The following is a 72,089-nucleotide window of genomic DNA, read 5'->3' as shown; positions in this document are numbered from 1 at the left end:
GCAAACAACAAAAGACTGAAGTTGAAAGAACAATCTGTTCTTCCGTTATGTGTTTGCTAGCTCTATCTTGTCACTATAACAATCTATTGAATTTATTTAGTGCTTTGTGGTTTGTTAAGTACTTTCACAATGTGTAATTGTACATTTGATCCTCAAATAACTCTGAGCTATCTGCTGTGGGTAATTTTTCCTGAAACAGAGATGTACTAGCTTACACATATTTTTTCCATCTCTCTTCAAGACCAATGATAAATACAGCTAAGATTATTCACTAGGTCCCAAAATTGACCCAGAGAGGTATTAAACCCATAAATTCAATTTAATCTCATTAAAGCCACTGTTGACTATTAATTTGTTCAATGTTGTTCTTCCAAAATGTTATAAAAACACCATTGAGCTGAATGCCTAATTTAACAACCAACATCTCACAGAATTCAGTTACTCTGATTAAAATGCTTTAAAGTAAATCAAAGAGTTTTGCCATATTTATACTATAATCCTCAACAGAAAAATAAAGAAATACCCAAAAACGTGATATTTGTCTACTGGTAATTTTGGTGCTGCCTAGGACCATTTTTGCACAGAGTCGGACACGACTGAAGCAACTTAGCATCAGTAGCAGCAGCAGGACCATTTTGGAACCCTTAATGTTGTATAGTTATATTGTATTTTGTAGGATTTGTCAGGTTTAACACACTACCTGTTTCCTTTCTTTAAAATACATCATCAGTTATTCTAGCTTTTTCCTGTCATGTGCAACGTAAGAGACTCAGCCAAAATAAAGTATTTAACAAAAGCATAGACAAATATATTTTGCATGCTTCTATTTGTATTGGGCTTCCCTGATAGCTCAGTTGGTAAAGAATCCGCTTGCAATGCAGGAGACCCTTGTTCGATTCCTGGGTCAGGAAGATCCGCTGGAGAAGGGATAGGCTACTGACTCCAGTATTCTTGGGCTTCCTTTGTGGCTCAGCTGGTAAAGAATCTGCCCACATTGCAGGAGACCTGGTTTTGATCCCTGAGTTGGGAAAATTGCCTGGAGAAGGGAAAGGCTACCCATTCCAATATTCTGGCCTTGAGAATTCCATGGACTGTATAGTCCATGGGGTTGCAAAGAGTGACTTTCACTTCATAGATAAATAGATTTTGCATGCTTCTATTTTTATAGTGTTCATATCTATATGTATATATTAAGCCAATATGTTGAATTATTATTTTTGTAGATCAAAGTGAATAGCAATAGTTTCACATGGTATACACTAATATATATCTAAATATATGTAGACAAATACACAATTTTGAAATTTATACATTGAGAAGTTGATAATGGTTATCACCTTTGGAAAGATTAGATGACAGTGATTTTTGGTTTTCTTTTATATGTCTGTTTATTTTATTATTGAGGAATGAGAAGGCTTGATTTGTAATATGGACAAAAATATCAGACAACACTATACAACAACAAAATGGGTGATTATATTTAAAAGAGTGACCTGAGGTATATGTTTTTAAACTTCCCACCTGAATTGATGGCACCAACAATTTATGACCTTTTACTTGATTGACAGTTGCTATCTCAAATAACGTATCCAACGCTAAACTCATTTTCCCCAACTTTGGCCCCTATCCCTACAAAATGGTTTTCCCTTTCTCAGTTAAGTTCAGTTGCTCAGTTGTGTCCGACTCTTTGCTATCCCATGGGCTACAGCACACCAGGCCTCCCTGTCCATCCAAATTCCCAGAGCATGCTTAAACTCATGTCCATCAAGTCAGTAATGCCATCCAACCATCTCATCCTTTGTTGTCCCCTTCTCCTCCTGCCTTCAATCTTTCCCAGTATCAGGGCCTTTTCCAATGAGTCAGCTCTTCGTATCAGGTGGCCAAAGTATTGGAGTTTCAGCTTCAATATCAGTCCTTCCAATGAACACCCAGGACTGATCTCCTTTAGGACGGACTGGTTGGATCTCCTTGCAATCCAAGGGACTCTCAAGAGTCTTCTCCAACACCACAGTTCAAAGGCATCAGTTCTCTGGTGCTCAGCTTTCTTTATAGTCCAACTCTCACATCCATACATGACTACTGGAAAAACCATAGCTTTGACTAGATGGATCTTTGTTGGCAAAGTAATAGCTCTGCTTTTTAATATGCTGTCTAGGTTGCTCACAGCTTTTCTTCCAAGGAGCAAGTGTCTTTTAATTTCATGGCTGCAGTCACCATGTGCAGTGCTTTTGGAGCCCCCCATAAATAAAAGTCTGTCACTGTTTCCATTGTTTCCCCATCTGTTTGCCATGAAGTGATGAGACCAGATGCCAAGATCTTAGTTTTCTGAATGTTGAGTTTTAAGCCAGCTTTTTCACTCTCCTCTTTCACTTTCATCAAGAAGCTCTTTAGTTGTTCTTCACTTTCTGCCATAAGGCTGGTGTCTTCTGCATATCTGAGTTTATTGATATTTCTCCTGGCAATGTTGATTCCAGCTTGTGCTTCATCCAGTCCATCATTTCTCATGATGTGCTCTGCATATAAGTTAAATAAGCAGGGTGACAATATACAGCCTTGACGTACTCCTTTCCTGACTTGGAACCAGTCTGTTGTTCCATGTCCAGTTCTAACTGTTGTTTCTTGATTTGCATACAGATTTCTCAGGAGGCAGGTAAGGGGGTCTGGTAGTCCCATCTCTTGAAGAATTTTCCACAGTTTGTTGTGATCTGCAGTCAAAGGCTTTGGCATAGTCAATAAAGCAGAAATAGATTTTTTTTTTCTGGAACTGTCTTGCTTTTTTGATGATCAAATGGATGTTGGCAATTTGATCTCTGGTTCCTCTGCCTTTTCTAAAACCAGCTTGAACGTCTGGAAGTTCACGGTTAACATACGGTTGAAGCCTCTCTTGGAGAATTTTGAGCATTACTTTGCTAGTGTGTGAGATGAGTGTAATTGTGCAGTAGTTTGAATATTTTTTGGCATTGCCTTTCTTTGAGATTGGAATGAAAACTGATCTTTTCCAGTTCTGTGGCCACTGCTGAGTTTTCCAAAGTTGCTGCCATATTGAGTGCAGCACTTTCACAGCATCATCTTTTAGGATTTGAAATAGCTCAACTGAAATTCCATCACCTCCACTAGCTTTGTTCTTAGTGATGTTTCCTACAGCCCACTTGACTTCACATTCCGGGATGTCTGGCTCTAGGTGAGTGATCACACCATCGTGGTTATCTGGGTCATGAAGATCTTTTTTGTATAGTTCTGTGTATTCTTGCCACCTGTTCTTAATATCTTTTGCTTCTGTTAGGTTCATACTGTTTATGTCCTTTATTGTGCCCATCTTTGCATGAAAAGGTCCCTTTGTATCTAATTTTCTTGAAGAGATCTCGAATCTTTCCCATTCTATTGTTTTCCTCTATTTCCTTGCACTGATCACTGAGGAAGGCTTTCTTATTTCTCCTTGCTATTCTTTGGAACTCTGCATTCAAACGGGTATATCTTTCCTTTTCTCCTTTGCCTTTTGCTTCTCTTCTTTTCTCAGCTATCTGTAAGGCCTCTGCAGACAACCATTTTGCCTTTTTGCATTTATTTTTCTTGGGGATGGTCTTGATCACTGCTTGCTGTGCAATGTCACAAACCTCTGTCCATAGTTCTTCAGGCACTCTGTCTACCAAATCTAATCCCTTGAATCTATTTGTCACTTCTACTGTATAATGATAAAGGATTTGATTTAGGTCATACCAGAATGGTCTAGTGGTTTTCCCTACTTTCTTCAATTTAAGCATGAATTTTGCAATAAGAAGTTAATTATCTGAGCCACAGTCAGCTCCCAGTCTTGTTTTTGCTGACTGTATAGAGCTTCTCCATCTTTGGCTGCAAAGAATATAATCAATCTGATTTCAGTATTGACCATCTGGTGACGTCCATGTGTAGAGTCTTCTCTTGTATTGTTGGAAGAGGGTGTTTGCTATTTCCCTGTCTCAGTGAAAGGCAATTCAATTTTTAGTTTCTTCGGGCCTAAAATTTTTGAGTTGCTGTTAGACTCCTTCCTTTCTCTCATTCTCCACATTCAGCGTGAAAAGAAATACTACTACTCCCACCCCAATCACTCATGACATACTCACGACAACATCAAATCTCATCAGGTTTATTGCAGATTGTCTCCTAAAGGGTTTTCTTGCTTCAGTTGCTGGTAATCAGGGTGGTCTTTCTAAAATATTGCCACAGTGTCAGTCACCTCTCTTCTTAAAACCTCTTAAGGACTTCTCATTTCATTTGAAGTACAATGTAAATGGTCCCTGGCAACCCATTCCCTGGCTACCTCTGAGTTTATCCTCTTCCATCCAGCCCCTTTCTCATCACCACCACCCTGCCCAGTTATACCAGTCTCCTTTTTTTAACCCCAGGTTACTTGGTTTGCTCTAATAGAACACTTCATCCTCATATAGCAACATCAATCACTTCATTCATGTCTTTGTTTAAATGTCAGTACATCAGAGGACCTCCTTACCATCATAATTAAAACAGCTAGATAGACAAATAAGTAGATACACATACAGAAAGATGTAGCTATGGCTATAGATACAGATATAATGGTAGGTCTTCAACCACACATAACCATTATTATATTATGAATTCTATAAGTGAAGTCTCCAGGTTTCGTATTTGTTGACTATTGTTACCTTTTTGTTTAAAATAGCTCTTGACATATAACAGCATAAAAAAGTTGACTGAATGAATTAGTACAAGCATTATATAGGTACATAGAGTTGGAGGGAGTGTTGGTTGAAAAGAACAGAACCATCACAAACCACCACTGGTTGGTTTTCCCATTAAATTCACTTAGGATTACAGGACCAATTATTAAATACCTGAACTTTACCTTAGAAGCTAGAATGATAATTAGCTGCTGTGAATCCTTTCTGTGTCTCTGAATTTGAGTCATCAAGTTGAGAAATGATCAGCAGCCAAGTTGTAACAGTGGCAAAAAATTAAAATGAGGAGAATAGGTCGAGGTGATTGAGAAATGATTTGTAGAACCTGGAAATTGATCAGTTGTGGATGTAAAAGGAAAAAGGACTGGAAAATGGGGCAATAAGGATAAAATCCCACCTTTATCTTCATCCAGGAACTCCTACTTCTTCACCAAAAGACTTCTTAGGCATCAAAACCTACAATTCTCCTGACAAATAGCATTACCTGGAAGAAATAACACCACCAATGTAAAACCACAATGGCAAGTGTGGTGACTGAAATTACCATAACACAAGATAGTGAAAAGGAAAAAAAGCAACTTTAAACCAAATTCTGTAAGATAAGGCAGTATCCCAAGAATGAATATGATGACATTAAAAATCCTAACTTCCTCCTTGATGGTGAAGCACTGGTCCCCCAGATACTGACATCCCAGGACTTCCCTCCTGCCCCCCATGGTTAGGGAGTTGGAACAGCCTCAGTAGACCTATCATGTGACCTAGTCAAACCACCCGAGGCACAGATCTGAGTTCGGAACAGAGAGGTGCTTCCTGCAGGCACTGCTGTCAGCCTCCCCAGGCCTGGAGGTGGCCTGCCCTGGTGCCTGTGGGCCACTGGGGCAAAGCTGCAGAGCCTGGTGGCGGGTGAACTTCTTCCCCCAGAAGGTGGGGCTCAAGGCCAAGTAGAAGCATCCATGTGTTCCACCATCCATGGTCAGGAGGCTTCCACCGTAGCCGCCCTCCAGGCACTGAGGTGAGACTGTGCAGGCAGGCAGCCGGCCTTTGGGAAGCACTGAATTTCCCCAGCGTGGTGACACGAAAGGAAAAGGTGCAGTACAAGTGTACAGAGAAAGCACCGGTGCCTGTATGGGCTCCATGGGTGGACAGTACACAGCCAGAGTCGGGACAGCTCTCTGGACAGTACAGTTGTCCCTGCTTCTGTGGTGTGGCTTTCAGTTGTTCACCAGATATGGCCCTGGGTGTCACGGGTACTGTGATGGGGAGCATCTGGGAGAGCCCGGGGCCATGTGGGCTCTGAGCCTGACTTGGGTGTGAACCCTGGGTTCTTCCTCCTATGGCTCCACCACTCTGAAAAGGGGCCATTAGATAAATATGAAGGGCTTCCCAGGTGGCACTAGTGGTGAAGAACCCACCTGCCAATGCCAGAGACATGAGATGTGGGTTTGATCCCTGGGTCGGGAAGATCCCCTGAAGAAGGAAATGGGCAGCCCACTCCAGTATCCTTGCCTAAAGAATCCCATGGACAGAGGAGCCTGGCGGGCTACGGTCCAAGGGGTTGCAAAGAGTCGGACACAACTGAAGCCAACTTAGCAGCAGCAGAGCATTTTTTCAGCTTGGAGACTTTGTTCAAACAAGCATTGCCACTTTTCAGCTGGCATTTCCTGCTTTTCAGATCTACTAAGATAATTAGTCGTTTTTGTGCCAATAGACCTACATGCTGTGAACTGCAATAAAACATTGATGGAGCCCTGTGGACTTGAACTAGTCTGCTTAACAAATTCAAAGGCAATGATTTAAGATTTAAATTACTAATTTATAATTTAACCCAAGTCTTCTTGTATCACTAAATAATATATTCATATACAACATAGTGAGGGAGTTGCATAGACCAATGGTTCCCAAACTTTATCATTCATCAGAATTGCCTGGGGGTTTGTTAAAACACAGATTACAGGGACCCTGATCCAAGGGATTCTGACTCAGTAGATCTGGAATGGGGCTTGATAATTTGCATTTCTAACAAGTTCCTCAAGGGCAGTGATGCTGCTGATCTGAGGACCACTATTTGAGAACCACTGTCATAGAGTAATAGTTCTCTTTTCCCAGAGAAACTGTTCTTTAAAATATTAAATTTTAAATCCAGCTGTACAGTAATAGCTATGAGAGTGGGATATTCCTTCATCCTTGTCATTGCCAGGAGGGCAATTTCACACTCTCCTGAATCTCTAAGAGATGTAATCCTTGGATGAAGTGTTAATTAACCAAATCACCAATGAGACAGAGAAAACAGAGAAAGGAGAAACAAAGAAATGCAGTTTCCGGGTCTCTGTCCTAGAAATGTAGTGCTGACTTTTATGAAAGGAATATTTTTAGACACCCAGAAAATCTCGTATTCTCCACATCTCTTGTCAGTAGCTAAAATGATCTGGTCAGGCTCGATGGTTTAGCCTTAGGGAGTCAGGCTAAGGGGATAGAAAAACTATCTGCAGGCAATTTCTCCAAATGTTTATGTAAATCATAGGCTTCTTTCCCTCATACTTAAATATAATTTCAAATTTAACATGTTTTCTAATACTGGCAATTAAAATACATATGTGTGTGTGTGTGTGTGTGTGTATATATATATATATATATATATATATATATATATATATATTTAAAAGAAGCAAATCTCGAAATCTGTGACATCTTCCTGTAATTCACCAGTCCATTTTATACATGAAATTTTTGTGCCAGAAATAAGTTTGTCCCACCCTAAGTGCTTTAGAATGCACTAATATTTTTTATGCCAACCTATTAAAGATTTTCCACTAAAACAGTTCTTGTTATATATTTGTGAACACCATATCTGCAAACGAAACATAAAAGCCTAAAAAAGTTCTCTTCACCAAAGAAATTTCCGATGATAAAACATTTGTGAGTCTGCATCAATACCAATAATAGTGCCTGGCACATAGTAGGCATTTTATAACTCTGCTCAGTGATAGATGACATGGTTCAAGTGAACTGATAATATATTAACTACTACTGATCTTATTCTTACATATTTTGGCTTCCCAGAAGGACTGAGTGAATTAAAACAAAGTTTGTATTTGGAAAATGGCTGCATGGAATATTCAGTGATGACTAGTGGTGCATAACAAGAGTATGAATTTCAGAGGTACAGGTGATATATGTGGAAATATAATATGAGATTAGTCATCATAAAAACACACTGATCAACATCCTTGATAATATTTTTCTGAGATATAGTTCTGTACTTCTAATTTACCAGATTAGAATCTGTTAGAATGTAACTTTATAATGATCAGGGAACAGTTTTCTCTACTATCCTTGAACTTCTCCTGTCCCTTTCAGAATTTTTCCCTTAGTAACTGCAGAGGAAGAAAAAGTTTTTCTTGACTGTCTTAGGGTCCCTGATTGGCCCTGAAAATTAAACTGACAAAGACAGATTAGCAGGAGAAAAGCATACAAGTTTTATTGAATGAAGACTGAAAGAAATGACCCAGAGCAGGAAGCTTTTACATCTTTTAGATAAACAGCAAATTTGTGAAGAACTGAAAAGACAAAGGGATTTGGGCTAGAGATAGTAAATGGTAGAAGTAACTAGGAACACAAGAGATTATCTAACAACATTTCTTTATACAGATTTCTGGGCTCTCTAATTCCCTGTCTCTGATGATAAGAATGTCTTCCTTCCCTCTGGTACTGGTACAGACCGTACCTTTCACAAGGGAGTTTTATGACCTGTTTCAGGGAAGAAGGGCAAGAGATGTGAGGTCACAGTGATGCTCCTACTTCTGCCATTTTCTTAAACCCCTTCAGCTTAACATATTCAATATGCCAAGGTACCATATTTTGGATAGCACGTCCTAAACACCAGCACAATATTTCATCATCATTTCACCTTTGTGGGTGGACCAGGGGGTACTGTACACTGAAGCCAAACTTCATATACCTTCTTAGAATTATGACTAGGGAAAGGAGAAGAGAAAAAGATGGAGAGTACTCTAAGCAGTTCTGTGCTTCTACTAAGGGACCATTAGAGCTGTTGTAAAGGTACTATTATTATTTTTAATTATTGTTATTGGAGTATAGTTGATTTACAATGTTGTGTTAGTTTCTGCTGTACACCAAAGTGAATCACTTATACATATACATATGTCCCCTCTTTCTTAGATTCTTTTCCCATGTAGGTTATTACAGAGTATTGAGTAGAATTCCCTGTGCTATACAGTAGGTCCTTATTATGTCATTACAGAGTGTTGAGTGGGATTCCCTGTACTATACATAGGTCCTTATTAATTTGCTATCATATATAGTAGTGTGTATATATCAATCCCAATCTCCCAATTTATCCCTCCCTTTCATACTCGGATGTAAATGGTCTCGTGGCTTACTGGTCATACATGACACACCAAAGAGTCAAATATCTTTCTGTGTAAATCTGAGCAGAGGCTTTGAGTCAATAACCTTGAAAAGAAAACTGGGAAAAGGGATGCAAAAATCTAAAAGAGGGAGCAGTTGTAAAACCACAGACATAGTGTGAATTTTGGCAGACATAAGACATAAGGCATAAGGCATTCTGGGATATAATTAACTCAGAGGAAATGCTGAAAATGATGAATTGAACTAGTCTTTCCTTAAAGGAGGACAGAAAGTTCTAGGGAATATCATGATTAACACTCATGTGTCCTCCTTCCTCTTCCCTAAGTCTATCATATATCTCCCCCATAAAAAGGTATTTAAAACAAGGCTTAGGAGTATTTCAGTCCTTCTCTCACTCTGCTGTACAAAAGGTGCTTTTTTATGTTTCTGCTTCGCAAACCAAATTGTAAGAACGCAAGTTTATCTCCTTTTTGTTTGTATCTTAATGCCTAGCAATGCATTTTATGCATAGCTTGCACTCCATAAAAGCTGGTTAGATTATTAGAATAATTATGTTTAGGTTCAGATTGCCCAAGATATCCTTGCTCAATAAGCATTTATTTAGCATTCATGATATGCCAGGTACAGAGGCAGTAAATTCACAATTCAGAAGTAGAGAAGTTCACATTAAAAAGAAGCAATAAATAAACCAATATGATAAGACAGGCACAAGTAAAAGTGTTCAGTATTGGGAAAAGGAATTAGAAAATGAAAGATTATCCTTAAATATCAGTGGTTAAATAGACTAAAAAGGTAGAGGCACTTTTTTTTTCTTCAGTTACCAAGGACTCTACAAATCCCATTTTAACATGATTTCAGGAGGCAGGACACTTACTGGACAGTGTCCCCTTAGGTGAGACCATTGATTCAATTCAGAAACAAATAACTATGGAGGTTTCTATATACATGCCATTTTGCTTCATTGGTACCACCTTGGTATGCAATGAATTTTGCTTGCAAGGTTCTTTGGTTCTTTCTGTACTCCAGGAAACACAGTTTAACAAGAAATAATTTCCAGTTTGATCAGTTTATAAGGTTTTTCCCCCATTTTTATTAATAAAACTATCTTTGGACAAAGTCCACAGAGTAAACTATGTGCCCAGCTGTATTCATGTTTCGTGGAACTCTTTAAAAATATAAGGTCAGGTCAGGTCAGTTCAGTTGCTCAGTCATATCTTCCTCTTTGTGAACCCACGGACTGCAACATGCCAGGCTTCCCTGTCCATTACCAATTCTCGGAGCTTGCTCAAACTCATGTCCATCGAGTCGGTGATGCCATCCAACCATCTCATCCTCTGTCATCCCTTTCTCCTCCTGCCTTCAATCTTTTCCAGTAACACAGTCTTTTCCAATGAGTTAGCTCTTCAGGTAGCCAATGCATTGGAGTTTCAGCTTTAGCATCATCAGTCCTTCCAATGAATATTCAGGACTGATTTCCTTTAGGATGGACTGGTTGGCTCTCCTTGCAGTTCAAGGGACTCTCAAGAGTCTTCTCCAACACCACAGTGCAAAAGCATCAATTCTTTGGTGCTCAGCTTTCTTTATGGTCCAAAACTCACATCCAAACATGACTACTAGAAAAACAATAGCTTTGACTAGATGGACCTCTGTTGGCAAAGTAGTGTCTTTGCTTTTTAATATGCTGTCTAGGTTGGTCATAACATTTCTTCCAAGGAGTGAGCATCTTTTAATTTCATGGCTGCAGTTATCATCTGCAGTTATTGTGGAGCCCCCCCAAAAATAAATTCTGTCACTCTTTCTGTTGTTTTCCCATCTATTTGCCATGAAGTGATGGGACTGGATGCTATGATCTTCGTTTTTTTGAATGTTGAGTTTTAAGCCAGCTTTTTCACTCTCCTCTTTCACTTTCATCAAGAGGCTCTTTAGTTGTTCTTCACTTTCTGCCATAAGGGTATCATCTGCGTATCTAAAGTTACTGATATTTCTCCCAGCAATCTTGATCCCAGCTTGTGCTTCATCCAGCCCGGCCCTTTGCATGAGGTACTCTGCATATAAGCTAAATAAGCAGTGTGACAATATACACATCTTTGACATACTCCTTTCCTAGTTTTGAACCAGTATGCTGTTCCATGTCCAGTTCTAACTGTTGCTTCTTGACCTGCATACAGATTTCTCAGGAGGCAGGTAAGGTGGTCTGTTATTCCTATCTCTTTAAGAATTCCCCACAGTTTATTGTGATCTATACAGTCAAAGGCTTTGGTGTAATAAATAAAGCAGAAGTAGATGTTTTCCTGGAACTCTTGCTTTTTTGATGATCCAATGGATGTTGGCAATTTGATCTCTGGTTCCTCTGCCTTTTCTAAATCCAGCTTGAACATCTGGAAGTTCTTGATTGACATACTGTTGAAGCCTTGCTTGGATAATTTTGAGCATTACTTACTAGTGTGTGAGATGAGTGCAATTGTGCAATAGTTTGAACATTCTTTGGAATTGCTTTTCTTAGGGACTGGAATGAAACCTGACCTTTTCCAATTTTGTGGCCACTGCTGAGTTTTCCAAAGTTGCTGCCATATTGAGTGCAGCACTTTCACAGCATCATCTTTTAGGATTTGAAATAGCTCAACTGGAATTCCATCATCTCCACTAGCTTTGTTCTTAGTGATGTTTCCTATGGCCCACTTGACTTCACACTCCAGGATGTCTGGCTCTAGGTAAGTGATCACACCATCGTGGTTATCTGGGTCATGAAGATCTTTTCTGTATAGTTCTTCTATGTATTCTTGCCACCTCTTCTTAATATCTTTTGCTTCTGTTAGGTCCATACTGTTTCTGTCCTTTATTGTGCCCATTTTTGCATGAAAAGCTTCCCTGGTGACTCAGAGGTTAAAGCGTCTGCCTGCAACGTGGGAGACCTGGGTTCGATCCCTGGGTCAGGAAGATAACCTGGAGAAGGAAATGGCAACCCACTTCAGTATTCTTGCCTGGAGAATCCCATGGAGGGAGGATCCTGGTAGGCTACAGTCCACAGGGTTGCAAAGAGTTGGACAGGACTGAGGGACTTCACTTTCACTTTCTTTTGTTTGAAAAGTTCCCTTGGTATCTCTAATTTTCTTAAAGAGATCTCTAATCTTTCTCATTCTATTGTTTTCCTCTATTTCTTTGCACTGATCACTGAGGAAGGCTTTCTTATCTCTCCTTGCTATTCTTTGGAGCTTTGCATTCAAATGGGTATATCTTTCCTTTTCTCCTTTGCCTTTCACTTCTCTTCTTTTCTCAGCCATTTTTAAGGCCTCCTCAGACAACCATTTTGCCTTTTTGTATTTCTTTTTCTTGGGGATGGTCTTGATCACTACCTCCTGTACAATGTCACAAACATCCATCCATACTTCTTTAGGGACTCCATCAGATCTAATCCCTTGAATCTATTTGTCACTTCCATTGTATAATCGTTAGGGATTTTATTTAGGTCATACCTGAATGGTATAGTGGTTTTCCCTACTTTTTTCGATTTAAGCCTGAATTTTGCAATAAGGAGTTCATGATCTGAGCCATAGTCAGCTCCCGGTCTTGTTTTTGCTGACTCTGTAGAGCTTCTCCATCTTTGGCTGCAAAGAATATAATCAATCTGGTTTCAATATTGGCCACCTGGCGATGTTCATGTGTAGAGTCATCTCTTATGTTGTTGGAAGAAGGTGTTTGCTATGACCAGTGTGTTCTCTTGGCAAAACTCTGTTAGCCTTTGCCCTGCTTCATTTTGTACTCCAGGCCAACCTTGCCTGTTACTCCAGGTATCTCTTGACTTCCTACTTTTGCATTTCAATCCACTATGTTGAAAAGGACATCTTTAGTGAATATGAATGACTGTCCACATTCATGTTTTTCCAATCAGGAAGGGGTGAACAACTTGAAGTCTGAAAAGTAGACTTTATGATAATTCCTTAGTAAATGGAAACAAAGTCAAACACGTTGAAAATTAAAGAACCTTTTTGAGAAATGTAATTACATTATATAACTTTACATACACAATTTAGGTGAACTCTAATATTGAAACTAATACCATACTCATATATAGGTTAAACATAATGTGAAAATTTCACTGTGACTAAAGGAGTCATTGCTTTCCCAAACAACCTGAATTATTCCATGTCTTGGTCAATCATATGCTTTTAAATCCTATTATCTATACCACAAATGTTACATTTTCCATTTTGAGAGTTTCAGATTAATTTTATTGATGTTATCTTACTTCAGTTTCTTATAAGCTTCCATGATCTTTTTAAATATTCACACCCTTTTAAAAGATTTACTTATTAAATATTTAATATTTACATACTTTTATCACAAAAAAAGTCAAATTTTGCACTTTGAATATATTTTTAAAGTTGGGTTTTCCCCTTTGGTCTACAAAATAAGCTTTTTTTAATGTCACAGAATTATACTAGGAGCCTGCCTCTGGAGTCTTAAAATAGTAATTTTTTTCCTTGGTCATAAGAATCAGTATTATCAAAATTACTATACCACCCAATGCAATCTACAGATTCAATGCAATACCTATCAAATTACCAATGGCATTTTTCACAGAATTAGGACAAAAAATTTTACAATTTGTGTGGGAACACAAAAGACCCTGAATAGAGAAAGCAGTCTTGAGAAAGAAAACCAGAGCTAGAGGTATCAGGGTCCCTGACTTCAGACTCTACTACAAAGCTACAGTCATCAAAACAGCTTAGTACCGGAACAAAAACGGAAATACAGATCAATGGAACAGCATAGAACGTCTAGGGATAAACCCACACATCTACGGTCACCTAATCTATGACAATGGAGAAGGCAATGGCACCCCACTCCCGTACTCTTGCCTGGAAAATCCCATGGACAGAGGAGCCTGGAAGACTGCAGTCCATGGGGTCACTGAGAGTCAGACACGACTTCACTTTCACTTTCACTTTTCACTTTCATGCATTGGAGAAGGAAATGGCAACCCACTCCAGTGTTCTTGCCTGGAGAATCCCAGGGACGGGAGAGCCTGGTGGGCTGCCGTTTATGGCGTCGCACAGAGTCAGACACGTCTGAAGCCCTCTGCTGGAGAAGGGTAAGAGGCTTATGGAAGCATCCTGATGGGAGAGACTGACTGAGGGGGAAACTGGGTCTTGATCTGATGGGTGGGGTCATGCTCAGTAAATCTTTAATCCAATTTTCTGTGGAGTGGAGCTGTGTTCCCTCCCTGTTATTTACCTGGAGCCAAACTATGGTGACTTCCTTGGTGGCTCAGATGGTAAGGCATCTGCCTACAATGCAGGAGACCTAGGTTCAATCCTTGGGTCGGGAAGATCTCCTGGAGAAAGAAATAGCAACCCACTCCAGTATTCTTGCCTGGAAAATCCCTTGGACGGAGGACCCTGGTAGGCTACAGTCCATGGGGTTGCAAAGAGTCGGACATGACTGAGCGACTTCAATTTCACTTAAACTATGGTGGAGGTAATGAAGATAATGGTGACCTCCTTCAAAAGATCCCATGCATGTACTGCTACACTCAGTGTCACCAACCCTGCAGCAGGCCACCACCAACCCACGCCTCCACTGGAGACTCCTGGACACTCACAGACAAGTCTGGGTCAGTCTCTTGTGGGAGGGTACTCAGGAAAACGAAGATTACACAGGTGAACATCCTCCCTGGGGATTAGTAGTTCGAGCCACATATTGGGTGCCCTAGTCCTGGGGTCCAACCAAGGGAAAGCAAGCCACCTTGGTGGGTTGGAGGGCAGTGGGGCTAACCAGAGGGCTGCGGGAAGCCTAGACTTTGTGAGTATCATACAAATGCTAGCTTCCTCCAAAAGCAAGGTAGAATGGGCAGAATGAGAATGCACAGGTTGCTTAATGGTTTCCTGTAACTGTCCTGGTGCATACCCCAGCCTGGGCCAAGTGAATGTTCTGCTGCTGCTGCTGCTAAGTCGCTTCAGTTGTGTCTAACTAATCCCACTTAACTCACATTGCAGCTCAGACTGTAGTGAAAGGTGCCACGACCCAGGAAAGACCTCAGCTGTGAGACACTGAGGTAGTTCAACTCCAAAGTGGTACATAAGCAGGATGGAGACAGCCACTACTTGGCAAAATATGGCAGCACATTGGAGGTAGTGCAGATCTCTGATGACAGCCAGACTGCCATAGCCCATGCCCCACCCTCACTGAGTGCCCATGCCATCCCTTCTTATTCCAGGGCTGCTCTCCTCTGGGGTGAGGATACCAGTGCTGGGAGGGAGATCTCACAGCTGAAGGGAACTGAATCAGCTCAGACCCAACCCTAAGGACTTTTGTTTCAATAGCTTGAGACTTGCCCCCACCCCTTATAGGGCAAGGATGGCCAATGATCACAGGAGAAGCCCCAGCTCACACCTGGCTTCAGCACTATCACCTCCCTGAAGCCCCAGTTCCTATCAAGGTGATAGCTACCAACACACCCTAAGACTTTTGTTCATGTCACCACACACTTTTGTTCATGTCAAATCCAGTTCTGTCCCCAAGCCACTGGGTACACATAGACTGTATAGGGAGCTCCCATGTAAGGATAGCCCTTTGTAACCACCACAGACAACTGCTTCACCTCATATCATAGAGACTGAGAAGGCAGAGAAATGTCTCAATTGAAAGAGAAAATTCCTCAAATAACTAAACTGCTGCATGCATGGTAAGTCACTTCTCTTGGTTCCAACTCTTTGTGACCCTATGGACTGTAGCCTGCCAGTAGCTCCCCTGTCCATGGGATTCTTTAGGAAAGAACATTTGAGTGGGTTGCCATGCTCTCCTCCAGGGGATCTTCCCAACCCAGGGATCTAACCTGCATCTTTAAAGTCTCCTGCACTGGGCAGGCAGGTTCTTTACCACCTGGGAAGCCCAAAATAACAACTAATGAAATGGCAATAAATTTACTAGATAAATAATTCAAAGTATTAATAATAAGAATGCTAACTAAATGAGGAAAAGTAATAGATGACCGGAGTTATAGCAAGAAACTAGAAAATATAGAAACTTCTGGAATAACCTCAAGTGTACCAACATTTGCATTACAGGGGTTACAGAAGAAAAAAGTGACTATGGGGTCAAAAATGTATTTAATGGAATAATGGCTGAAAACCTCCCCAAACCTGAAGGAAACAGATATTCAGATAGGAAACACAGAGGGTCCCAAACAAGACGAACTCAAACAGACCCATATCAAGACATAGCAAAATTAAAATGGGAAAAATGAAAGATAAAGAGAGGATTCTACAGCCATATGCAAAGGAATCCCCTTAAGGGCTACCAGCTGATTGGTCTGCAGAAACACTGTAGGTCAGAAGGGAGTGACATGATATATTTAAAGTGCTGAAAGGGAAAAACCTGTGAACTAGAATACTTCACCCAGCAAGATTAACACTGAGAATTGAAGGATAGATAAAATAAATTTCTCAAACAAAGATTATGAGTGCATCAAGACTAAATAAGTCCTAAAAGCTATATCTAAAAGTATCTATAGGAAAGGAAAAATTCTACTAGTAAAGGCAAATATACAGTAAAGTCTGAGGATCCACCATTTAAATAAGCTAGTATGAAAATTAAAAGAAAAATAAATGTAAATAAGTACAATTACAATAAATAGTGAAGAGAAAGACATCAAGGTGTAAAACATGACATCAAAAACAAAATGTGGGGGAAGGGAATAAAAAATGTAGATCTTTTAGAATGTGTTTGAACTTAAAGGACTACCTATTTAAGACAAATATATATAGTTATAGGACAACATATATGAAGCCCATTGCAGCCACAAAGCAAAAACCTACAACAGACACACAGAACATAGACAGGAACACAAGGGTACCACTAAAGAAAACCATCAAACTGCAATGGAAAAGAACTAAAAGAAGAGGAATTAACAGGCAAGAACTATAAAAACAACTGGAAAACAAGTAATAAATTGGAAATAAGTACAAACCTATCAATAATTATGTTAAATGTCAGTGGCCTAAATACTCCAACGAAAAGACATAGAGTGGGTGATTGGATAATAAAACAAGACCTATCTATAGGCTACTTACAAGAAACTCACTTCTGAATTAAAGACACATACAGATGGAAAGTGAGGGATGGAAGAAAGATGTTATACACAATTGGAAACAAGAAAGTGGGGGTACCATGATACTCATGTTGGACAAAATAGACTTTAAAACAATCTAGGACTTCTTTGGTGGTCCGTGGTTAAGAATCTAGCTGTCAATTCAGGGGACATGGGATTGATCCCTGGTCATATCTTGATGCTCAAACTAGCATGAAATGTGAAAAAAGTTTAGGAATTTTCTTGCTAAGAGATGGATATTTAGTGACTCAGAAGCTGAATATCTGGGCTTACCTGATAACTTAGCTAGTAAAGAATCCACCTGCAATGTAGAAGACCTGGGTTTGACCCCTGGATTGGGAAGATCCCCTGGAGGAGAGCATGGCAACCCACTCCAGTATTTTTTGCCTGGAGAATCCCCACAGACAGAGGTGCCTGGCGGGCTACAGTCCATGGAGTTGCAAAGAATCAGACATGACTGAATGACTAAGCACAGCACAGCATCCTTATTAAACAAGTTTTTGTAGAGGACAGAACTCTCCCAAATTCATTCTAGGAGACCACAGTTTCTTTGATACCAAAAACCAGACAAGGTGATACAACAAAAAAACGAAAATTATAGGCCAATGACTCTGATGAATACAGGTGCAAAAATTCTCAACAAAGTATTAGCAAACTGAATCCAAAAATACAAAAAGGATCTTACACCATTATCAAGTGGGATTTATTCCAGGGATGAAAGGATGAATCAACATTTTGCAAATTAATCAATGTGATATATCAGATTAACAAAAGAAAGATAAAAAAAATCACACAATCATCTCAATACAGGCAGAGAAAGCAACTGACAAAATTCAACACCCATTCATGATAAAAATTCTCATCAAAGTTGGTGCAGAGGGAATATACCTCAATATAACAAACTGCAATTATGACAACCCACAGCTAATATCATACTCAATGGTGAAAAGCCTAAAGCCTTTCATCTAAAAGGACAAGGATGCCCACTCTTGACACTTCTATTTAGCATAGTGTTGGAAGTCCCTAGGCATAGCAGTCACACAAACAAACAAAAATAATAAAAGACATCTAAACTGGAAGGGAAGAAGTGAAACTGTCACTATTTACAGATGATATGACAATATTTATAAAAAACCCTAAAGTCTCTAATAAAATCTATTAGAACTCATAAATGAATTCAGCAATCGCTGCAAGATATACAATTAATATACAAAATCTGTTGTTCTATAATAAATAATGAACTATCAGAAAGATAAATTAAGGAAGCAATCCCATTAAACTGTATCAAAAAGAATAAAATACCTAGGAATAAACATAACCAAGGAGGTCAGTGACCTATACTCTGAAAATTTTAAAACACTGATGAAGGAATTTCAAAATGATACAAAGAAATGGAAAGCTATCTCATGTTCCTGGATTGGAAGAACTAATATTGTTAAAATAGTCATACTATCCAAAGCACTCTCCATTAGTTAATGCTGCTGCTGCTGCTGCTAAGTTGCTTCAGTTGTGTCCGACTCTGTGCGACCCCATAGACGGCAGCCCACCAGGCTCCCCCGTCCCTGGGATTCTCCAGGCAAGAACACTGGAGTGGGTTGCCATTTCCTTCTCCAATGCATGAAAGTGAAAAGTGAAAGTGAAGTCGCTCGTCATGTCTGACTCTTAGCGACCCCATGGACCACAGCCTACCAGGCTCCTCCGTCCATGGGATTTTTCCAGGCAAGAGTACTGGAGTGGGGTGCCATTGCCTTCTCCGTTTAGTTAATGCAATCCCTATCAAAATACCCAAGACATTCTTCACAATGAGAATGTGAATGAGACAAATGTAATGAGACAAATAATCCTAAAGTTTATATAGAACCAGAGAAGACCCAAACAGCCAATGTAGTCCTGAGGAAAAAGATCAAAGCCGAAGGTATCATGCTTCCTGACTTCAGAGTATACTTCAAACCCATATGCTATGGTCAATTAACGTACAACAAGTGAGGCAAGGATACACTATGGAGAAAACACCATCTCTTTAATAAGTGGTGCTGGGACAACTCAACAACTACCTACAAAACAATGAGATTAGAAAATTTCCTCACATTATATACAAAAATAAACTCAAAATGGATTAAAGACCAAAGTGTAAGACTGGAAACCATAAAAGTCCTGGAAGAGAACATAGAACACTCTTGGACATAAACGGTAGCAAAATGTTTTAGATCTGTCTCCTAAGGCAAAAGAAATAAAAGCAAATATAAACAACTGAGACTTAATTAAACTTAAAAGTCTTTGGCACAGCAAAGGAAATGGTCAACAAAATGAAAAGACAACCTACTAAGTGGAGAAAATATTTGTAAATGATATGACTGATAATGGTTAATATCAAGAATATATAAACAGCTTATGCTATGCTATGCTAAGTCACTTCAGTCATGTCCGACTCTGTGCGACCCCATAGATGGCAGCCCACCAGGCTCCCCCATCCCTGGGATTCTCCAGGCAAGAACACTGGAGTGGGTCGCCATTTCCTTCTCCAATGCATGAAAGTGAAAAGTGAAAGTGAAGTCGCTCAGTCGTGTCCGACTCCTAGCGACCCCACGGACTGCAGCCTACCAGCCTCGTCCATCCATGGGATTTTCCAGGCAAGAGTACTGGAGTGGGGTGCCATTGCCTTCTCCCAAAGAGCTTATAAAAATCAATATAAAAAATAAGCAACTCAAAAACTGGGCAGAAGATCTGAAAAGACATTTTCCCAAAGAAGATATGTATTCAACAGGCACATGAAAAATGTTCAACATTGCTAATCAGAGAAATGCAAATCAAAACAATAATGAGATACCACCTCACACCTGTCAGAATGACTATCATCAAAAAGTCTACAAATAAGAAATTGGCAAAGATATTGATAAGAGGGAATGGAACCCTAGTACATTGTTGTTGGGATGGTAAACTGGTGCAAACACTGTGGAAAACTGTATGGAGCTTCACCAAAAAACTAAAATTAGAACTACCATGTGATCCAGCAATTCCACTACTAGGTATGCTTGGTTGCTTCAGTCATGTCCAACTCTCTGCAACCCCATGGACCATGACCTGCCAGGCTCTTCTGTTCATGGGATTCTCCAGGCAAGAATACTGGAGTGGGTTGCCATTTCCTTCTCAAACTACTAGGTATATATCCAAAGAATTCAAAAATACTAATTTGAAAAGATACATGTACCCCAATGTTCATAGCAACATTATTTACAACAGCCAAGAAATGGAAGCAACCTAAGTGTCCATCAACAGAAAAAATGGATAAAGAAGATGATGTATATATGCACACAATGGAATATTAGTCATAAAAAGAATTAAATTTTGTCATTTGCAGCAATGTGGACTTACTTGGAGGGCATTTGTCTAAATGAAATAAGTGAGACAGAAAAAGACAAATACTGTATGATATCCCTTCTAAGGGGAATCTAAAAAATAAAAACAAAAAATGAATATAATAAAACAGAACCAGACTCACAGGTGTAGAGAACAAATAAGTAGTTACCAGTGGGGAGAAGGACAGAGGGAAGGTGAGATAAGGGTATGGTTTAAGAGAAAAACTACTATGTATAAAATTAATAAGCAACAAAAATATATTATACAGCACAAGGAAATATAGCCATTATTTTATAATCACCTTCAATGAAATAATCCATAAAACATTAAATCACTATGTTGTAAAAACTTGAAACTAATATAAATTTTAATGCAACTGTACTTCACTAATAAAAAATAAATTTTCTTGGCTAATCAATAAACATTATTCATTTTATGAAACCTTGATTCAAAGAAGCAAGTTAGTTATTTTTATGAATGAACCCATGTGGATGATACACATGACTTTCATTCAGTATCAGGAAGCAAAGGAAAACCCAGCAAGCAGTTGTTTAATAACAGGAAACAAAATCTTGCATAAAGAAATAAAACAAAGATTTTTAGCCTTATTTTTTGTTTCATTTAGTTTGTTTTTCTGAAAAATACGTTACCTATCTTACTCATTCTCATAAAAAAATCACCTTTTTATAATTTTGCCAAAGTCATACATATGCATGTTTGAAAATCAAATAGTATACAGAACAATATATAATATAATCAATAATTTTCTGTAATCATCCCACTTTTGTATTACTACCCACCCCACCACCCCAAGGGATAAAAAATTGAATAGTTTCTGCTTTCAACTCTTTTTAAAAATTTTTAATTGAAGAATAATTGCTTTACAAAATTTTGGTGTTCTGTTTCTAAACACTATTGTTATATGACAACTTTTACTTACTAATTTTACAATTTATCTATGCTTTTCTCAGTTGATAATGACCAATTGGTTTATTAACAACATCTTATAATCTCTTTCTGCTTCTGCCAAATCAGTTTTATATCAGTAATCTCAATTCTTCCACACACCTTTTCCTTCCTGTCAAACATTTTAAACCTCCATTTCTTGTTCCATTACTCTAAGTGCATTTTTGGATAACTTATTGTATTAATCAGGGTTCTCCAGAGAAACAGAACTAACAGTATATATGTATGCGTGTGTGTGTGTGTGTGTGTGTGAATGGGTGTACACAATACACAAATTATAACATTATATATATATATATATATATATATATATATATATATATATTTAAGGAGATTTATTATCAGGAATCAGCTTGTGCCATCACAGGTCTGGCAAATTGCAAGGTCTGTAGCATGAGTTGGCAAGCTGGAGACCTGGGAGAGCCAATGAGTATAGGTTCCATTCTGAAGGCCCGTAGGTTTGAGACCCAGGAGGAGTTCATGTTTCAGTTCGTGTCCAAATTTACAGGCTGTCAAGCAGGAAGAATTCTCTCTTACTTGGGGGACGGTCAGCCTTTTTGTTCTTTCAAAACTTCACAGGATTGGAGGAGGTGCACCCACGTTGTGGAGGGCAATCCACTTTACTCAGTCCACTGATTTAAATATTAATCTCATCCTGAATCACGCTCATAGACATACCCAGAATAATGTTTCACAGAATTTCTGGGCACCTTGAGACCTACTTAAGTTGACACTAAAAATTACCATTACAGCAGGCACCACGTAGAGAAGGCTGTCACGCAACCCTGGAGAGAGGCCCATCTGGAGAGGGACTGAGGCTGCCAGCCCTCACTCACACTACCTTGCCAGTCATGTGAGCAAGCTATCTTTGAATTTGATCCTCCCGTTCCAGTCAAGCTATCCAATGACAGCACCCTGGGTAACATTTTGACAGCAACCTTGTAAGAAACAGCAAGACAGGACCTCTCACCTGGCTGCTTCCAAATTCCTGAGCTATAGAAACTGTGAGAGATAACGTTTCTTATTGTTGTAACCACTGATTCGGAGGAATAACTTCTTATGCATCCATAGACACATAATAAACACACAGTATTTGGGTTAATTATTGTTTACCACCAGATCTAGCAATATTCTAGAGTAATATTTCCTTCTCTAACTGCTCTGATGTTATGCCCCTATGACGCTTAGTGAGGGAAGTTTTCAATGTCAAATTCAAATGGGTCTTTTTTTTTAAATCCAAAAACACTGTTTACCCTACTTCCAGTAGAAGAGCTACTCCACGTTCAAGGTCAGGAGGGGCTGCTGTGAGGAGATTCCCCTAATCCAAGGTAAGGAGCAGCTGCTGCGCTTTGCTGGGGCAGCCGTGAAGAGATATCCCATGTCCAAGGTAAGTGAAACCCAAGTCAGACGGTAGGTGTTGTGAGAGGGCATCAGAGGGCAGGCACACTGAAACCATAATAGCAGAAAACTAGCCAATCTGATCACACGGAACACAGCCTTATCTAACTCAATAAAACTAAGCCATGCTGTGTGGGGCCACCCAAGACGAGCGGGTCATGGTGGAGAGGTCTGACAGAATGTGGTCCACTGGAGAAGGGAATGGCAAACCACTTCAGTATTCTTGCCTTGACAACCCCATGAAGAGTATGAAAAGACAAAATGATAGGATACTGAAAGAGGAACTCCCCGAGTCAGTAGGTGCCCAATATGCTACTGGAGGTCAGTGCAGAAATAACTCCAGAAAGAATGAAGGGATGGAGCCAAAGCAAAAACAATACCCAGTTGTGGATGTGACTGGTGATAGAAGCAAGGTCCGATGCTGTCAAGAGCAATATTGCATAGGAACCTGGAATGTCAGGTCCATGAATGAAGGCAAATTGGAAGTGATCAAACAAGAGATGGCAAGAGTGAACATCGACATTCTAGGAATCAGCGAACTAAAACGGACTGGAATGGGTGAATTTAACTCAGATGACCATTATATCTACTACTGTAGGCAGGAATCCCTTAGAAGAAATGGAGTAGCCATCATAGTCAACAAAAGAGTCTGAAATGCAGTACTTGGATGCAATCTCAAAAATGACAGAATGATCTCTGTTCATTTCCAAGGCAAACCATTCAATATCATGGTAATCCAAGCCTATGCCCCAACCAGTAACGCTGAAGAAGCTGAAGTTGAACGGTTCTATGAAGACCTACAAGACATTTTAGAACTAACACCCAAAAAAGATGTCCTTTTCAATATAGGGGACTGGAATGCAAAAGTAGGAAGTCAAGAAACACCTGGAGTAACAGGCAAATTTGTCCTTGGAGTATGGAATGAAGCAGGGCAAAGGCTAATAGAGTTTTGCCAAGAGACAAGAGACAAACTTGTCATAGCAAACACCCTCTTCCAACAACACAAGAGAAGACTCTATGCATGGACATCACCAGATGGTCAACACCGAAATCAGATTGATTATATTCTTTGTAGCCAAAGATGGAGAAGCTCTATACAGTCAGCAAAAACAAGACCGGGAGCTGACTGTGGCTCATCATGAACTCCTTATTGCCAAATTCAGAATGAAATTGAAGAAAGTGAGGAAAACCACTACACTATTCAGGTATGACCTAAATCAAATCCCTTATGATTATACAGTGGAAGTGAGAAATATTTAAGGTCCTAGATCTGATAGACAGAGTGCCTGATGAACTATGGATGGAGGTTTGTGACATTGTACAGGAGACAGGGATCAAGACCATCCCCATGGAAAAGAAATGCAAAAAAGCAAAATGGCTGTCTGGGGAGGCCTTACAAATAGCTGTGAAAAGAAAAGAAGTGAAAAGCAAAGGAGAAAAGGAAAGATATAAGCATTTGAATGCAGAGTTTCAAAAAATAACAAGGAGAGATAAGAAAGCCTTCCTCAGCGATCAGTGCAAAGAAATACAGGAAAACAACAGAATGGGAAAGACTAGAGATCTCTTCAAGAATATCAGAGATACCAAGGGAACATTTAATGCAAAGATGGGCTCGATAAAGGACAGAAATGGTATGGACCTAACAGAAGCAGAAGATGTTAAGAAGAGGTGGCAAGAATAAACAGAAGAACTGTACAAAAAAGATCTTCACGACCAGGATAATCACAATGGTGTGATCACTCACCTAGAACCAGGCATCTTGGAATGTGAAGTCAAGTGGGCCTTAGAAAGCATCACTATGAACAAAGCTAGTGGAGGTGATGGAATTCCAGTTGAGCTATTTCAAATCCTGAAAGATGATGCTGTGAAAGTGTTGCACTCAATATGCCAGCAAATGTGGAAAACTCACAGTGGCCACAGGACTGGAAAAGGTCAGTTTTCTTTCCAATCCAAAAGAAAGGCAATGCCAAAGAATGCTCAAACTACCACACAATTGCACTCATCTCACACACTAGTAAAGTAATCCTCAAAATTCTCCAAGCCAGGCTTCAGTAATGGTTTTAGAAAAGGCAGAGGAACCAGAGATCAAATTGCCAACATCTGCTGGATCATCGAAAAAGCAAGAGAGTCCCAGAAAAACATCTATTTCTGCTTTATTGACTATGCCAAAGCCTTGATTGTGTGGATCACAATAAACTGTGGAAAATTCTGAAAGAGATGGGAATACCAGACCACCTGACCTGCCTCTTGATAAACCTATATGAAGGTCAGGAAGCAGTTAGAAGTGGACATGGAACAACAGACTGGTACCAAATAGGAAAAGGAGTACGTCAAGGCTGTATATTGTCACCCTGCTTATTTAACTTATATGCAGAGTACATCATGAGAAACGCTAGGCTGGAAGAAGCACAAGCTGGAATCAAGATTGCTGGGAGAAATATCAATAACCTCAGATATGCAGATGACACCACCCTATGGCAGAAAGTGAAGAGGAACTAAAAAGCCTCTTGATGAAAGTGAAAGAGGAGAATAAAAAATTTGGCTTAAAGCTCAACATTCAGGAAACGAAGATCATGGCATCTGGTCCCATCACTTCATGGGAAATAGATGGGGAAAAAGTGGAAACAGTGTCAGACTTTATGTTTTTGGGCTCCAAAATCACTGCAGATGGTGACTGCAGCCATGAAATTAAAAGACGCTTATTCCTTGGAAGGAAAGTTATGACCAACCTAGACAGCATATTCAAAAGCCGAGATATTACTTTGCCAACAAAGGTCCATCTAGTCAAGGCTATGGTTTTTCCTGTGGTCATGTATGGATGTGAGAGTTGGACTGTGAAGAAAGGTGAGCGCTGAAGAATTGATGCTTTTGAACTGTGGCGTTGGAGAAGACTCTTGAGAGTCCCTTGGACTGCAAGGAGATCCAACTGCTGCTGCTGCTGCTAAGTTGCTTCAGTCGTGTCCGACTCTGTGCGACCCCAGAGACGGCAGCCCACCAGGCTCCCCTGTCCCTGGGATTCTCCAGGCAAGAACACTGGAGTGGGTTGCCATTTCCTCCTCCAATGCATGAAAATGAAAAGTGAAAGTGAAGTCACTCAGTTGTATTCAACTCCTAGCGACCCCATGGACTGCAGTCCACCAGGCTCCTCCATCCATGGGATTCTCCAGGCAGGAGTACTGGAGTGGGGTACCATTGCCTTCTCCAGGAGATCCAACTAGTCCATCCTAAAGGAGATCAGTTCTGGGTGTTCACTGGAAGGACTGATGCTAAAGCTGAAACTCCAATACTTTGGCCACCTCATGCAAAGAGTTGACTCATTGGAAAAGACTCTGATGCTGGGAGGGATTGGGGGGCAGGAGGAGAAGGGGACAACAGAAGATGAGATGGCTGGATGGCATCACTGACTCAGTGGACGTGAGTCTGAGTGAACTCCAGGAGTTGGTGATGGACAGGGAGGCCTGGTGTGCTGCCATTCATGGGGTCGCAAAGAGTTGGACACGACTGAGTGACTTAACTGAATTGAATGTCTATTCCATCTATTCCACTCTCTGCACCATCCACGGACCTCTTCTGTGCTGTTCTAGGACAAACTGATTCTTCATTTGCATGCTAGTTGACTGTCATACCAAACCTCCCTGCACAGGGCTCCTGGGATATGTTCTCAGTTTCCAGGTAAGTAAGGGTTGGGAAGGTGTTGTCAATATCTGGATGCCATCATTTTTTTTAGTGAGAATCAAAAGGAGGCAGCTGTGGTGAGAAATACTGGCTCCAATTGATCTGTTACCAGCATTATTTCTGATTCTTGCCTACTTCAAATCCTAAAAGGTGATGGTCTGACAGTGCTGCACTCAATATGCCGGCAAGTTTGGAAAACTCAGCAATGGCCACAGGACTGGAAAAGGTCAGCTTTCATTCCAATCCCAAAGAAAGGCAATGCCAAAGAATGCTCAAACTACCACGCAATTGCACTCAGCTCACATGCTAGTAAAGTAATGTTCAAAATTCTCCAAATCAGGTTTCAACAGTATGTAAAGCGTGAACTTCCAGATTTCAAGCTGGATTTAGAAAAGGCAGAGGAACAAGAGATCAAATTGCCAACATTCGTTTATCATCGAAAAAGCAAGAGAGTTCCAGAAAAACATCTACTTCTGCTTTACTGACTATGCCAAAGTCTTTGACTGTTTGGACCACAACAAACTGTGGGAAATTCTTCAAGAGATGGGAATACCAGACTACCTGATCTAGTTCTTGAGAAATCTGTATGCAGGTCAGGAAGCAACAGTTAGAACTGGACATGGAACAACAGACTGGTTCCCAATCGGGAAAGGAGTATGTAAAGGCTGTATATTGTCACCCTGCTTATTTAACTTATATGCAGAGTACATCATGCGGAATGCCGGACTAGATGAAGCACAAGCTGGAATCAACATTGCTGGCAGAAATATCAATAACCTCAGATCTGCAGATGACACCATTCTTATGGCAGAAAGCGAAGAACAACTTAAGAGTCTCTTGATGAAAGTGAAAGAGGAGAGTGAAAAGCTGGCTCTGCTCTAACTCTGAGCAGAGTTTTGATTCCTATTTCTAATTTTCCTTTGATTCCTTTTCCTAATTTTGTGGACAATTAGAATCCTAAAATTCTGGACCTTGCTGAAAAATTTGTTCAGTTCATTTCAGTCACTCAGTTGTATCCAACTCTTTGTGACCCCATGGACTATAGCACACCAGGCCTCCCTGTCCATCACCAACTCCCAGAGCTTACTCAAACTCATATCATCGCGTCGGTGATGCCATCCAGTCATCTCATCCTCTGTCGTCCCCTTCTCCTCCCGCCTTCAATCTTTCCCAGCATCAGGGTCTTTTCCAATGAGTCAGCTCTTCACGTCAGGTGGCCAAAATATTGGAGTTTCAGCTTCAGCATTAGTCCTTCCAATGAATATTCAGGACTTATCTCCTTTAGGATGGACTGGTTGTATCTCCTTGCAGTCCAAGGGACTCTCAAGAATCTTCTCCAATGCCACAGTACAAAAGCATCAATTCTTTCTTTATAGTCCAACTCTCACATCCATACATGACTACTGGAAAAACCATAGCTTTGACTAGGCAGACCTTTGTTGGCAAAGTAATGTCTCTGCTTTTTAATATGTTGTCTCAAAGTCAAAAAGTGAAGTCGCTCAGTCGTGTCCAACTCTTTGCGACCCCATGGACTGCAGCCTCCCAGGCTCCTCCATCTATGGGATTTTTCAGGCAAGAGTAATGGAGTGGGTTGCCGTTTCCTTCTCCAATATGCTGTCTAGGTTGGTCATAACTTTTCTTCCAAGGAACAAGCATCTTTTAATTTCATGGCTGCAGTCACCATTTGCAGTGATTTTGGAGCCCAAGAAAATAAAGTCTCTCACTGTTTCCATTGTTTTCCCATCTATTTGCCATGAAGTGATGGGACCAGATGCCAAGATCTTAAGTTTTCTGAATGCTGAGTTTTAAGCCAACTTTTTCACTCTCCCCTTTCACTTTTATCAAGAGGCTCTTTAGTTGTTCTTCACTTTCTGCCATAAGGGTGGTGTCATCTGCATATCTGAGGTTAACTGCTGATTATTCTGCATTTATCTGCCTGAGTGGCAGTCTCTACAATCAACTTGTTTCTGTTTGTTCCTCTAGTATCTGACAGAATTGTTCTCTGACTACTGGATTGAGCTGTTCACATTAAATAAGATATTTATTATAGAAATTTTGAAACATAAACTAAGAATAATATAATTAACCTCATGTATCCATCAACCAACTTCAACATTTCAATATTATACCGATCTTTCTCATTGCTTCATTTACCCTCCTCTTTATTAATTTTTCTGGATCCTCAAGGGAAATCTCAGACATATCATTTCACCCATAAATACTTTATCATACATTTCTGATTGATACACAAATAAATACATGTGTTTATGTATTATTATTGAGCATTATTACATCTACTACCCTCAGCAGTAAGTCCTTAATACTTATTTCATACTGGACTTTTTAAAAATTTCTGTGACTGTTTCAAAGATGTCTTTTTATAGTTGGTTTGAATCAGGATCCAAACAAAGGCCACATAATACATTTAAGTGTTCTAGTCTCTTTTCTTCTGTAACAATTCCCTACCCCCTACTCTGACTTTATGCTTTTGTGTCTGAGAAAGAAGGACAAATTCCTAACTATGGTTCTGCCAAGCATTTACTTCTCTTTTTGGAACTTTCTGGAATCAGCCTCTTTCTTGCCAAGCCATCTAGTAGCTAAAAAGCTAAAAAACACTTCTTTTCTAGTTGGATTCTACACATTCTCTCTCTGTAGTTAGCCCTGTTCAACTATCAACTATTAGTACTGGGGGACAATCTCTCCTCACTCTAGAAGTACTCATTTTTTCAACCCAAATGATTTCTTATACATACTCTCTTGCTGCTGCTGCTACTAAGTCACTTCAGTTGTGTCCAACTCTGTGTGACCCCATAGATGGCAGCCCACCAGGCTCCTCCATCCCTGGGATTCTCTAGGCAAGAACACTGGAGTGGGTTTCCATTTCCTTCTCCAATGCATGAAAGTGAAAAGTGAAAGTGAAGTCGCTCAGTCATGTCCGACTCTTTGCGACCCCATGGACTGTAGCCTACCAGGCTTCTCCATCCATGGGATTCTCCAGGCAAGAGTACTGGAGTGGGGTGCCATTGCCTTCTCCAAGATACTCTCTTAGACAAGGATAAATGTTACTTGAATATCCTGTTTATGACTCTAACTATTTTAAGAACTTGAATTAGCTACATTGGATATAAAAAATGAAAACATTGTATCACTAAAGAAATACCAATATTAAAAACAAAGACGTTTTTATCAACAGAGGCAGGAAGGAAAAGAATTATAATATAAAAGTATCACAAATATCTATCAGATTTGGAACTGGTCCATGAGATCTAATTTATTCTGTGAATGTTTGTTTCTCCTACCAAAACACTTTCTGGTAGACTCAAACAGGTTACATATCAGTATTCTAAATTATGTCACTGCATATGATGCTGAGTTCTACAGATTCATATCTGTCCAACACAGCCCTCAACTTTTAAGTTTGGATCCTTACGGGTACCAAGCTATTGCTTTTTTCCCCATTTCTGTGAAAGAAAGTATATACCTTCACTTGTTTCTTGTCACCCTTACAAGCTCTGGTGATGATATAAGAGGATATTAGTAAAGTGTTTTAAATGCTTTGAAAGATGAGATATATGCAATTGTAACAAACTCAAAGGCAAAAAATGTTATACCTAATTCCAAGTACAATTAATGTAATGATTAAGCAAAATTGTATAATGTCTACATTCTATGATCTAGTCAGTGATGTTACAGTGAATTTCAAGAGCACCTAGAGGGCAGTGTCATTTCTGTGTGTCTAGAAGAACACTGATATTTCTAGGTGAAATATCAACTACTAAATCAAATCATACCATGAGCAGTGAAAATTGTATATATAAAAGAAAAGAGGACTTCTATTTTTAGATGGAAAGTTTTAAGTTAGTATTCAGAAACTATTGATATCTTTGAAATATAACTCATTTTTATCAGACAAGTTTTCAGTGTCACTTGAATTCATTACCAGGTATAGAATATTAACAAAATAGCAACTTAAATCAGAAAGGCCTATAAATTCAAGGAAGCCTAATTGATTTAATGTAATGGATGGATATGCTATATTTCATAAATACTAACTCAAAAAGAACTACAATGACCAAGAACAGAAAAAGAAGATCAATTTGGAATTCACATTTTTGAATAAATGATAATCTATCCTTTGAGCCCAGTTATCTTGCCAACAATATCTAGATGCAGAAATAGTAATTTTTCCTTGCACATATTATAAAGAAAGAAACAGTATTAAATACTAAGATGATTAAGAAACTCTGAACTTTGTTTCAGATTCAATGGGCTCAGAAGAAGGGTGATTCCATTACTTACTACTGGAATAGAGATACTAACAGTATCCACTTTGAGAAACAGATTTTTTTTCTCCTTTTAACTTCACAGGAAGAAAAGCAACCACATGAGTTATGCCATGCCTGAAGCATTTCCCCATTTACAAGACTCCCCACTGTGGCAAGTGGATATCTTGGAAGCAGCATGCATGTGAGATGCCCTTACACTTCAACACTGGATTAAAAATGGAGACAAATATTCAGTCAAGTTTCTTTTCTTCTATTTATTTTTTCCAGTGGAAAACTCTGTGCCTTCTAAGGTTCCTTCTAAAATCCTTTAATAAGAGTGAGTTCGTCCACTCTTGCCACTATCATTCAACATATTCTTGGAAGCCCTAGGCATGGCAGTCAGTGATTAAAATAAGAAAGAAAGAAAGGATCCAAATTGGAAAAGAAGTAAAACTGTCACTGTTTGCATATGACATGATACTATACATGGAAAATCCTAAAGATGCTACCAGAGTTCATCAATGAATTTGGTAAAGCTGCAGGATACAAAATTAACACCCAGAAATCTCTTGCATTCCTATACACTGACAAAGAAAGATCAGAAAGAGAAATTAAGGAAACAGTTCCATTTACTATTGCATCAAAAAGAATAAAACACCTAGGAATTAACCTATCAAAGGAGGCAAAAGATGTGTACTCAGAAAACTCTAAGATACTGATGACAGAAATCAAAGATGACACAAAAAGATGGAGAGATATACTATGTTCTTGGATTGGAACAATCAATATCAACAAAATTACTATATTACCCAAAGCAATCTACAGATTCAATGCAATACCTATCAAATTACCAATGGCATTTTTCACAGAATTAGAACAAAAAACTTCACAGTTTATATGAAAATATGAGCGACTCCAAACAGCAAAAGCAACCTTGAGAAAGAAAAATGGAGCTGGATGACTCAGGCTCCCTGACTTCGGACTGTACTACAAAGTTACAGTAATCAAAGGAGTATGGTACTGACAAAAAAAATCAGAAATATAGATAAATGAAACAGGATAGAAAGCCCAGAGATAAACCTATGCACCTATCACTTAATCTATGACAAAGGAGGCAAAATGTACAATGGAGAAAAGACAGTTTCTTCAAAAATTGGGAAAAGTGGACAGTAGCATGTAAATGAATGAAATTAGAACACTTCCTAACACTTCCACAAAAATAAACTCAAAATGGATTAGAGACCTAAATGTAAAGCCAGACACTACAAAATGCTTAGAGGAACACTCTGACACAAATCTCATCAAGATATTTTCTGACCCGTTTTCTAGAGTAATGAAAATAAAAATAAATGAGATCTAATTAAACTTGAAAGCTTTTGCACAGCAAAGGAAATCATAACAGATAACCCAGATAATGGGAGAAAATATTTGCAAATGAAGCAATCGACAAGGAATTAATCTCTAAAATACACAAACAGCTCATTCTACTTAATATAAGAAAAAGAAACAACCCAATTAAAAAATGAATGGTAGACCTAAATAGACATTTCTCCAAAGATGACATACAGATGACCAAAAAGTCCAGGAAAAGATGCTCAACATCACTAATTATTAGAGAAATACAAAACAAATCTACAATGAGGTATCATCTCACACCAGTCAGAATAGCCGTATTACTTATATGTGGGATCTAAAAAATAACGGAAAAATGAATTCATTTACAAAACAAAAACAGACTCACAGAAGTAGAAAACAGACTTATGGTTACCAGGGGGCAAGCATGGGAGAGATAAATTGGGAGATTGGGATCGACATATACACACTACTAGAAATAGAATAGATAACTAATAAAGACTTACTGCATAGCACAGGGAACTCTAGTCAATACTCTGTAATGGCTTATATGGGAAAATAATCCCAAAATTGAGTGGTATATGACATGTATAACTGATTCACTTTGTTATATACTTGAAATTAATACAACACTGTAAATCAACTACACTCCAACAAAAATTTTAAAAGTATAAAGAGGAAAAGAAAAAGAAGTCATCTACTGAAACACTCCAGCCATAGTAATCACCCAGTGAATATCTGTCAAGCTGAATCAACTTGAACAGAGAGCAAAGACTATCTCTGGGACTTTGTCAAAGGGTAACAATTTATAGCTGAACCTCAAGGGAGGCACAGGGACAGGAAATGAGTATAGAGTATTCATATCTGAGGGAGTTAATTCTTAGGTAGGTTGATAAGAAGCCCCGGAGGAGGAGGAGAAATGGACAACCATTTTCCCCCCTACATTCCTTAATATTTTTCCTACATTCTTAGACACATAAAAGTTTTTTTTTCTTTAAGCCCAGAGTTAATGATTACACAACAAAACAACTCATCTTGGTCAAGGATATGTTTTTCCTTCAACTCTGTACCAATGATTATTTAACAACAATGTATCTTGCTTGAGGACATCAACGTATCTTGCTTCAGAACAGCAATGTATCTTGCAGAAGGAGAAATCCTTCTGACTAATCTTGTTCTTTTAAAATGTAAGGTGGGAGTGGGTCTGGTAAGATCTTTCTGTTGTTAGTTCTAATGCTGTTATCTTAAAATGTTAATTGTGGAAATGGGTCTAGTAAGACTTTACAACCTTGAAACATTCTTTTGATTTACTGTAATAACCAATTGAAAAAGTATATAGCTCCCTTGCTAAGACTAGTGAGGGGGCTGAAAGGTTGTTGTTGCTGCTGCTGCTGCTAAGTTGCTTCAGTCGTGTCCGACTCTGTGCAACCCTATAGACGGCAGCCCACCAGGCTCCCCCATCCCTGGGATTCTCCAGACAAGAACACTGGAGTGGGTTGCCATTTCCTTCTCCAATGCATGAAAGTGAAAAGTGAAAGTGAAGTTGCTCAGTCGTGTCCAACTCTCAGCGACCTCGTGGACTGCAGCCCACCAGGCTCCTCCGTCCATGAGATTTTCCAGGCAAGAATACTGGAGTGGGTTGCCATTGAAAGGTTGTTGCTGAACCACAAAAGACACCGGGATTCTTGGCCTCTGGAGGAGAAGAATTCAATCCGGGGCCGGAAACAAGGCTTGATTGCTCAGAACTTTTGTGTAATAGAGTTTTATTAAAGTATAAAAGGGATAGACAAAGCTTCCAACACTGACATCAGAAGGGGGCAGAAAGAGTACCCCCTCGCTAGTGTTAGCAAGGGAGTTATATACTTTTTAATTAGTTATTACAATGAATGGAAAGAATGTCTGGAGGTTGTAAAGATCTTACTAGACCCACTCTCATAATTTACATTTTAAGATAACAGGATTAGCCAGAAGGTTTTCAGGAAGGAGAAACTGTCTTCAAGCAGGATACATTGTTGTTATATATCCTTAGTACAGAGTTTAAACTGAGTTGTTCCTTGTGTAATCATCAGTTCCTGGCTTAAAGATAAAAATGTTTTATGTGACTAAGACTAAGGAATGTAGAGGAAAAAAAAAAGTTTGTTCTTTCCTCCTCCTTGAAACAGAGAAGGCAATGGCAACCCACTCCAGTACTCTTGCCTGGAAAATCCCATGGATGGGGGAGCCGGGTAGGCTGCAGTCCATGGGATCACACAGAGTCGGACACAACTGAAGCAGCAGCAGCAGCAGCCTCCTTGAGAATTCCAGACCCCTCTCTCCTTGGGGACCCCCAGACTTCTTATCAACCTGCCTAGGAATTGACTCTCTCAGGGCATGCTCCACCCCCCTTCTGATGTCTATGTCTGATGTCCCTGACCTTTTTCACTGTAATAAAACTTCTGCCACACAAAAGCTCTGAGTAATCAACCCTGGTCCCTGATTTCAAAGCTAAATCTTCTTCAGAGATCGTGAATCTGACATCGTTCACTGTAAGCTATCATATCCATGTCTGGATATTTGCAATAAACTAGACATGAGAAAACAGGCGCCGTTGTGTGAAACTACCCAGAGATAGGCCTCTCCTTCCACAAGTATAAAATTCCATCTTGTTATGTAGCTGATAATTCATTTTAGAAACCCATGAAGGTTAAATGGACATCTAGAATTCTTTACAGAAATTGTTTTTATGTATCTAGGTAGCTTGTAAATATAATTTTTGTATCATTTAAATAAAACAAAATAATGAACAAAAATAATGAGTGAGTTAAATATTCCCACTGTGCATGTAGGAGGGATTCCTTAGTGAAGATCCACCACCATAGTTTTTCAATATCATTTTACTTCTCTCATTTTGTAGCAAGGAAATTAAATCAAGACCATTAATTAAAAAAAAAAACCCTATTTTCCATTAAAGATAAATGTACACTTACATTCTTTTCATGAAATGTGTTACTGAAGTTCATAAACCTTAACTGCTTTTGCAGAATTTCTCTGTATTAATAGGGATGAGAAATATTGCTCCTTCAGAAGACACTTGTTTTAAATATAAAGGGTAAGGCCCAATACAATTGATGTTGAGACATTTATTTTCATATCTTTAAAATCAAACCTAAACTGCAATGCGTTCATGTCCCTGCATGTGTTCAAACTATGGTGAAATTTGCAGGTGAGTGGGATAAATTGAGGTGTGTGTGTGCTAAGTCGCTTCACTTGTGTCTGATTCTATGCAACCCCATGGACTGCAGCCCACTGACTCCTCTGTCCATGGGACTCTCTGAAAGAATACTGGAGTGGGCTGCCATTTCCTTCTCCATGGAATCTTCCCAACCCAGGGATTGAACCTGCATCTCTTATGTCTACTGCATTCACAGGTGAGTTCTTTATCGCTAAGACCACCTGCTGCTGCTGCTAAGTTGCTTCAGTCGTGTCTGACTCTGTGTGACCTCTGGGAAGCCCTAAATAAATTGAAGCTAGACAATCATTCATGCAATTATTTTCTTCTGGGGAACATAGGGAACATAGCCCTTATATTATATTCTCAAATAGTCCCAGGTCTGACATTTTCTAGCCCTAATTCTAATTCCTAACAACACCTTCATTACAGACACAATAGCTGTGAAAATATCTAGACATCATGCACACATAAATGAGTAATAGAACAATTTTTCCTTTGATAGGTCATCCAAATACAATAATACTGCCATATGTAGGTTAAATTCAATAGGTAAATTTTTAAATAACACTAATTCCTAAGTTGGGAGATGGTTTATGTGTATGTGTTGTGGGGGGATGTGTGTAGGTGTGGTGAACACATAAGGAAAGCTGCTTTATTATATAACCAGTGAACTTTAATCGAACTTCTTCAAATGTACTACCTCTTCCCATTTAATTTGTGACTATTTCCAAATTGTTCTGTGGCTTAGGGTTATTAGACATGTCTTAATTGTATGATTCATGTAAATTTCAAGTATTACAGTTTAGAAGGAAGAATAAATTTTAACTACTCCATGGTTCAAACTATTAGCATTATGTCTCTCCATGTAAATTTTGATGCAGTTTTCATTAATACTGTTGTCATCTTTATTATTGGAGAAGGCAATGGCACCCCACTCCAGTACTCTTGCCTGGAAAATCCCATGAACGGAGGAGCATGGTAGGCTGTGGTCCATGGGGTCGCTAAGAGTCGGACACGACTGAATGACTTCACTTTCACTTTTCACTTTTCATGCATTGAAGAAGGAAATGGCAACCTGCTCCAGTATTCTTGCCTGGAGAATCCCAGGGATGGAGCAGCCTGGTGGGCTGCTGTCTATGGGGTCACTCAGAGTCGGACATGACTGAAGCGACTTAGCAGCAGCAGCATCTTTATTATACATATGTTTTTGATTTTAGCAATACTTTCTGAACTGAAGAGGATGTCAAATGCTTCTCTGTGTTATTATATCAGATTCCTAACAACTGTTTCCAGTGGCTGGATCATATTCTATTGAGTTTCATTAACTATATTATTAGATATTTAAGTAGTTTTTCCCACTCTATTAATAACATTATGAAATCTATGTTAATGCATAAAGGTTTTATATATTTTACATTTTACCTTAGGCTAGAACACTGCCATGTACTGAACAGTAAAAGGAAAAAAAAAAGCACGTGTTCCTTCTTGATAGGGCCCTCTCGTCTACATTTTTTCTTATGCCATTCCCCATGAACTTCCTGTCAGTCATCAATATGCTTATTTTTGTGCTCTCACCTGAAGGAAGAAACTCTTCCAAATTGAGCTCTCTTTCAGGCATTGTTTGCTCTCATGCTGGCTCTTGAGGATTGTCTTGGAGTATGTTTCTCTCTTCGAGGCAGCAAGTTACAGTGGAAAGAGCATGAATCAACTTGTCATTCACTCTTGTGTCATACACAGCCTTAGTCTTCCAGCCTCAGTCTTCCCATCTCTAAAATGTGAAGAACAATACCTACCCATCAGGACTGTTGTGACAGTTAACAAAGAATAACATCCATGAATATGTAATGCTAGATACAGCTGAGGCTCTCAGAAAATGTAACCTGAATCTTAATCAAGGCCTAAGTTATTAACCAGATACTTTATAGACCTTTCAGCGCAGTGCTGTCCAAGACAACTTTCTATTGTGATGGAAATAAAATGCATTGTCCAGGATGGTAGCCACCAACCACATGTGGATATTCAACACTTGAAATAGGTTCTTCTACAACCAAAGAACTGAATTTTTATGTTTAATTAATCTTAATCAGACTGATGTGGCTAGTGCTACTTCAATTGTCTAATACAGGTCTAGAGAATATGTCTTTGCTTTTGTTATCTAAACAATGACTACCTTAATAATGATAGAACTTTTGGATAGATAAAACCAAGGCTATTCCATGAAGATGGATGAACAAAATACTCGAAACTGAGGAGACTATGAAAATTTTCAGTTGTGGCTCTCTAGGCAGATATATACTCTTTCTCCACAGGAGGCTGAAACTGGCCTTAAAAGGACAGCTAAACAGGCCACCCTGATCTTGTTAGAGCCATAGTTCATCCCCTACAACCAAGGTGGTTGTTTGCAGGAACTGGAATACCTGAGTAGTTCATTGCAGATTCAAAACTAAATATATTGATGAACCAACTTTGGCCTACTGAAAATAAAACCACCATTTCCAAAAATGAAAAATACTTAACAAATTTTAGTAATAATGAGCTAAAACAAGCCATTTGACTTGGTGCCTTGCTCAGTGAGGCGTTTTCTTGAAGTTAAATTGATGGGTGAGATTTAGTTTACATTGTGAAGAAAATAATAACAGGAGCAATTTTTGAACCTAATTGCTAATAAAGCGAACAAATAATGGCCTATAAATGTTAACATGTGATTCTGCAGTGTTTAATGTATAAATGCCTAAAAGAAGTTAATTTTCAGAAATTCACATTTAATAATATTACTGATTAATAGTGTTGTATTTATAAATGTTGAAAATTATTCCTCTGTATTTCCATGGTGTAGTTATTATAGTAATATCAATTATACTTGTAATTGTCACAAGTATAAGGAAAAGCAGGCACCACATTTTATACAATTAACAGAGAGGAATTATTTACTAGGGTTTGTGGAATTTATCACAAGGCGTTCTTAATACATATTAAACTTAAAATTTTGTATTGGAGTATACTTGATTTACAAATACATTTTAAATTTTGATGTGTTTAAAAGGTTAATTCTAAATCTATTAATAGAAGATTAAAAATTAAAATAGATTATCAATGAAAAGAAAAATGTACCTATTGATAATACTTTTGATGATATTTTCGATGTAGTAATGCATTACAAAAACAAAAATAAGAAAACTACTTTCAGAACAAAGAGTTGGTCTTCATTTGAGCACTTGTTTTCCTTATTAGAGTCATTGTCCCAATTTATTAATTTTTCCTATCTGATACTAACCACCACTGGAAAATCTCTCATTCTTACTTCTAATACCCTCTATGATCAGTATATAAATTGGTCTAATTATTCAACACTAGTCTAGGTGTTGCTGTGAAGGTACATTTGGAGATGTCTCTATCATCTACAATCTGCTGACTTTCTATAAAGATTAGCCTCAATAATCTGAGTGGGCCTCATCTAATCAGAATAAAGGCTTTAAATGCAAAATTTAGGTTTCTCTGAGGAAGAGGAAATTCTGCCTGTTAAATGAACTGTCACTTCAACTAGTGCCCATGAGCTCCAGCCTTCCTGACTTGCCCCTGTTGTTGGTGTTGTTTAGTTGCTCAGTCTGACTCTTTGCAACTCCATAGACTGCAGCATGCCAGGATCCCCTGTCCTCCACTATCTCCTGGAGTTTGCTCAAACTCATGTCCATTGAGTCAGTGATGCCATCCAACCATCTCATCCTCTGTCATCCCCTTCTCCTCCTGCCTTCAGTCTTTCCCAGGATCAGAGTCTCTTCCAATGAGTCGGTTCTTTGCATCAGGTGGCCAAAGTATTGGGCTATGGATTTTCAAACTTGCCTAGGCATTCCCCAGGCTTCACTGGCAGCTCAGTGGTAAAGAACCCCCCTGAAATGCAGGAGACACAGATCTTCCCAATCCTCTGAAATGTGGGTTTGGAATATCCCCTGGAGAAGGGAATGGCTACCTACTCTAGTATTCTTCCCTGGGAAATCCCATGGACAGAGGAATTCGGCAAGCTATGGTCCATGATGTTACAAAGAGTCGGACATGACTGAGTGACTAACTAACAACAACGAGGCATCCCTTACAACCATGTAAACTGATCCTGCTGGTTCTGTTTCTCTGGTTAAAGCCTGACTGATACACCTGCCATGCTCAGTCACTACCAGGGAGCTGCCCAGGGAGACTGTGACCTTGGCATGAATGCCATGCATAATTCCCAAGTGGTAACAAATGGAGGCTGTCAGCCAACTATATTCTTTTTAGCAGCTTCTCCTTTGTAAGATCTGAGCAGCCAGTGTTCATGGTTGCCACATACTTTTACAATTATCACCTAGAAAGCAAAGTGCTAAATCCAGGGAATTCATTGCAGGACTTATTGGAACTCCTTATGAAGCTCCATTCGCCTTCCTTTTCAGAATCACTACTGTCCCTTGTTCAGACTATTCCTTTCAAATCACTTCATGACAGATCCTGATTTCATCATTTTTATACTATTTATCTTTTAATTTAGGATCCCCTGGAAGCTGATCCAGAGACAAGGATTTGATTGCAAGTGGTTTGTTTGGGTGATGGTAACCAGCAGCAAAGTGAGAACGTAAGATTTAGATGAAAGGAAAGTAAAAATTTAAAAGGTAGTTTTTCAAGCTACTTATCATGATGTGTAAATGAAGTTTAGTCACCTGGAGAACTCGGGGAGACTGTTCAGGGCAACACCTCAGAGTTATCTTACAAAAGAGGTTATGGAAATGGAGTATTTATCCAGCAGTTCCCAGCAGCTGTGCTAAATGTTGCTTACAGGGTGGGTGATTATCAGTCCTTATTGCAGAGCAGGCTTTGGGGCGAGAGAGAGCCCTTAAAGTCACAGGTTCCTGGCAGTTGGAAACTTGCCAATATGCACTGAAATGTCACATGTTAAAGGGATACAGGTGGGACACCATGACCATGTGCTACATATCACCCACCCATGGCACAGAGTAGATGCTAAAGTTTGTTTACTGACTGACTGAATGACTATGCAGACCTGGACAATAACTTCCATATCTGTTTCAAGGTTTGAGGTCCCATATAGAATGGAAATTAACTCCTTTGTCAGTCTGACTTTCCAGCTGAATGATGCCTGCAGACATGGGATTCTCAGCTATGCATCTATGCATCTCCTGAGGAATACTAGTTCGCAGTTTACTCTCAAATTTGCCTTACTTTCAAATTTGCTAACTTAAAGAAAATCTACACTGTTCAGAAAAATTGTGCCTTTCTGACTCTAAATTTCTGGGGTATTTCAAAGAATGTGAAATAAAACTTGCATCATTTTATGACAGTCGTAAAATTTTTAAAAAGTTATATTCTACCAATGATCATAGCAAGTACAAGCTATTTCAGGACACGACTGTAAGAAAATGGCAGACAAAAATATATAGTTTTGGTAACTTCTTCCATAGATTTTTCACAAGAAAGAATAAATGATACCTAGACCAACTCTTAAATATTTTAAAACTGCAGGGTTCTTTCGGTGCACATTCACACTACCTCGTCATCATGCTGACAGAACTTGCTAAACAAGCACAGCTTAAGAGGATTTCACATTACTGAGAGAAAAGGGCAACCTGTAATATAAAGCATTAAACTGCAAGGAAAGCTGGCCTGTTGGTAATACTTAAAAAATTGATTTGTGTTGCTTGAGATCCTAGAGGCAACAGGGAAACTTTACAGCACTCAGCTACAAAATAAACCCTTTATCTTGCTGCCCTATGTATTTCCTTCTCTATGATCCACAGAGATTTTCTGAATAGGTAAATTCTTCATATTTTCACAGCACATAGAGATCTTAGAAGAGTGCATCAAGTGTTCAAAAATATTATCTAATATTATTAGTATTGCAAACTGATTGGATGCATTTTCAACCTTACAAAATTAGTCAGAGTGATCCCAGGATTGTGTTCATGGTGGAGTAAGTAACATGGCAGTGAATATCTACTTAGTTCCTGAAAGCAGATTGTGCGTATTAAGACAATTACCATACATGAAGCAACTATAGGTACCTCTGATTTATAAACAAATATATATATATTTCCTTTAGCAATGACTTTCAACATATTCTAGAAAAGAAACACTTTGATTTTGAATAAACTGTCACATGTGCTATGTTCTGTTTTCATCTTAGTTGCATTTTTTAGTTATATAAATGGCCATATCGTCTTTCCTTAAATGGGGAGAAGGATACAAGACTATCTCGGCCATTACAGCCACACCCACAAAGATTAAAGAGCATAAACAAAGAACTTCTGACCAAATAAGAACTCTCTCCACTGCCCTTTTTCTTCAAGTCTCAGTGGCTGAATCAGACTCGCAATGGCCCTATCCAATTTCTTTAAACAACCTGGTGTATTCACATAACCTGTGCTCTGATGGTTAAGAACGGAGGTTCTAATGCAAGCAGATCATAGTTCAAACCCTAGTTCTACCAAGATTATCACCTGAGTGACCATGAACATATAATTCAAGTACTCTTAGTTTCTTAATCTGCAAAATGCAAATAATATCATTTTAGAAACAATAGCAGGGTTGCTGTGGGGATAAAGTGAGATAACCACATTAATATCTGCTTATCTTAAACTTCAAAACTGTTAACTGATGAAAATTTTAAAACCTTACATTTTTATATTATCTTCAATGACATCTATATATCATGCTTAGAAAAAATAATCTTTGTATTTTTAAGTATATAATTTAGAAACTTGGGAACAGAAATTCCTTTCCAAAGAAGACAGAATTGAGACAACCCTTCAAGAAGAAAAGGGTGCAAGTCATCTTCCTTTACTTAACAACAAACAGTCAAGTTAATTTCCTCCAAGAAAACTTAGATAAAAAAGAATCAAACACCATCTATGATTCCACACACCCAGGCTGGATTTCATATTGAGTTATTAAATATTTACTATTAATTTTAGAAATTTATAGTGACAGTCTGCCAATACTCTCAACTATTCATTTAGTGAAAGCTTAGCTGTATCACTGTAAAAATACAATTCCCTTACTATGTCAATTGTGGTGAGATATTTAATTTCTTATTCACCTGAAAGAAAAAATTACACACCTAGTGGACAAAAAGTCTCATTAAACTCTGAAATTAAATCTCAGCTGCAAACAGGTCAGTTTAATCCTATCTCCATAAGATATTACTTCAAGTGTTTTATAAATAAGTTTGTATCTTAACAAGGATGTATATATTTAGTATATGATTATTCAGATGAGAAAGAAGAAAATGTCTACCAAATGTGAAAAGACAATCTTGACTTCAAACCAGAGATTCTCAGGCTGTACCGTAGTTAACTTCTACCAGTAACCATGACTCACCACAGCATTTATGTTACTTTGCAGGGACTAAGAAGAGGGAGTTGCAAGGCTCCCTGGGGAGGGTATAACAGAATGTCTATGGAGGTACAGATTAAAATATGTCACTAGGGTTTTCTGGCATGATCTCCTGGGAGGTTGGATTTGGGCTGCACTGTCAAACTCGTCAAATTGTTTTAAATAATTTTCAGTTCTGTAACACTGATTTAGATGTTCATGTTTTACATTTATACTTTACGTCATGAGATTTGCTCACATCTCTAGTTCTGAATATTTTTTGTTGTTGCTGTTTCACTGTGATCTAAGAGATGGCACATTTCTCTATAATGCTGCAGGAATTAAGTGTTTAGTGTTTGTGGTGAGTGACAATTTATACACTCCAAATACTCCCCAATTGACTTATGAAATTAAATAAAGAAAATGGAATTCTTCTAACCAGGGGCTTGTGTAGCTCAATGAGGCTATGAGCCATGCTGTGCAGGATCACCCAAGATGAATGGGTCACAGTGAAGAGTTCTGATAAACATGGTCCACAGGAGGAGGAAATGGCAACATACTTCAGTACTCTTGGCATGAGAATCCATGAACAGTATTAAAAGGCAAAAAGATATGACACCAAAAGATGAGCCTCCCAGGTCAGAAGGTGTCCAATATGCTAATGGAGAAGAGTGCCCTGGCAATTACTAAGAGCTACAGAAAGAATGAAGAGGATGGGTCAAAGCAGAAACTATGCTCAGTTGTGGATGTGTCTGGTGGTGAAAGTAAAATCTGATGCTATAAAGAAAAATACTGCATAGGAACCTGGAATATGAGGTCCACAAATCAAGGTAAGTTGGACATAGTCAAGCAGGAGATGGCAAGAGTGAACATTGACATCTTAGGAATCAGTGAACTAAAATGGATGGGAATGGGCAAATTTAATTCATATAAACATTATATCTACTACTGTGGGCAAGAATCCCTTAGAAGAAACAGAGTAGCCCTATAGTTAACAAAAGAGTCTGAAATGCAGTACTTGGGTGCAGAATGATCTCTGTTTGTTTCCAAGGCAAACCATTCAACATCACAGTAATCCAAATCTATGTCCCAACCACTAATGCTGAAGAAGCTAAAGTTGAAGGGTTCTATGAAGACCAACAACGCCTTCTAGAAATAACATCAAAAAAAGATGTCCTTTCATCATAGGGGATTGGAATGCAAAAGTAGGAAGTTAAGAGATACCTGGAGTAACAGGCAAGTTTGGCCTTGGAGTACAAAATGAAGCGGGGCAAAGGCTAACAGAGTTATCAAGAGAACACACTGGTCATAGCAAACACCCTCTTCCAACAACACAAGAGAAGACTCTATGCATGGACATCACCAGATGGTCAACACCGAAATCAGATTGATTATATTCTTTGTAGCCAAAGATGGAGAAGCTCTATACAGTCAGCAAAAACAAGACCGGGAGCTGACTGTGGCTCATCATGAACCCCTTATTGCCAAATTCAGACTGAAATTGAAGAAAGTGAGGAAAACCACTACACCATTCAGGTATGACCTAAATCAAATCCCTTATGATTATACAGTAGAAGTGAGAAATATTTAAGGTCCTAGATCTGATAGACAGAGTGCCTGATGAACTATGGATGGAGGTTTGTGACATTGTACAGGAGACAGGGATCAAGACCATCCCCATGGAAAAGAAATGCAAAAAAGCAAAATGGCTGGGGAGGCCTTAGAAATAGCTGTGAAAAGAAGAGAAGTGAAAAGCAAAGGAGAAAAGGAAAGATATAAGCAAACATTCTTTTCCAACAATTCAAGAGATGACTCTACACATGGACATCACCAGATGGTCAATACCAAATCAGATTGATCGTATTCTTTGCAGCTAAAGATGGAGAAGCTCTATACAGTCACCAAAAACAAGATCAGGAGTTGACTGTGGCTCTGATCAACAGCTTCTTTTTGCAGAATTCAGGCTTAAATTGAACAAAGTAAGGAAAATCACTAAGTCATTCAGGTATGACCTAAATCAAATCCCTTATGATTATACAGTGGAGGTGACAAATAGATTAAAGGGGATGAGATCTAGTAGACAGAGTGTCTGAAGAACAATGGATGGAGGTTCGTGACATTGTACAAGAGGCAGTTACCAAAACAATCCTGAAGAAAGAGCAATGGCAAGAAGGCAAAGTGGTTGTCTGAGGAGGCTTTACAAATAACTGAGGAAAGAAGAGAAATGAAAGGCAAAGCAGAAAGGGAAAGATATACCCAACTGAATGCAAAGTTCCAAAGAATAGCAAGAAGAAATAAGAAGGCCTTTGGAAACAAATAGTGCAAAGAAATAGAGGAAAACAATTGAATGGGAAAGACTAGAGATCTCTTCAAGAAAACTGGAGATATCAAGGGAATGTTTCATGCAACAATGGGCACAATGAAGGACAGAAATGGTAAGGACCTAAGAGAAGCAGAAGATATTAAGAAGAGGTGGCAAGAATACACAGAAGAGCTATATAAGAAAGGTCTTACAGCCAAAGCAATCTTGAGAAAGAATGGAGCTGGAGGAATCAACCTTCTTGATTTCAGACTATACTACAAAGCTACAGTCATCAAGAGAGTATGGTACTGGCACAAAACCAGAAATATAGACCAATGAAACAAGATAGAAAGCCCAGAAATAAACCCATGCACCTATGGGCACCTCATTTTTGACAAAGGAGGCAAGAATATGCAATGGGCCAAAGATAAGTGCTTCTGGGAAAACTGGACAGCTACATGTAAAAAAATGAAATTAGAACATTTCCTAACACCATATGCGGGGAGCTGCCCGTGAGAATGGGGTCCTTTGTTGGAAGGACAGAGCTCTGGGAGCTGCCTCAGTCCTTGATGGTTTGCTTGCAAACATAGCTCTCTGTCCCGTCACCCCAGAGATTAGGCGCTTATTTACTGCAGGCACCTGGAGTTCTGTGCAAACTTCTCACGCACAGAGAAATGTTATCTGGTGTAAGAAATAATAACAGGGTGCCACTCCCATGCTCTCAAGATTTCCTGTGACTGTTTGTAAGATGTATGGGTCAACAAAGAAAATGTTAACTGTCTTGTCTTTCTCACGCTCTTCTGTATAAATATGAGATGCTGAATAAAGTTGGTGTCAGACTGCGTCCCTTCGTGGAGACGTGTCTGAACCTCTTGACCCCATCTTTGTTGTAGATTTCTTCTGCTTTAGTTTCCTTTCTCAGCCCCGCCATGCACGTTCTCAGGACCTGATCGACTTTGCCGGCTGGCACCGGCACCATACACAAGGATAAACTCAAAATGGATTAAAGACATAACTGTAAGACCAGGAGTTACAGAACTCTTAGAGGAATACATAGGCAGAACACTCTGACATAAAACACAGCAAGATCCTCTATGACCCACCTCCTAGAGTAATGCAAATAAAAACAAAAATAAACAAGTGGGACCTAATTAAACTTAAAAGGTTTTGCACAACAAAGGAAACAAGGTGGAAAGACACTCTCAGATGGGAGAAAATAATAGCAAATGAAACAAATGACAAAGGATTAATTTCAAAAATAAATAAGCAGCTCCTACAAATCAATATCAGAAAAATAAACAACCCAATCAAAAAGTGGGAAAAAGACTTAAACAGACATTTCTCCAAAGCCAACATACAGATGGCTAATAAACACACGAAAAGATGTTCAACATCCCTCATTATTAGAGAAATGCAAATTAAATCACAATGAATTATCACCTCACACCAGTCAGAATGGCCATCATCAAAAAATCTACTAACAATAAATGCTGGAGATGGTGTGGAGAAAAGGGGACCCTCTTGTACTGTTGGTGGGTGTGTAAATTGACACAGCTGCTATGGAAGACAGTATGGAGATTCCTTAAAAAACTAGGAATAAAATCACCATATGACACAGCAATCCCACTACTAGGCATATAGCCTGAGGAAACCAAGACTGAAAAAGACACATGTACCCCAGTGTTCACTGAAGCACTATTTACAATAGCTAGACATGGAAGCAACATAGACGTCCATCGACAGATGAATGGATAAAGAAGCTGTGGTACATATATACAATGGTATATTATTCAGCCATAAAAAGGAACATATTTGAGTCAGTCCTAATGAGGTGGGTAAATCTAGAGCCTATAACACAAAATAAGTCAGAAAGAGTAAATATTGAATATTAATGTATACATATGAAATCTAGAAAGACAATACTTATGAACCTATTTTCAGGGCAGCAAAGGAGGCACAGACATAGAGAAAAGACTTATGGACACTGGGGGAGGGGGGAGGAAGGAGAAGGTGGGATGTATGGAGAGAGTAACATGGAAATATACATTACCGTATGTAAAACAGATAGCCAATGGGAATTTGCTATATGACTCAGGGAACTCAAACTTGGGCTCTGTAACAATCTAGAGGGTTGGGATGGGGAAGGAGGTGGGAGGGATGTTCGAGAGGGAGGGGATGTAGGTAAAACTATGGCTTATTCATGCTGATGTTTTGCAGAAACCAACAGAATACTGTAAAGCAATTATTTTTCAATTAAAAATAAATTTAATTAAAAAACAGATAAGAAGACTTGGGGGAATAAAAAGAGCAGGGTGGTTGGTAGGGTAAATATCTGGCTTTCTCTGATTGGTCCTAAATTGGAAGTGGGGCAAAAATTAGGGAAGCTGTCAGGTATTGGATATTTGGGGCCTATTTTTACAGAAGTGATTGTTTGGCTTCCTAGGTTGTTATCAAAGCTAACATTCTGTCTTCCTACAAGTCTGACTTACAGAAGGCTGTCTTCCTGGGCTGTTTATTATTGATAAGACAGTTGATTTCTTTGGCAAGTTCTTGCAGATTGTGGGTCAGAGTTCCATTTTTACACAAGGTCTATTGTCCACATATTCAGTCTCTCAGCACCTATAAATGAGAATATCACACTGTAGCAGGTAATACATGAAAATTGTTAAGAGAGAATAAATCTTAACAGTTCTCATTGAAAGGAGAAATTTTGTATTTATATGAGATGATAACTAAAGTTAACTAAGTTTTGTGTAAGCATTTCAAAATATATTTAAGTCAAACCACTATGTTATATAACTTAAAATTATACAGTGCTGTATGTCAGTTATATCTCACTAAAACTGGGAGGAAAAAAAGTAGTCATAAGAAAGAAGTTTCTAAAAAAAGAAAGAAGAAGTCTGAGTATATACCATGGAATACAATTCATTAAAAAAATAAGGAAATCCTGCCATTTGCAAAAATACAGATGAACCTTGAGGGCACTCTGCTAAGTGAAATAAATCAGACAGAGAAAGACAAATATTCTATGATTTCACTTTTATGTAGAATTTAAAACAAAAACAAAAATCCCTCATAGAAACAGAAATTTCTGCTGGCTGCCAGGGGTTAGGAGGAGAGGGGGTAGAGAAGACAGAGGGAGAATTGGGTGAAGAAGATCAAACGGTACAAATTTCCAGTTATAATCTTGAGATGTAATGCACAGCATGGTAAATATAGGTAATAATACTGTATTGTATATTTGAAAGATTTTAAGGGAGTGGATCTTTTTTTTTTTTTTCATTTTTTGAATGTTGAGTTTTTTTTTTTTTTTTAAACTTTACATAATTGTATTAGTTTTACCAAACATCAAAATGAATCCGCCACAGGTATACATGTGTTCCCCATCCTGAACCCTCCTCCCTCCTCCCTCCCCATTCCATCCCTCTGGGTCGTCCCAGTGCACCAGCCCCAAGCATCCAGTATCGTGCATCGAACCTGGACTGGCAACTCATTTCATACATGATATTTTACATGTTTCAATGCCATTCTCCCAAATCTTCCCACCCTCTCCCTCTCCCACAGAGTCCATAAGACTGTTCTATACATCAGTGTCTCTTTTGCTGTCTCGTATACAGGGTTATTGTTACCATCTTTCTAAATTCCATATATATGCATTAGTATACTGTATTGGTGTTTTTCTTTCTGGCTTACTTCACTCTGTATAATAGGCTCCAGTTTCATCCACCTCATTAGAACTGATTCAAATGTATTCTTTCTAATGGCTGAGTAATACTCCATTGTGTATATGTACCACTGCTTTCTTATCCATTCATCTGCTGATGGACATCTAGGTTGCTTCCATGTCCTGGCTATTATAAACAGTGCTGCGATGGAGTGGATCTTAAAGTTCTCAACACAAGGATAAAACTTTATAAATGTGTGAGGTGATGGATGTTTGCTAAATTTATTGTGATAGTCATCTCACAATTTCAGTTCAGCTCAGTTCAGTCACTCAGTCGTGCCCAACTCTTTGCGACTCCATGAATCGCATAATTATATAAAATCATTATGTTGTACACTTGAAACTTATACAGTGTTATATGTCAATTATATCTGGATACAACTGAAAAAAAAATAAGGAAATTGGAATTTTTAAAAAGTGTGACTACCAATGATTGACTTTTGAGTGGTAAAACACTCATACATTCCTGGAATAAACCTGAATGTTTGTCATAGATTATCCTTCTTATAAATTACTGGATCAATTTACTAACTTATTCTTTTTAGAATTTCTGCTTGTATTTATATGGGAGCTTGGCCTGTAATTTTTCTTCCTTGTAATATCCTTGTCATGCTATGGTATCCCTGTGAAGTTGTTCTAATAAAATGAGCTGGAAAGTGTTCTTTTTCTATTGTCTAAAAGATTTTAAGACTGGTGTTATAAATGTTTGGAGGAAACATCAATAAAACCTTCTGTGCCTTTCTAATATAGGCTTTTAAAGCTATAAAACTTTCTTCTAAGTACAATTATTCTTGTCATTCAATGAAAAATATGTTGTAATCTCCAAAAAAAGAGAAAGGTCTTAATGACCTGGATAACCACCATGGTGTGGTCATTCAACTAGAGCCAGACATCCTGGAGTGTGAAGTCAAGTGGGCCTTAGGAAACATTATTACAAACAAGGCTACTGGAGGTGACAGAATTCCAGCTGAGCTATTTAATATCCTAAAAGATGATGCTGTTAAAGTGCTGCATTCAATATGCTAGCAAATTAGGAAAACTCAGCAGTGGCCGCAGGACTGGAAAAAGTCAGTTTTCATTCTAATCCCAAAGAACAGATATGCCAAAGAATGTTCAAACTACAGTACAGTTGCACTCATTTCACACGCTAGCAAGGTTATGCTCAAATCCTTCAAGCTAGGCTTCAGAAGCGGAGAAGGCAATGGCACCCCACTCCAGTACTCCTGCCTGGAAAATCCCATGGATGGAGGAGCCTGGAAGGCTGCAGTCCATGGGCTCGCTGAGGGTCGGACACAACTGAGCAACTTCACTTTCACTTTTCACTTTCATGCATTGGAGAAGGAAATGGCAACCCACTCCAGTGTTCTTGCCTAGAGAATCCCAGGGATGAGGGAGCCTGGTGGGCTGCCATCTGTGGGGTCACACAGAGTTGGACACAACTGAAGTGACTTAGCAGCAGTAACAGCAGGCTTCAGAAGTATGTGAACCAAGAATTTCCAGATGGACAAGTTGGGTTTCGAAAAGGCAGAGGAACAAGAGATCAAATTGCCAACATTTGTTGTATCATAGAAAAAGCAAGGGAATTTCAGAAAAACATCTACTTCTGCTCCATTGACTAGCTAAAGTCTTTGACTTTGTGGATCACAACAAACTGAAAAATTCTTAAAGAGATGGGAATACCAGACCACCTGATTTGCCTCCTGAGAAATTTGTATGTAGGTCAGGAAGCAACAGTTAGAACTGGACATGGAACAACAGAATGGTTCCAAATCAGGAAAGGAGTACATCAAGGCTGTATAATGGCACCCTGCTTATTTAACTTGTATTTAGAGTACATCATGAGAAATGCTGGGCTGGATGAAGCACAAGCTAGAATCAAGTTTGCTGAGAGAAATATCAATAACCTCAGATATGCAGATGACACCACCCTATGGCAGAAAGTGAAGAGGAACTAAAAAGCCTCTTGATGAAAGTGAAAGAGGAGAATAAAAAATTTGACTTAAAGCTCAACATTCAGGAAACAAAGATCATGGCATCTGGTCCCATCACTTCATGGCAAGTAGATGGGGAAACAATGGAAACAGTGAGAGAATTATTTTGGGGGGCTCCAAAATCACTGCAGATGGTGATTGCAGCCATGAAATTAAAAGACGCTTGCTCCTTTGAAGAAAAGTTATGACCAACCTAGACAGTGTATTAAAAAGCCGAGACATTACTTTGCCAACAAAGGTCCATCTAGTCAAAGCTATGGTTTTTCCAGTAGTCATGCATGGACGTGAGAGTTGGACTATAAAGAAAGCTGAGCACCAAAGAATTGATGCTTTTGAACTGTGGTGTTGGAGAAGACTCTTGAGAGTCCCTTGGACTGCAAGGAGATCCAACCAGTCCATTCTAAAGGTTAGTCCTGGGGATTATGTTGAAGCTGAAACTCCAATAGTTTGGCCAGCTGATGTGAAGAGCTGACTCATTGGAAAAGACCCTGATGCTAGGAAAGATTGAGGGCAGGAGGAGAATGGGATGACACAGGGTGAGATGATTGTATGGCATCACTGACTCAATGTACATGAGTTTGAGTAAACTCCAGGAGTTGGTGATGGACAGGGTGGTCTGGCGTGCTGCAGTCCATGGGGTTGCAAAGAGTCGGACATGACTGAGCAACTGAACTGTACTGAACAAGCAACTGAACAAGAACAACAAATTCCTCTAACACAAATCATAATAATGATTAACATTTACATGGCACTTTTAGTGTGCAAGGTATTCTGCTATGTGAGTTACATGTATTAAATCATTACTTTATACGAAGAATACATACGAAACCTATCCTCATTTTACACATTTGTAGATACTGGCGATAGAGAACATGTAACTTGCCCAGGGTTGTAATAACTAAAATTAGAAATATATAATAAGAATAAAGCTAACTATATTAATAAAATGATATCAGTGATTACCACTTACTGAATTTTTATACAAAAATTCAATGTTCAGTTTTACATTTAATTATAATACTGCTCTAAATAAGATCTTATTACTTTTCCTTTCCAGAAAGTAAACAAGTTCAAAGGGAAAAAAAACATATTTTCTTGAGGTCTCACAGCTAATTTATTGTCACAATTGAAATTAAACCATACATCCTTACTCTTGTATTTCTGAAAGTTGTTAAGAGAGTAAACCCTAAGAGTTCTCATTGTAAGGAAAATATATTTTCTTCTATTTCTTTAACTTTGAGAGAATTACTGTTCACTATACTTTGGTAATCGTTTCATGATGTATATGTCAGATCATTATGCTGCACAGAAATGTACAGTGCTGTATGTCAATCATATCTCAATAAAACTGGAAGAAAAAATAAATTAAAAAATAAAATGCATATCTTTCTAACTCTAAGGCTTGTGCTCTTTCAATTAGGCAACACTATTTTAACAGATAATAGCAGGACGAGTAGTAACATATTGGCATAATTTACTTTGCAGCTTGAGTAACCAAAATTAAATCTTTTTCTGGAATCAGATTTCAAAACACTAGTACAGGGAATGCGAGGTTTGTGAATGAAAAGTGGGACATATCAAGAAATCCTCATACTCTGCATTCTGTAGCCATCGAAAGAGAAAAAAAAAAAAATCTACATTTTTGCCAGCAATGGTTAGCTGCACTTTATGGCCCACTTCATACATATTTAAGTAGGAAGTGATTTTTAAAATGAAGCACTTCATAAGTTTCGGATTTATTCTACTGCTTATCTTTTTAGATTCCTCATTTATTTTTTTCTGACATGAATTGAATGTCCTTTATGTACTTCTTCAAAATCATTTTTAGTATGTATTTTCAATATAATGCCAACTAACTGCCATTTCTTGTAGCCCTGAACCGGGAGTCAAGAGGCATATGTTCTATTCATTGATCACTGTTGACTGCTGCTGCTGCTAAGTCGCTTCAGTCGTGTCTGACTCTGTGCGACCCCATAGACGGCAGCCCACCAGGCTCCCCCATCCCTGGGATTCTCCAGGCAAGAACACTGGAGTGGGTTGCCATTTCCTTCTCCAATGCATGAAAGTGAAAAGTGAAAGTGAAGTCGCTCAGTCGTTCCCGACTCTTAGCGACCCCATGGACTGCAGCCCACCAGGCTCCTCTGTCCATGGATTTTCCAGGCAAGAGTACTGGAGTGGGGTGCCATTGCCTTCTCCGACTGTTGACTACATGACACCAAATCCTCCAAATGACAAGTAAATAATTGTTTTTAAAGTGTGCTAATATTGTATCCACACTATAACATTTATCTCATTATGTGGGAAATGCTCAACAATTGACAGGTTTTCTTTTCTATCTGGTTGACAACATGTAAGCTGTCATTTGAGATAGTGAAAAACCAATTTCCATGTATTTAATCAGCAACAAACAGGTATGAAATTCACACTCAGAATACTTTTAAGAGTTCTGGTTCCATATAGGAGAAAAATGGAGAATGGTTTAGAGCAGTAATTCTAAACACAGACCCATATATTATCAAGTAAGAAGGTGGGAGGAGGGTTCAGGATGGGGAACATGTGTACACCCGTGGTGGATGCATGTTGATGTATGGCAAAACCAATACAATATTTTAAAGTAATTAGCCTCCAATTAAAATAAATAAATTTAAATTTAAAAAAAAGAAATGCATGCTTTGAACAGGGTATAACATTTAGTGCTAAAAATAATAAAATATAAGTAAAATTGCCTTGAGTTTTAACTTTCATTCTATGTTGGCATGCATACATTTCCATGGGGTCACAAAGAGTCAGACACGACTGAGCGACTGAACTGATTTCAACTGTTAAAATATTCATAATTATTCAATAACTCAGCTTGTTGCTAGAAGAGAGGGACAAAAAATGACTGAGAAATTTTCAATTTATCAATGAGATTTATTTAATAATTTCACTACAAATTGTTTGTAAAATGCCTAATCCCAGTCTTCTTACAAGTAACCCCTTGATGCCCTAACCCACAACTTGCTCTAAATTCTGATTTTATCTACTTCCCCCAGAAAGTGTGACAAAATATCTCTTTTTTGAAGGAAAAGTGGCTTTGGCCTTTTAATGAATATTTCATTCATAACAAGTAATCCATCTCCTTTCCTACCTCACCCAGTTAAAATAAATTCAGATAAACTATATATGCAGTTTTATTGCTTGTATTAACAACATATTGGCAAATTTTAAAACTGTAAAATATAGACTTGTCAATATTTATCATTTGTAGTTTCAAATTTTTGTATCGAATTGTATAGGGAAGAAATCTTTCTCAAAGTTCAAAATAAAGATGCTGGATGGGGAACACATGTACACCCGTGGCGGATGCATGTTGATGTATGGCAAAACCAATACAATATTGTAAAGTAAAAAAAAATAATAATAAAATAAAAATGCTAAGGTGTCTTAAGTAGCTGCTTTTAAGAGGGGCATATATCTTGTTAAAACAACTAAAAACAAAAATAAAAAAACTTACATAAAAAATGTGTCTGAAGACAAAAGAAACAAAAGCAAAAACAAACAAATGGGACCTAATTAAAATCTTCTGCACAGCAAAAGAAACCATCAATAAAACAAAAAGGCAACTTACTGAATGGGAGAAAGTATTTGCAAATGATACGACTGATAAGGGGTTAATATCCAAAATATATAACAGCTCATACAACTCAGTATCAAAAAAAAAAAAAAAAACAAAAAAACCCTGATTTTAAAAAATGGTCAGGGCAGGAGACCTGAATAGACATTTTAATAAAGATGTACAGATGCCGAACAGACACAAGAAAAGATTTTCAACACTGCCAATATTGAGAGAAATGCAAATCAAAACTACACTGAGATATATCACTTTACACCTGTCAGAATGACTATCATCAAAAAGAACATATATAGCAAACGTTGGTGAGGACATGGAGAAAAGGGAACCCCCTACATTGTTGGTAAACTGATGCAACCGCTATGGAAAACAGTACAGAAATTCTCAAAAAACTAAAATTAGATCATAGGATCCAGCAATCCCACTCCTGGGTATCTATCAAGAAAAAGAAAACACTTATTCTAAAAACACATACATTCCACTGTTGATGGCAGCATTACTTATGATGGTCAAGATATGAAAGAAATCTAAGTGTCAAACAGGTGAATGGATAAAGAAGATGTGGTTTATATATTTACAATGAAACATTAGCCATAAAATAGAATAAAATTTGCCATTTGTAATGACAAGGATGAACCTGGAGGGCATTATGCTCAGTTAAATAGGTCAGGCAGAGGAAGACAAATACTGTATGTTATTACTTTTATGTGGAATCTAAAAAATGAAACAAATGAATGAATGTAACAAAAGAGAAACAGACTTACAGATACAGGGAACAAACTAGTGGCTACCGGAGGGGAGATGAAACGGAGGAGGAGCAAGATAAGTAGTATTGGATGAAGAGGTACAAACTACTATGTATAAAATAAATAAGCTACAAGTTCTACTGTACAGCAAGATATTGTATAGCCAATATTTAAAAATAACTAAGTGGAGAATAATCTATAAAAATATTAAATCATTATGTTGCAAAGCTCAAAACTAGTACAATATTGTAAATTAACTATACTTCAGTAAAAATAAATTTTTTTAAAAAGGAAATGTGCCTTCAGACAAACAGCTAGATGATCACTCTTTGTAAGTGACACTGATTAGCTACATTTCCTTATAAACATCTACAAATAAGCTTGAAACAGAATGGGTGATGGAAAAGAGGCCAAAAGGGTGATTTTGCCAAGTTGACAGGAGAGAGTTCAAAGAAGACTAGACAATACCAAACTGGAAAACAATTTGCCTATTTCAGAAGGGAAATTTCTTCCCAATAGAAAATATTCAGACTTAATTTTGTTACATTCTGCCAAATTATTCTCCAGAAAGCCTTTACCAAGTTATATTCCTTTACCAGTTTAATTTCTCCTCATTCTTGGAAAACTTTTTATACTATCAGCTTCTAATTTTATGCATCTGATGATTGTTGAGTAGTATCTCCTTTTTAAATTTGCATTTTGGGGGAATTTCCCTGGTGGTCCAGTGGCTAAGACTCCATGCTCCCAATGTAGGGGGCCCGGGTTCAATGCCTGGTCAGGGAACTAGGTCTCACATGTTGCAACTGAAAGACCCTGTGTGCCACAACTAAGACCTGGCACAACCAAATAAATAAATAAACCAATTCAGTTCAGTAGCTCTGTTGAGTCCCACTCTTTGCGACCCCATGGACAGCAGCACACCAGGCTTCCCTGTCCATCACCAACTCCTGGGGCTTGTTCAAACTCATGTCCATAGAGTTGGTGATGCCTCCAACCATCTCATCTCAATAAATAGATTAAAAAATAATAAATTAGCTTTTTTATTGATTGATAGTGATGATGAGCATCTTTTCATGTACAAAATATCTATCCTTTCTCCATCTTCCTGTTGATATCCAGGGATTCACTATTTATTTACAATGTGATAAGCATTGTAAATAGCTTCATATTGATACATATCAATATATATGACATTCTTGAGATAAATCTTTATTTTTTAGATAATTAAATCAATGTTAACATAATCATGAGTGCTTTATTTTTATCTTATTTAAGAAATTTTCTGTATTCCCCCAGATAAAAAGATATTCTCTCAGTTTCTTCTGTTTGTTTGAGAAGTTAACATTTAGGTCCTATATCCATCTAGAGTGCTTTGTATTTGCTTTTTATTTTAAAAATTTCTGGGTATATACTGGTAGACATTTTTGAAACTTTAAAGAAAAAATTCCAATCTTAGGGTTCTGAGTTTACGAATGCTCAAAAAACATATTTACTTTTTTTCAAATACTGTCATATTTGGATTTTTTGTCATTTTATTTAATTCTTTCTATTTGCATTACTTTTCTTTTCTCCTTTGCTTTTAATTTCAGCTTTATACAATTATTCACATGTCCCTTCTTATGTAGTGTCTCTGTCCCATTACCCTTGTTTCTGTGGCATCTTCTGAGTTGAACTTGAGAGGCACAGACACAAGTTAGTCTGCTATGTTGTCAGAAAAAAGATGTAGTAGCACCCCTCTTCCCCACCCCTCTTTAGAGCCGAAATATTCCTTTATCTAGTGGCTGGGAGTATAGGCAATTACAGTACACAACTAGGTTCCTCCCTCCCTGGGAACTGTCAGAGGCTAAAGGTTGGGACATGACCTCGGTGGGAGGTCATGTCCCAGTCAAAGACAGCCTAGTTTTATGTGTTAAATATTAACAAACTTTATGTATTAATGTTATCAAAACTTAATTTTCTAGCAGCATATCTTTCCCTTTTAAGGAATTTTTGGATAGAGTAAAAATATTTAATATACCATATTTTAAAACATTATTTGACACATTCAAAAGAATATGTGTGTGTGTCTGTAAGCTATAAATCATAATTATATAATGAATATTTATGAACTTAAAACCTAAACCCAAAATGAAAACATGATGGGGAAGTACCCTGTATGCGAGACAGCAAAAGAGACACAGATGTAGAGAACAGTCTTTTGGACACTGTGGGAGAGGGTGAGGGTGGGATGATTTGGGAGAATGGCATTGAATCTTGTATAATATCATATAAGAAACGAATCACCAGTCCAGGCTCGACGCAGGATACAGGATGCTTGGGGCTGGTGCACTGGGATGACCCAGAAGGATGGTATGGGGAGGGAGGAGGGAGGGGGGTTCAGGATGGGGAGCACGTGTACACCCGTGGTGGATTCATGTTGATGTATGGCAAAACCAATACAATATTGTAAAGTAATTAGCCTCCAATTAAAATAGATAAATTTAAATTAAAAAAAATAAAGAAAAAGAAAAACTCCTGCCAATCTAGCAAACCGCTTCAACAAAGACAGAAGACAAAGAAAACAGTTTTATTATTGAATAAACATGAAACCAGAATGTGATGTACATAACAGGCAATCCACTAAAAACACTGCACAAATAGAAAGAAACCTCCCACTTCTCTATAGCCAAGGAGATACAACCTGTTACACTTATGTTCTCAAGAGAAAAACCACCAGTCTGCAGGTAAAAGGACTTGACAGCAACATTTCTCACACATGCTTCATCCTAAAATTCACTTGGTAGTTGGGTTGACCATCTATCTTAGCTAACTGGCTTTATCCAAAAGAAAAATAAATTTATCCTATCTTTATTATATAATTTAATTTTTCAGCAAGGCTTGTGCTGAGGTTAGGCTCCTAGTCTCCCACAGAAAATGAGAGCAAGGGACGCTCTCTTCTTTGAATGATTACATTTCAAACATATGGCTCCCAAGTCTTAGGGAAAAAGATTCCTGGGTTGTAAGGCTATAAAGAGGCTTACTTCGGTTTTAAAAAGATTTATGGACATCTCAAAGAAACAGAGAAAGAATTTACAAGTTTTCTTTTTTTTTTAAAAAATTGCTCTGAAAGGTTTCTTTTCCTTTTAGCACCAGGGAAAATTATTATTTCTTTTCTGATTAGCATTTATCAGAACAAACATATGCTATCTATCAGCACTATGTAACATCATTGTTTTATATCCTTGCCAACAATTGATGTAGCCAGACTTCTTAATTTCCACAAATACAGCAGGTAGAGAAAGGTATCTAGCATCTTTATCAGATATTTCTTATGAACCAGTTCAAAGTCTCAACTTCACCATCTCCTGTTCCAGTTGCACCATAATCAGTGAAGACTTCTAGAATTTTCAAGCAGGCACAAAATAACAGCAATTGGTCTCATGCTTTTGCTAAGCTTGGGGATTCGAACTGAGGCCAAGATGGGGGATGCTATGAAACTCTGCTCTGCAGCCACACATACGCCTCATGGGATGAACCCTGACTAGGGAATATGAGAAATGGAGTACATTTTTCTACACCCTTCATTTCTCTCCTCTAAGTTAGACTGACATGAGTCATAATTAAACAACTTCTCAGAAGACAATCCTATAGGATAATCAGGCACACTGAGCTACAACCAGGTCACTAACACACCCTCATCTTGGGTGTCTCTCCCTACTTCATTATGCTTATCCCTCACTCCTGCTCCTTGGGGTTGTGGTCTCTTATAAGTAGCTTTCTGGGGAATCCAGTTAAGATACGGTCTGATTTTTCAATTTGCTGATTACATACTATGTACTGGTCATAAGTGTAAAATGCCTGTTCCTGTGTTTTATTTTTATTGAGGAAAGGGAAGATGTTTGTTGTTTTCTCATGCATTTGTAAGATTTGTTTACACATTCTAAAGACTAATGACTAGTACACTATGCGTTACGGTTTCCTCTTTCTGTTTGCTGTTTGTATTTTATGTACACCTTCATCTTTTCACTGGAAGAAACTCAATTTTAATTTGGTTGAGTTGAACAAATTTATTTGCATTTATCTTAGTACATTATTTATTAGTCCAAGGTCAGAAATACATAACTCTATTTTATTCTGAAGATTTTCAAGCTTTGTTTTTTTTCACATTTACATCTTTAACAAATATTTTATAAGATATTTCTTATTAATCTCATTATTGTAATTATAAAGAGTATATTTTATTATTTTTGCCTTTTCAAACTCTTCATGGGGTTCTTGAGGCAAGAATACTAAAATGGTTTGCCTACTAAGTGAACAATGCAAAAAAATAGAGACACACAATAGAATAGGAAAGCCTAGTGATCTCTTCAAGAAAATAGGAGATACCAAGGGAACATTTAATGCAAAGATGAGCACAGCAAAAGACAGAAAAGGCAAGGACCTTAGAGAGGCAGAAGATATTAAGAAGAGGTGGCAGGAATACACAGAAGAACTGTACCAAAAAGGTCTTAATGATCCAGATAACCATGATGGTGTGATCACTCACCTAGAGCCAGACATCCTGGAGTGTGAAGACAAGTGGGCCTTAGGAAGCATCACTATGCACAAAGCTAGTGGAGGTGATGGAGTCCAGCTGAGCTATTTCAAATCCTAAAAGATCATGCTGTGAAAGTGCTGCACTCAATATGCCAGCAAATTTGGAAAACTCAGCAGTGGCCACAGGACTGGAAAAGGTCAGTTTTCATTCCAATCCCAAAGAAAGGCAATGCCAAACAATGTTCAAACTACTGCACAATTTCACTCATCTCACATGTTAGCAAGGTAATGCTCAAAATCCTTCAAGCTAGGCTCCAATAGTACATGAACCAAGGACTTCCAGATGTGCAAGCTGGATTTAGAAAAGGCAGAGGAACCAGAGATCAAATTGCCAACAGCCACTGGAACACAGAAAAAGCTAGAGAGTTCCAGAAAAACATCTACTTCTGCTTCATTGACTATGCTAAAGCCTTTGGCTGTGTGGATCACAACAAACTATGGAAAATTCTTCAAGAGATGGGAATACCAGACCACCTTACCTGTCTCCTGAGAAACCTGTATGTAGAATAAGAGGCAATAGTTAGAACCAGACATGGAACAACAGACTGGTCTGAAATTGGGAAAGGAGTACATCAAGGCTGTATACTGTCACCCTGCTTACTTAACTTATATACGGAGTACATCATGAGAAATGCCAGGCTGGATGAATCACAAGTTGGAATCTGCACAGATTCCTGGAGATTGCCTGGAGAAATATCAACCACCTCAGATATGCAGATCATATCACTCTAATGGCAGAAAGAGAAGAAGAACTAATGACCTTCCTGATGAGGATGAAAGAGGAGAGTGTAAAAGCTGGCTTAAAACTCAACATTCTAAAAACTAAGATCATGACATCTGGTCCCATCACTTCATGGCAAATAGATGTGGAAAAAGTGGAAAAAGTACAGATTTTATTTTGTTGGTCTCCAAAAATAACTGGCTGAGTGCTAAATGGCTTTCTTGAATGTTATGAAAAAAGACTTCTAGTTGTTTTCATTATAAGAGAGATTTGCTCATTTTTTTTTGGTTGTTTCTGTTTGTCAGGTTTAGAAGATTCACTTATATTCCTAGTTTACTGAGTATTCCTAGTTTGCTAAGAATTTTATTAGATTTTTCTACATTATGAAGTAAAAACATCGCTTTTCTCCTTTCACCTCCTATTGTGCAGAATGGTTTTTACATATATTCTAATGTTAAGCTACCACTGCAATCCTGCAATATACTCATTTTTGTTATACTGTATTATAATGAATTCACCTCCATACAATGTATGCTATGCTGACAATTCACTTCAGCTCAGACACTCAGTTGTGTCTGACTCTTTGCAACCCCATGGACTATAGCACACCAGGCATCCCTGTCCATCACCAACTCCCTGAGCTTGCTCAAACTCATGTCCATTGAGTTGGTGATGCCATCCAACCATCTCATCCTCTGTCATCCCCTTCTCCTGCCTTCAATCTTTCCCAGCATCAGGGTCTTTTCCAATGAGTCAGCTCTTCGCATCAGGTGGCCAGAATATTGATGAGTTTCAGCATCAGTTCTTCCAATGAATATTCAGGACTGATTTTCTTTAGGATGAACTGGTTGGATCTCCTTGCAGTCCAAGTGACTCTCAAGAGTCTTCTCCAACACCACAGTTCAAAAGCATCAATTCTTTGGCACTCAGCTTTCTTTACAGTGCAACTCTCCCATCTGTACATGACTACTGGAAAAACCTTAGCTTTGACAAGATGGACCTTTGTTGGCAAAGTAATGTCTCTGCTTTTTAATATGCTATCTAGGCTGGTCATAGCTTTTCTTCCAAGGAGCAAGCATCTTTTAATTTCATGGCTGCAATCACCATCTGCAGTGATTTTGGAGCCCCCAAAAATAAAGATAAAGTCTCTCACTGTTTCCATTGTTTCCCCATCTATTTGCCACGAAGTGATGGGACTGGACAATGATCTTCGTTTTTTGAATGTTGAGTTTTAAGCCAGATTTTTCACTCTCCTCTTTCACTTTCATCAAGAGGTTCTTTAGTTCCTTTTCATTTTATGCCATAAGGGTGGTGTCATCTGCATATTTGAGGTTACTGATATTTCTCCTGGAATCTTGGTTCCAGCTCGTGCTTCATCCAGCTCGGCATTTCACATGATGTACTCAGCATATAAGTTAAATAAGCAGGGTGACAATATACAGCCTTGACATACTCCTTTCCCAATTTGGAATCAGTTCATTGTTTCATATCTGGTATTAACTGTTGCTTCTTGACCTGCATACAGATTTCTCGGGAGGCAGGTAAGGTGGTCTGGTATTCCCATCTCTTGAAGAATTTTACACAGTTGGTTGTGATCCACACAGTCAAAGGCTTTAGTGTAGTCAATGAAGCAGAAGTAGTTGTTTTTTCTGGAATTCTCTTGCTTTCCCTATGATCCAAAGGATGCTGGCAATTTGATCTCTGGTTCCTCTGCCTTTTCTATATCCAGCTTGAACATCTGGAAGTTCTCAGTCCCCGTACTTTTAAAGCCTAGCTTGGAGAATTTTGAGCATTACTCTGCTAGAGTGTGAGATGAGTGCAATTGTGCAGTAGTTTGAACATTCTTTGGCATTGCCTTTCTTTGGAACTGCAATGAAAACTGACCTTTTCCAGTCCTGTGGCCACTGCTGAGTTCTCCAAATTTGCTGGCTTATTGAGTGCAACACTTTCACAGCATCATCTTTTAGGATTTGAAGTACCTCAACTGGAATTCCAACACCTCCAGTAGCATTGTTCATAGTGATGCTTCCTAAGGCCCACTTGTCTTCACACTCCAAGATGTCTGGTTCTAGGTGAGTGATCCCATCATCGTGGTTATATGGGTCATGAAGATCTTTTTTGTATAGTTATTCTGTGTATTCTTGCCACCTCTTCTTAATATCATCTGCTTCTGTTAGATCCATACTATTTCTGTACTTTATTGTGCTCATCTTTGCATGAAATGTTCCCTCGGTATCTCCAATTTTCTTGAAGAGATCTCTAGTCTTTCCCAGTCTATTGTTTTCTTCTATTTCTTTGCATTGATCACTTAGGAAGGCTTTCTTATCTCTCCTTCCTATTCTTTGGAACTCTTCATTCAGATGGGTATATCTTTGTTTTTCTCTTTTGCTTTTCACTTCTCTTCTCAGCTATTTGTAAGGCCTCTTCAGACAACCATTTTGCCTCAAAAAACCATTTTGCCTAAGACAACCATTTTAAGCAACCAAGTAGCTTCTGTTGTGTCTAACTGTTTGTGACACCATGGGCTGTAGCCTGCCAGGCTCCTCTATCCATGGGATTCTCTAGGTAAGAATACTGGACTGGGTTGCCATGTCCTCCTCCAGGGGTTCTTCCCTACCCAGGGTTTGAACCTGTGTCTCTTATGTTTCCTGCATTGGCAGGCATGTTCTTTACCATAGTGCCACTATGGTTTTCTAATACTTTGGGATTTTTCCATCTGCATTAATTCAAGAGCCTTCCTAAATGAATTTTGATGAGGATTAATTTAAGTCAGTAAATTATTTTATAAAGAACTCATTGCAATAATCTATCTTTCCACTGAGCAACAAGGTTTTTTGTTTCTTTTTTTTCTGGTCTATCAGCAAAATTTTATTCCTGTTATTCAAAAGTTTCTTTTTGCTGTTAAAATAATTCTTTTTATTTTTGTGGTTATTGATGCTGCTGTTACTGTTCTGATAATGTTTGGTTTTGTATTTGCTACTTTGTGCTTAGTCATGTCCGACTCTTTGTGACTCCATGGACTCTAGCCTGCCAGGCTCCTCTGTCCATGGGGATTCTCCAGGCAAGAATACTGGAGTGGGTTGCCATGTCCTTCTCCAGGGGATCTTTCCAACCCAGGGATCAAACCCAGGTCTCCCGCATTGAAGGCAGATCATTTACCATCTGAGCCACCAGGGAAGCCCAAGAATACTGGAGTGGGTAGCCTATCCCTTCTCCTGGGGAACTTCCCCACCCAGGAATTGAGCCAGTGTCTCCTGCATTGCAGGCTGATTCTTTACTAGCTGAGCTACCAGGGAAGCCAAAGGGAGTCTTTTTTCCTTTTTACAATTTTACAGATTATTGAAATTAAAGTGGAAATCTATTGATTTATTCAAACCCCTTTGCTAGCATTTCTTCTTGATTAGATTGTATTTCTAGGTGCAAAACTATCATCTGCAAATGATAATGATATACTGTTTTTGTCAAACATCATATATTTCAATTTTGTGTTTTATGTCTGCCAGAAATTATATTGACTTTGTTTATTCTTATTTTTCACAATGACCTGAAAGTTTTGCATTTGATCATACTAGTTGGTACATTTATGATTGCTTAATAATATACTTGAATATATATCTTTTATTATCAAAGCCTAAAATTAATGATTTCTCTGGGATTAGGCCTTTGTAAAGCAAAAACTGCCATATTCTTTTATTTCTGTTTCTTATCCTATTCACTTTTTGCTATCTATTGATATAATGTGCAATTTGAAAGTATAGTCTTTTTATTTTCCAGATGTTCAGGCTGGTTTTATTTTTTAAATATAAATTTATTTATTTTAATTGGAGGATAATTGCTTTATAATATTGTATTGGTTTTGCCACACATCAACATGAATCCGCCACGGCTGTACACGTGTTCCCCATCCTGAACCCCTCTGAAAGTATATTCTTGTTATCATCAGAATTAGTTCTGAAATTTGCCTTCAGCCTGGTAGCTATATTTGCTTAAAAGCTTAATGTGACAACACAGGATGAACAGAGCATTGTATAGCCAAAGTATATAGTAATAGGCTTAAGTGAACCCCACAACCAAATTGGAAGAACAAACAAGGCACCAATGAGGTGACTCCCATTGAAGTAAATAAAGCTGCTGACTAGACAGATGACATCTTCAACATAAAACTAATAATCATGTTAAGGAAATTCAATTGTAGCATTCCAAAGGAAAAAACATTCCTGGAACTAAAAGAGAATAACAACTTGTTTCTTCATTTTAAAATTCAGTAGATAAACTGAAGATGATGATGGCCATTCTTGAGAAGCTACCATTAACCTGAAAGATTAGAGGGTCAAAGCACAGTACAAAATATGAATACATATGATTTTCTGAAAAATTAAAAGGAATAGAAAAATTAAAAGGAACAATAAAAATGTCCTTGGTATGAAAAAAATATGTTTGCAGATTCAAGGGGCTCACAAATATTGTAGAGAATTGGTGGAAAATGACAGGCATTTAGAAGATCAATGTAAGAAAATTAAAATCTACAAATTTCTAGAAAAAAAGACAGGTTACTAAATAGGAAAAAGGATCAGATTATCCATCAGACTTCTCATATGCAATCTGAAAACTTCAGACAGGGAAATATAGTATGTGCAGAATGTTGAGGAAAAAACATTACCACAACTCAAAAAATTTACACTTAGCCTGATATAAACTCACTTCTCAGGGTGAGCAATGGACATTTGTAGTTACAAAAATTATGGAACATATTACCCATTTTCCTTATCTCAAAAAACTACTAGAGAGACTATTCTAGCCAAACAACAAGTAAATCAATTCAGAGCCTTCAAAAGAGGGAGTGAGATAAAGGTGAGTAAGCAAAGAGTAAAAATGTATGGTCTAGCCATTTTTATATCTGATTGTATTGTGATATTGGGAATGAAGCTTTGAAATATGCATATTAACTAATGAGACTAAGGGATAATGATTCTTACCAGAGAGAAATGCTGCAAAGAAAAGACTAATCCTAGTTCAGTACTTTTGATACATAACTTTCTCATTAAAACCTTGGAATAAGTGGAACAGGAAAGGAGTGAAGTAAAGGCATTTTGAGCCAGTTTTTTTACTGGCTCAGTTTTTTTACTTTATGCAGCAGTAAAGAAAGTACAAATACTCAAAATGTTTCATCTTACTGGAAGAGGAGGTAAAGTCAAGAAGCATGGGCAGCATTTTCTTTTGGTTAGAGATAGATAAGTATTTGACTCAGTGCAAGAGGCAGGAAAATAATACTAGTAGAATGATAAGAGCCAATATAACATAAAATTACCAAAGGAAAGAAACAGAATTAATGATAATGCAGTGAATCCAGCACAAGTTAGGAAAACAATAAAGAAATAAAATTATTTGTAAACATAAAGTGAGATGATAGGAACAAATCTAAGAACATGAATTGTTAAAATACAAGTACATAGGATAAAGTTCCCTATTTAAAGGGAAACTTGAAGGCTGGAGAGAAAAGAAGGTCCTAGGTATATGATTTCCTAAAGGAAATCAACCCTGAATATTCACTGGAAGGACTGACTCTGAGGCTCCAATACTTTGGCCACCTGATGCTGAGAGTCGACTCATTGGAAAAGACCCTAATGCTAGGGAAGATTGAGGGCAAGAGAAGGAGGAGATGGAGGATGAGGTGGTTGAATGGCATCACCCATTCATTTGACGTGAGTTTAAGCAAGCTCCAGCAGATAGTGAAGGACAGGGAAGGCTGGCGTGCTTGCAGTTCATGGGGTTGTAAAGAGTTGGACACAACTGAGTGACTGAACAACAATATGTTATGCTGGAATTAATTTCCTGTTTAACTGCTCTGCATCTAAACATAAAATCATTTTTTGCCTTATTAATCTTATTCTTCACATTTCTGTAGCTTGTTCTTGAATAATACCTTTTCCAGAAAAACGTTATATTAAGTTAAAATAGTAAATCATATGGCTATATTAATTTCAATATATTTATATCTTAAATAAGAATAATGCACATATTTTGTATATAGATTCTCACATACAGGAACTTAGTATTTTTTTCAGTTTACCTCAATTTTTTTCTTAATCTTTCAGTAGAATTTTAGGTTTTTAATATAGGTCTTGTACTTTTCTTGATAAATTTATTTCTTGATATATGATACTATAGCTCACTGTGTTTTAAAATTTTTATTGTGATAAAATACATTAGAAATAAAACTTACTATCTTATCCATTTTTCTTTTTTTAATATAAATTTATTTATTTTAATTGGAGGCTAATTACTTTACAATATTGTAGTGGCTTTGCCATACATTGACATGAATCTGCCACGGGTGCACGCGTGTTCCCCATCCTGAACCCCCCTCCCACCTCCCTCCCCATACCATCCCTCTGGGTCATCCCAGTGCACCAGCCCCAAGCATCCTGTCTCATGCATTGAACCTGGACTGGCGACTCATTTCATATATGATATTATACATGATTCAATGTCATTCTCCCAAATCATCCCACCCTCACCCTCTCCCACAGAGTCCAAAAGACTGTTCTATACATCTGTGTCTCTTTTGCTGTCTCGTATACAGGGTTATCATTACCATCTTTCTAAACTCCGTATATATGCGTTAGTATACTGTATTGGTGTTTTTCTTTCTGGCTTACTTCACTCTAGGCTCCATAATAGGCTCCAGTTTCATCCACCTCATTAGAACTGATTCAAATGTATTCTTTTCAATGGCTGAGTAATACTCCATTGTGTATATGTACCACTGCTTTCTTATCCATTCATCTGCTGATGGACATCTAGGTTGCTTCCATGTCCTGGCTATTATAAACAGTGCTGTGATGAACATTGGGGTACATGTGTCTCTTTCAATTCTGGTTTCCTCAGTGTGTATGCCCAGCAATGGGATTGCTGGGTCATATTCTATGCTATGCTAAGTCACTTCAGTCGTGTCTGACTCTGTGCGACCCCATAGACGGCAGCCCACCAGGCTCCCCCGTCCCTGGGATTCTCCAGGCAAGAACACTGGAGTGGGCTGCCATTTCCTTCTCCAATGCATGAAAGTGAAAAGTGAAAGTGAAGTCACTCAGTCGTGTCCGACCCTCAGCGACCCCATGGACTGCAGCCCTCCAGGCTCCTCCATCCATGGGATTTTCCAGGCAAGAGTACTGGAGTGGGGTGGTCATAAGGCAGTTGTATTTCCAGTTTTTTAAGGAATCTCCACACTGTTCTCCATAGTGGCTGTACTAGTTTGCATTCCCACCAACAGTGTGAGAGGGTTCCCTTTTCTCCACACCCTCTCCAGCATTTATTGCTTGTAGACTTTTGGATCATAGCCATTCTGACTGGCGTGAAATGGTACCCCATTGTGGTTTTGATTTGCATTTCTCTGATAATGAGTGATGTTGAGCATCTTTTCATGTGTTTGTTAGCCATCTGTATGTCTTCTTTGGAGAAATGTCTGTTTAGTTCTTTGGCCCATTTTTTGATTGGGTCATTTATTTTTATGGAATTGAGCTGCAGGAGTTGCTTGTATATTTTTGAGATTAGTTGTTTGTCAGTTCCTTCATTTGCTATTATTTTCTCCCATTCTGAAGGCTGTCTTTTCACCTTGGTCATATTTTCCTTTGTTGTGCAGAAGCTTTTAATTTTAATTAGGTCCCATTTGTTTATTTTTGCTTTTATTTCCAAAATTCTGGGAGGTGGGTCATAGAGGATCCTGCTGTGATTTATGTTAGAGAGTATTTTGCCTATGTTCTATAGTTTTATAGCTCTATAGTTTTATAGTTTCTGGTCTTATGTTTAGATCTTTAATCCATTTTGAGTTTATTTTTGTGTATGGTGTTAGAAAGTGTTCTAGTTTCATTCTTTTACAAGTGGTTGACCAGTTTTCCCAGCACCACTTGTTAAAGAGATTGTCTTTAATCCATTGTATATTCTTGCCTCCTTTGTCAAAGATAAGGTGTCCATAGGTGCGTGGATTTATCTCTTGGCTTTCTATTTTATTCCATTGATCTATATTTCTGTCTTTGTGCCAGTACCATACTTTCTTGATGACTGTGGCTTTGTAGTAGAGCCTGAAGTCAGGCAGGGTGATTCCTCCAGTTCCATTCTTCTTTCTCAAGATTGCTTTGGCTATTCGAGGTTTTTTGTATTTCCATACAAATTGTGAAATTATTTGTTCTAGCTCTATCTTATCCTTTTTTCAAGTGTACAGTTCAATGGTATTAAGTATACTGAGCCATTACCACCAATGGATTGTAAACATAACAACCAATAGATTACTATTTAAAATTAACCTTTTCAGTGGTATTTTCAAATGATCTTTTTGTTAGGTATCAAAGTTAATGCTTTTATATCAATTTAAAAACCAGCAGCCATGTTTAATTTTCTAATTTTTCAAGCATTCTACATTTGTTTCTCATAAATATTCTAAGTACATAATGAAGACATATGATGTCTCTTGTATTCTCTTCTCCAGTATTTCGACTATTGGGAAAGGCAGTCTCCTGCATGCAGTCTTTCTACCTCCACTCAGCCACATGGGAAGGGGCCTTGGGCCTGGAACACTTCCTTACCAAGAGATAAACTGGACAGAGGCTGTGTAAACTATATCACCATGTGGGGGAATATCTTTCCTTGTTTCAGATGTAACGAGCACTCTTTTGTTTCTACTGAAAGTGTGTGAGTCACATGGCACCTGACCAAGCCCACTGTTACCTCTGTCCTCTGAAGAGAATAGAGAAGGTTCCTTCTGCTGGAGCACCAGAGAGGCGCACACAAGTCAATTGTCCTGTATCTGGTCACCGTGAGGAACTCACTGGCCGTGGGGGACTGACACTCACCACTGAAGTTTATTTTGCTGTCTCTTCTCTAAGTAAGTGAAATTGTCATTCTATACAGTGTTTGACTGTGCTGTTTCTCTTGGCAACTCAGATACCAATATGCAATGGGCAGAAGTGTTTAGAGATTTCCCCTAGAACTGCTAACTGATACATGATGGTCTACACCTTTGGGATTGATAACTAGTGCATGGTTCTCTGTCCAACGTAGATTTCTCTTGCTTTTCTTTTTTTCCAACTGACAGCATTTGCAGTGGTGATGACAGTAAGCATTGTCTCTTTGATCTGAGAACAATGGAAAAAATCTAGGATTTCAAACAAGGTTATTGCCTTTGTTCCCTCTCTCTGCATTTCTTCTTTAGATATTCCAATTATTTATAGATCAGTGCTTTATATGGAGAAGGAAATGGCAACCCACTCCGGTGTTCTTGCCTGGAGAATCCCAGGGGCAGGGGAGCCTGGTGGCCTGCAGTCTATGGGGTCGCACAGAGTCGGACACGACTGAAGTGACTTAGCAGCAGCAGCAGTACTTTATACTCCAATTTTCACATCAATCCTTTTTTTCCCCATCTTTCACTTTTCTGACCTCTTTTCAGGAGAACATTTATATACATTATTCTCTACATCAATTGTGTGTATTGCCAATCCTAATTTGTACCTTGTATTGTGAGTTTTAATTTTACACTTTCTTTTGTAGTTTCCTCACCAACATTTCAATTTCTCAGAGTATTATTTTAATATACTGTCTTTTCATCTTAGTCCATTCTTAATACTTGGGATTCCCTTTCAATGGAGAGTAATGTCAGGTGGTATAACTTGGGATTTCTTAAAAATGCACAGTCTGAGGCCACCACATAGAACTACTAAAATTAGGATCTATTCTTAAAAGATCCCCAGTTCATTAGTATGTACTTTCAAGTTTGAGAAGTATCACCCTCCTGTTTTATCCATTTGTTGTTTAGTCACTAAGTCATGTCCAACTCTTTGTGACCACATGGACTCTCCACCAGCCCACCAGGCTCCTCTCTCTATGGGATTTCCTAGGCAAGAATACTGGAGTGGGTTGCCATTTCCTTCTCTAGGGGATGATCCCAGGCTAGGGATCAAACCCACGTCTCCTGAATCTCCTGCATTGGCAGGAGGGTTCTTAACTGCTGAGCCACATGGGACACCCATTTTATCCATAGCACATATCATTTTCAGATATATAACTTGTATTTATGTTTATTTTAATTGAAATACAGTTGATTTACAATATCTTTGTTTTAGGTATACAACAGAGTGATTCAATATTTTTGTGGATTAGTCTCCATTTAAAGTTACTATTAAATATTGGTTATACTCCTTGTGCTGTACAATATATATTTATAGCTTATTTACTTCACACATAGCAGTTTGTACCTCTTAATCCCCTAACCCTATCTTGTCCCCACGTTACCTCTCCACACTGGTAACCAGTAATTTATTCTTTATATCTGTAAGTCTGTGTTTTCTTTTTAGCTATATTCATTCATTTTTAAAATTCCGCATAAAAAATACAATATTTCTCTTTTTGACTTATTTCATTAAGCGTATCTTCCAGGTTCATCAATGTTGTTGCAAATGCAAAATTTCATTCTTATGGCTGAGTAATATCTCACTGTATATGTACATACCACATCTTCTTTAACCATTCATCTAATAAAGGGAATTTAGGTAGCTTCCCTGTCTTGGCTGTCATAAATAATGCTGCTATAAATGGTGGGGTGTATGCATCTTCTTAAATTAGTGTACAGTGACCATTTAATAATTTCAAAAATTAAAGAAAGGTCGTCATTACTGATACCATGATGATTAAAAGAATAATAAAGAATACTACAAACAACTCTATGCCTACAAATTTGATAAAATAGCCAAAATGGACCAATAGCTTGAAAGACACAAACTAACAAATCTAACACAAGGAAAAATTATCTAAGAAGGCCTATATCTATTAAAACTAAATCAATAGTTAATAACCTTCTAAAAAAGAAAACACCAGACTCAGATGATTTTACTGATGAATTCTACCAAACTTCTAAGAAATTATATCAATTTCCCACAATCTTTTCCATGAAACAGAAGCAGCAGGAATGCTTCCTAACTCATTTTATGAGGCCCACATTATCCCTTACCACAACTAGATAAAGATGCTTAAAAATAAACTATAGACCAGTATTTCTCATGAATACAGATGCAATATCTTCCACAAAATCGTAGAAAATCTAACCCAAAAAACGTACAGAAAGAGTTATAAACCATAAGTAAGTGGAATTTACTCCAGATATGCAATGCTTGCTGCCATAGGAATTCAGAACTGACAAACAATCTAACTGTATTACAAATGTATGAAAAAATACAATGAAGAGAATAAGCCAAAAGGTGGTGATGTACGTACCTCTGGAAATAAGCCTAATATGTAAGACTGAGGCAAAAGAAACTGTACATAAGTGTAGTACTCTACTTGATAACAATGTTTCCCATGGGGGTTAAGGTTAACCATCCTGATACAGCTATACACATATGCTGGAACTGAACAACTAAGTAAATGAATCATAGATAGTGAGAGCCAGATTTTAATAATTGATAGATCAATCAGAGTGCAATGGGAAATTACAGAGAAGAAAGAGAAGAAGCTGGTATGGTTTATGTAGTAATCAGAGTTGGAGACATCAATGTGAGCTCATGGTAAGTTTAGATATGTGTGTATATATGGGTTAATATATTAAAACACATGTATATTCCCTTGCTTTGTCAGCTGAGAGGCCTAAACAATGACACCCCAGTA

This window comes from Bubalus kerabau, chromosome X (assembly GCF_029407905.1).
Source record: "Bubalus kerabau isolate K-KA32 ecotype Philippines breed swamp buffalo chromosome X, PCC_UOA_SB_1v2, whole genome shotgun sequence".
In the NCBI taxonomy this organism is placed as follows: domain Eukaryota; kingdom Metazoa; phylum Chordata; class Mammalia; order Artiodactyla; family Bovidae; genus Bubalus; species Bubalus kerabau.
This window is presented reverse-complemented; position numbering follows the sequence as displayed.